The sequence below is a fragment of the Hibiscus syriacus genome, unplaced genomic scaffold (genome assembly GCF_006381635.1).
Source record: "Hibiscus syriacus cultivar Baekdansim isolate YM2019G1 unplaced genomic scaffold, ASM638163v2 tig00017792_pilon, whole genome shotgun sequence".
Taxonomy (NCBI): Eukaryota; Viridiplantae; Streptophyta; class Magnoliopsida; order Malvales; family Malvaceae; genus Hibiscus; species Hibiscus syriacus.
This window is the reverse complement of record NW_024062416.1, coordinates 107,270-179,358: the sequence shown is the minus strand read 5'-3', so window position 1 is coordinate 179,358 and position 72,089 is coordinate 107,270. Positions and strand designations below refer to the sequence as shown.

The window sequence follows — 72,089 nt, the reverse complement described above, 5'->3', positions numbered from 1 at the left end:
AAAACTGTAGAGAAGCGAACATGGTAATAAAAGAAAAAGCAAAATTGGTTTGGAATTATTGAAAGTTTCCATCATGAATTCCAGCGGGTTTTCTTTTCCAGTGCAGTAAGGGCCCGTTTGGATCAAGTATTTTAGGATTGTATTTTTTTCCTAACCAAAGATACCCATATTTAGTTAGATATAATTATCAAGTAAATGTAATATTTTTTTAAACAGTAAATATTGTGTGTTTATTTATGGGAATGTTATTTTCATACACATATTAGGTATTATTTTATTCTCGTGTGGAGCTAAAATACCTTTCTTTTTCCGTTTACGTGATATCTTCTTCTCCCCGTGAGCTTGCCTCTGCGAAAAATTCATTGTTCTTCGGGTAAGATATCTTCTCCTCTCCCTTTCGTGCTGTCTCGCATTTTAAGTTTTTATTTCTTCTTCTCTTTCGCCATTTCTTGGTTTTAAGATTCTGGGGGTTATGTTTTCTCCCTTTTGAGACCATGGCTGGTTGTTTTATGAGGTTTTTGTATCTGGGTTTTCTGTTTCAGATGCTGGGTTTGTTTGGTTTTTGAAAAGAAATTTCAGCTTCGCTTCATACTGCAAATTCTGATCTTTTTTAAGCTGACTCTGGTTTCTTGTTCTGTGTAGATCTCTGAGCTTTTTGTTTTAAAAATGGAAAACTTTGTATGTTGAATGATGACGAAAGTGAAATTTGTGATTTGTAGTTTATGTTTGTTGGGTCGAAGAACGATGATTGAGAAATAGGGCTTGATTCTGGGGTGAAATTTGGTTTTTTTTGCAAGTCAGCTAGGAAAAGCATGGATAGAATGATTCAACCTCCATTGGTAAGCTAATTAACTCATTCCTGCTTATTATCTGTTTGAAGAAACGTTATTTTAATGGTGTTTTTGGTGATAATTGATCATGCTTGCATTTCAACAGCTCTATCCTTCACGACCAACCATGAAAATATACTCGTATCTGCCACTCTATTGTCTTTCTAGGTGGTCCAATTCGTTCTGCATTTAGTTTTTCAATTTATCAAACTACATGGACGTCGAATTTGTCAGAGGCTTGAAACTTAGCTCTCTCTAAGACTATTGGGATTGATTGTACTAAACTGTTGTTATTTGATGGTTCGACGATTCTTAGCCTAAGTCTCTGTCGATGATTTATTCTCCGGTAGACTCGTTCGTTATCTTATTGAAGGCATGTTTTCTGACTATGCTAGCTTGTGCTTGGACGAAGCGATGATCATAATAACATTGGAAACATATACAAAACATGTTTGTGGGATCCTTCATTGCTTTGTCAAATTCGAAACTTAAAAGCTGCCATTTTTGATGAATCCTTGAGGATGGCAAGTTCTTAAAATGTGAAACCAAAGAGATGAGTAATAGATGCCTTAAGGATTGAGTGGAATTAGTTTCGAAAGTTCATTACTAGCTTTAAAGTTGAAATCTGTTATGTTATCTTTCAGCATATCATTTGTGTTTAGTAGTAATTGTCTTATTCTATTCATGTGGCTCTCAATTGAAGAGCTTTCAATACATCCTGCTTCCGCTCGAGGCTCGTGTTCTTTAAATATCGGAAAATTGTTTTTGGTTTTCTATTTTGATGCTAGCTCACTCCCTAATGGTTCGGTTTATTACTTGGATCATGCAACTGTTTCCCCCCCTTTTAAACTGATTAAAGAAAACAGAGTTCAACATCACTTTAGATTGTAATTGTGCATGCTAGAAATGTTGTATATCATCATAAATTGATTATATCGTCATCGTTGTCGATGTTACTATCAACCTAGTGCATCTTACCAACTTCATGTTACTGTGATAAGAAAGTATAAAGGGAAAAATAAAATGTAAAGAATATCTTCATCAATTGTGAATGTTCTTGGCAGGTTGATACAACAGCTTGTTTTGATCAATAGAAATGCCAGTCCCTCATCTAGAAGTTATGGAGGTAATGCTGGATACGGTGGTGGTAACTATGGAGGCCAAGGAAATTATGGTGGTTTTGATCAATCTGCTGCAACCAATTTCGATGGTGGGAATTTCAATGCTGCTGCTGGTGACGTTGCCACCGGAGGTCCTGCTGGATATGGAAGCCAGAATATGGGATTTGATGGTAGTGATCAATTCGGTAGTGCTGAAGATGGCTTCAAGGAGGGAGGAGAAGCATTCGACTCAAACGAACCAATAGAAGTGATTTCGCCAAAAGGGCATGAAGCAAGTCTGTGTCAAGTAGCAGTAAATTGTTTGGTTATTTAGTTATGGTCGTTACTTTCTGGGAAACTAATTTTTATGTGATTTGAGTTCGAATAAATTTAATTTCTTACTTATTTGAATTATGTTTTTGTAATATAAATTAATGAGATAAATAATAATGATAAAGTATGCAGAATTAAGTATAAATATAAAAGATAAATAAATAAATAAATTATTGTATATAGAATATATAATAAACATTATATCTTAGAAAACAAAAATAATTTATATTTTTTTATTATTATGAATATCTATGAAGAATTTTCACAATATAAACATTTAGTTAAATGTTGATGTAAAATTTTAATATATTTTTACATAATTATGCAAAATTTAATATTAATTAAAATTAAATAATACATGATATATTTAAATACTCAAGTAATATATTATCAAAAATATTTTTATATAAATAATTTTTATTTAAATATTTAGAATTTCACTTGTTAAAAAATATAGAACAAAGACAATTTGGTAAAATATACAATTCAGTAATCTTTTATTCTTTTAGCCAAACACTATAATCTTACATTCCTGTCAAACCAACCAAACACAGTAATGTAACATTCTTAGTAATTCTATTCACTGGTAATCTTACATTTCGTGAACCAAACGCACCCTAATTGATAATCTCTTGAACCAGTAGCGCCAGAGAAGAAAAGCAAAACGACGTTGTTACCTGGTCGGATTATAAGCCCTTTCTGGAAATTTTAATCGTACTAATTTTTTTTGGGTAAACTACGTATTTAGTCATCCAACTATAACTTTGATTCTATTTTGGTCACTCAACTATTTTTCTCAAAATCATCACTAACGTTACGTTTTAATTTTATGGTCACTCCATTAGAAAATTAAAGAACTGCTAATGTAATATTTTATATTTTTTTCCAAAGATAATATGATATTATCTTATAGTAACTTGTCAACGTCACTATTAATTTTTTAAAGTAGATAACCAAAATGAAACAAAAACGTAAGATTAGTGTTTATTTAAAAAAATAATTAGGTGATCAAACAGAACCAAAGTAATAGTTAAGTGACTAAATACGTAACCTTTTTTTAACTCAATTTTGTTAAAGATGGACAAAATTTGAGTTAATTTCACCATAAGTCCTCAAAGTATGATCTTATTATAAATTGGTTCTTAAACTTTTGAAAATTCTAATTTCATCTATAAACTTTGTCTCTCATTCAAAATTAGTCCATAAACTTTTGAATGTTCTAATCTTATCCCAAACTATGTCTCTTATTCAAAATTCATCCTTAAATTTTTCAACATTCTAATTTTTAGAGTCAAATTTGACATAAATAAATTAATATTTAATTTAAAATTGAATCGGATTAGATTTATAAATGAACATATTAGATTAGATCGTCGTGGTTAAAAATTCGACCTACCTCCTCCTATCAAATCCTTTTATGATTATTTCAAAGAAAAAATCTTTAATGAAGCCATGTAAGGAATAATCTCCTCCTCTCTAGCCAAACAAGATAAAGTTACATTTTGTTTGAAGGGTATCTTGCTTGGTTAAATTAGGCATGCATGTGTTTTGGGTTGGTCATCTCATTTTAATATCTTGACTGCGTATTTATAAAATTTTAAAGACAAAAATAAATTATATTTAAAAAATACAAAATAAATATCTAAATTATATGAGAATTTAAAATATTTAGAAAGGACAACCGGTCTGTTAATCCCCTCGATCCAGAAATGGTTATCTGCTTTAATTATTTTCCATTGACAAAATGGATGGAGGTAATGGTACAACAAAACTCGAAATTTAAGACAACTATGCTATGCTTTGAATCAATGACCTATTATGTGGAAAGGAAAGTTTCTGACAAATATTTCTGATGTTAAAGAAAGATTATCCAACGCCTTAAGAATCATTCTCGTTAACAATGCCGGAACTTGGAAGAAGAGATGAAGAGATACGGAGAAGATATCCCGGTTGGATTAATCCGAACGTGGCAGTAAGAAACTAAAGCCTATGTTCTCACGAATGAGTGGCGGTGGTTCGATGTCTGCGATGTCTATTTGTTCCATTGACTTTGATAGGTCATCAACTGAAAATGGTATGCTGTATGATTTTGGCAGCAGAGTTTAGTACTTCTGCCCTCTTTGCATCCAGTTCTGCCATCTGACCAGCTCTTAGAAAGACCTTTGTTATGCCTATCTGCAAAAACCATTTTGAGGTCAATTAGTGTTTCTTCCTTACTACAATATTACAAATACAAAGTACCAATGTAACAATTTTCGGTTCCTAAAGCATATAGGGAAGATGCTAAAGGACATATGCCAAATGTTAGAACAGTTCCAGTGGTTGCATTAAAATTGTTGTATTACCTGATATCCTTGAAGTCCGGCCTTGTCCAAAATCTTTTGGCACACAACCTTTTCATCGTAGCTGCTTACAGATAAAACCAATGTTAAGAGCATTGACATTAGTTTTTAATTGTAATCAGCAGAGTGCAGCAGTAAAGTCTTAACTCCAACATCCACTGTCAAACAGAATTACATCACTTTCATGACTGTTAATCTTGATTTTAAACAAGAAGAGATCACTTACTTTCCTTCCAAAGCCTCCGGAAAAAGAAGCCCAAATCGGTTAATGAATTCAAAGAAAGGTCTTCGAGTTGGATATCCGGCCATACTGATTCTGATTGCCTCTAGAACACCCTACAAGACCAACTTCTAGTTAAAAGGAAAACATCTAAGCAACAAGAAAAGATAGTTTTTACAAACCAGTTCTAATCGAATCATAAAATAAGAAATCTGCACTCACGCCGCAGCGAAGTTGTTGCATGACATTGACATTCTCAAATATAGCAGGTTTAAGTTGGTTGTTCGGCTATACACATCGGATGTAGTGAGGTTCCGTAGAATTTAATGTGTCCATTAAAGATTGTAGTTGTAGCTACAGCATCATTTATCAAGGAAGTGTTAATGCACAAGTTCTTACAGTATATAACAAGTTATATGAGGCAGTGTAAAAGATGATTTCAGTTGATAGAAAGGGACTCGACCAAAATCATGAAGACAAACATAGAGCAAAACTACCTTAAAACGAGAACCGATTGAGGAAAACTTGGATGATTTTGATGTTTCTTCTGGAAGTGGAGGGAAAAGGCCCGCTACAAACGAACATTGGAAGCACTCAACAAGTCTTGATGTTCAGGAACCACATAATCCTTGTTTTTGTCCAGAAATTGTTCAGATTGGTATAGGACCTGAAAAGGAATTTTGTTAGAAATCAAAAGTGACAAACCAGCTCCAGCTATTTACCCATAAACACTTTGCTAATGGAACATACGTCTCCAGAATAATGAGCAATGATGAAATCAGTGCGAGACAATTTCGGCTTAATGAATTTCTTGTGGTTCTTAAACGTCTGATAAAGCTTGTTTGCAAAAGTTTCATGAGTAGATTTTGGGAACATACTGAAAAATAAATAAAATGTAATTAACAAGACGGTAATTATGCTTTTCATCAACTAGAAGCTTAAACAGAAGTTTTGTAATGAATTACAGATAAATTTACTTTGAGAAGAAGTAGCAAAATTTTGAAGCAAATACATGAAAGAACAATATTATACCAAGCTTCATCTAGAAGAGCAACAATTCACTACATAACTTCAAAGAGGGATGTACCGACAGGGTGTTGGGGGTGCGGTCGGGCCACTAAAATATTCGAATTCCCTTATATTAGAAGAATCGACCATTAAACTACTATTTATTAGAAGAATCGATTCACTTAATTTCGTAATTGATATGAATCTAAAGGATATGTAAACTTAAAATTGACTCAACTAACTATAGACATAATATTGAATTGAAATATTTAATTTCCAAAAGTATAGAGACCAAAGTTTCCTTTTAATAGTAAAAAACTAAAATAAGTTTTTTTAGTATAATAGAATAAGTTTTAGTAGACTTTAATCGTTAATTTATTTTGGCTTAATTATAAAATAAGTTCCTAAATTATACTTATTTTTACGAATATGTGCCTACAATATTTTTTGAATGATCCTGATGTCTAACGTTACAAACGTTATCATTATAGGTGCTCGAGCCGTAACCACCGTTAGTTTTTTCTGTTAAGTGACACATTTCACCGTATGGTAATTTTTATTTTTTAAAATAAAAATATTATTATATTTATAAAAGAATCATTATTTCTCTTGAATTACAAGAAGAAGAAAAATCCAAATTCATAAAAATCATATGACTAACATGTTGCCACCGTCCTTTTTGGTCGCGACACTGCATCCGACTTATTTCCTGCCATCCTCCTAGTCATACACCGTCGTAGTTGTCACCGATTGACTGTCGAAATCACGTGGAATCGCGAATTTCATCTTAGGGTTAATGGGGTACAAACGTTAGTTGGCTGTCGATCAGTCACGATTTCATACGGGTACTGATCAATGGGGGTAGGTGAGGTCGGGTGAGCTTTGTCGACGGCAAAGGGCGGTGGTCGGCGCGGGTTTAGAGGTTTAAATGAATCTTTTCAAAGTTTTGAGGTCATTTCAAATTTTTTGTGTATGTTTTTTTTAAATATATAATTTTAATTTTTTAATTTTAAAACAAAAATTTTAAATTACTAGAATATGACACGTGTCACTTAAGGGGAAAATTAACGGTGTTTTCGATCAGAACACTTAAAGTGGTAACGTTTGTAACTTTAAACACCAATATCATTCAAAAAATACTGTAGGCACCTATTCATAAAAAGCACTATAGTTTCAACACTTATTTTATAATTAAGTCATTTAGTTTTTAGAGACGTTAGAGTAAAAAGAGAAAATAACTTGAGTGACCAAAAATGACTTATAATAAACGATTTTAACCAACTTTTTCTGGATTTGCAAAAATAACCAACGAATTCACAACTCGATTTCGAATTCGCAACACGAAAGCCAAATTCGCAACACAGTTTTCGAATTCGCAACAAGAATTTGCCAAATTCGCAACTCAGTTTTCAAATTCGTAACTCGAATTCAGTTTTCGCAACTCGAATTCGCCAATTTAGCAAGTAAATTTTACCGCGTTTACCTATATAGGTAATTATAACAGGTCAAAATAATGATGTTTTCGACCATTTTTTACCGGTTTTGTTAATAATTCAATTTAAAAATATATACATTATATTATTAAAAAAATATTAAAATTATTATTTTGAAATTTCTTTTTCTTTTTTTGTCATTTTGTTACAATATGTAACTTAAATTCTGCAACTTACATCAAAGGATTGGTTTATAGTTACTTATATAGGTAAACGCAGTAAAATTGAGTTGCGAAATTGACGAATTCGAGTTGTGCAACTCAATTTTCAAATTTGGAACTCGAATTCGGATTTCACAATTCGAATTCGCCAATTTCGCAACTCAATTTTATTGAGTATACCTATATAAGTAATTATAATCGGTCAAAATAATGATATTTTTCGATCATTTTTTACTGATTTTGTTAATAATTGAATTTAAAAATATATACATGATATTATTAAAAATATATTAAAATTATTATTTTGAAATTTCTTTTCCTTTTTTTGTCATTTTGTTACAATATGTAACTTAAATTCTGCAACTTACATCAAAGCATTTGTTTATAATATATAGGTAAACTTGATAAAATTGAGTTGCAAAATCTGAATTCGAGTTGCGAAATCTAAATTCGAGTTGCGAAATCCGAATTCGAGTTGCAAATTTGAAAATTGAATTACGAATTTGGCAAATTCGTGTTGCGAAATGTAAATTCTTGTTGCGAATTCGAAAATTGTGTTGCAAATTTGACTTTCGTGTTGCGAATTCGAAATCGAGTTGCGAATTCGTTGGTTATTTTTGCAAATCCAGAAAAAATTGGTTAAAATCGTATATTATAAAGTATTTTCGGTCACTCAAGTTATTTTCTCGAGTAAAAATCATGTGAAACCATAATTTAGGCATACCTATGTACTGGGGCGATATGGATAGTAATTTAATTATATTTTCTTTTTAAACTTTTATAATTAAATAATTTAAAATAATATTTTTTTCAAAAAAAGATTATTTTCATTATTAACTAGTAATTTAATCCTTGGACAAGTTTACAATAATTTTATACAATTAATTTAAATAGTTGGATTTTATGGAATGGTACGTCTTTGTAAAAAAAATGTATTATGTGTGAATAAATTTACAAATAATAAAACGAACCAAGTGATTTCAGTGATACAAGAATAATTATTAATCTGTGAGGTTCCAGGTTCGAGTACCATAAATACTAGGAGTATGAGTGTTGAATATCAAATAGTTATCTTTGAATACATAACTACCTTGTATTTACCTTAAATTAATAAAAAAATGTACACATAATATATAAATAATGGCTTAATATAAAAATAAGTGATCAAACTATACATCTTTTCTCATTTAGGTACCTAAATATTTTTTTCTCAATTTAGGTGTCGAACATTTATAATACTATCATTTAGGTGCCTAGCAGTAATGACCGTTAAACAATTTGTTAAAATTAAGTCAACAATCAACATTTGACATGTGGCTTATTTTTTTATTTCCTTTATTTAAAAAAATAAATTTAAAAAATTTAAAAAAAAACAACTTTTCCTATTTGTCATAGAATATCCCAAGATCTTCAACTTCGACTCCGATTACCACCATCGTCGGCGATCATTGACTCACCTGTAGGTAGGGGTGCACAAAAAATCCGAATATCCGATTTTGCGAAAAAAATATCCGAAACCGGATTTGGAAAAACCGGTTTTTTTTTAACCGGATCGGGTTTTTTTAAACCGGTTATTTTAACCGGTTTGGAGAAAAAAAACCTAGACCGGTTTTTTTACCGGTTAAAAAACCGGTTTTTATCCGGGAAAAAAACCGGTATGGGTTTAAAAAACTAGCCGTTAATATAGCCGTTGGGGGGTTTTGTGACCGTTTTTTTCTTTAAAAATTTACCATTTTACCACCCTAAACATGTATAAATAGGTTGGAGATGTATTTGGTTGATTACAACTTTCTCAAATCTTATTACACAACACTTAAACATCTCTCAAATCTTATTTTTGTAATTTTTTGTTCATCATGAGTAACAAGGCTGAATCTTCCTTCGGGGGAACCTTGAAGTCGTGAGAGTGATCGAACACACTCGAAACAAAGATATTTGTGATCACTATGATTTATGTGAGATGTCAAATGACTCGAGGAGGGCGCGTTGTAAACTTTGTCTAAAGTTTCTTGCATCGGAAGGAAACACAACGTTGAAGAACCATTTGACAAAATCATGCAAGGCACTTCGCTCAAGATCGGATCCTAGTCAATCGAATCTTACACCGCAAGGTGGTGTTTTTGTTTACGACAACGAAAAACTACGAGAAGCGTTTACAAAGTTCGTGATTACAAAAGCATTGCCGTTCGACCACTTTGATGATGAAGATTTCACGACAACAATTCAACAACTAATGCAACCACGTTATACTCAAGTAAATCGTACTACCCTTAGAAGAGATGCTATAAAAATGTGGCGTACGACGAGGGAAAAAATGATTTTAGGATTCCAAGAACACCGTTATGGTGTGTCATTTACATGTGACGTTTGGAGTTCCCCTCATAATACCGGAAATTCTTTTTTAGCCGTTACGTCACATTGGTTAGATCAAGATAATTGGCAAATGATGAAAAGAACAATCGCGTTTGAATTATTCGGTGAGCCGCATACCGGTGCTAATTTATTTACACTTTTAAAAAGGGTAATTTGTCTTTATAAATTAGAAAATAAAGTTTTTTCTATATCCTTTGATAATGCATCGAATAATACAAACGCGGTTCCAAGATTGAAAATATTACTTTCACCGATTTTAGACGGTGCATTTTTTCATACCCGTTGCGTTGCACACATAATTAATTTATCCGTGCAAGCCGGTTTGGAGGTTATTGAGCCGATTAGATTAGAATTTAAAACAATGATAAAATCGGTTCTTTGTAACAACAACAAAAGACTAAATGATTATAAACGATTTTGTAAGTCCGTTAATAAAAAAGCTTTGGGTCCTAATTTGGATTGTCCAACTCGTTGGAACTCAACTTGGATGATGATGCATACTGCCTTAAGGCAAAGGGAAACATTGCAAACATTTCACGATCGGCTTTTCGAGAGGGGTCATGTCCCAAACATTTATCCGGATTCGAGTTAGGAAACTATAGCCAAAATAACCGATTTGCTTGAGGTTTTTAAAAATGCAACAACTTTTTTATCCGGTGTTTATTACCCTACTAGCCCGTTGGTTCTTAATCAAATATTTTTGTTGACTACCCGACTAAATGACTTTGAAACCGAAATTTTTCAAGAAATTGGCTTTGCAATGAAGGAAAAACTTTTAAAATATTTTAAGGAGATTCCCCCCATTTTTACTTGTGCCGCCGCTTTAAACCCAACGTTAAATGTTGGTGGGGTTAAAACACTAATTGAACAAATTGCGTTTGCTTTTAATCTAACCGATGATGAACCCAACTTTGTCCAAAACCAAATAAATTATTTTAACAAATGTTTTCGAGACATGTTTGTAATTTATTTAACTAAATACGGATCAAGTAGTGTAATACACGATCAAATGAGAATGAATGCGGAATCATCTAGTAGACGTCCAAGTAACATAAATTTGAATCTTTTTAACACTCTTGTAAATTCCCAATCCAAACGATCACGTACTACCACCCCAAGTAGCGAGTTGGGAAATTACATGTCATGCGATTTTCTATCAAAAATGACATTTGAAGAGTTTGAAAGTTTGGATATTTTGGCTTGGTGGAAAGAAAAGGAAGCACAATTTCCGATTCTAGCCGCCATGGCCCGTGATTTACTAACCGTCCAAGCTTCTACGGTAGCTTCGGAATCCGCTTTTTCTGTTAGTGGCAGGGTTATATCGCAATGGAGATCAAGACTAAGTCCCGAGTCGGTGGAAGTATGCATTTGTTTAAAGGATTATTTGGATGGAGCGGCTCGTAAGCAACATATCACCACCCTAGAAGATGCAATTGATGCCGATTTGGAAGCAAACTTACACATTGAAGAAGTCAAACTTGGAATATCCCCTCTAAACGAAGAATGTGAGAAGATGATGAAGAAGAGATGTCAATGTAGTTTATTTTTAAACTTTATTTCAATTATCGTAAACTTTGTTTCAATTATCGAACTTGAAGTTTTTAAGTATTTGAATTTATCGAACTTGGAAGTTTTTAAGTATTTGAATTTATCAAACTTGGAAGTATTTAAGTATTTCAATTATGTTGAGTTAATTAAGTATTTCAATTAAGTATTTGAATTTATCGAACTTGAGGTTTGATGCTTTCTCTTTGATTCTCTCTTGATTCTAGTTGCTTGATGTTTCTTGTCTTTGATCAATGGCTTATAAGCTTGCTTAAATACACCTTGAATTTACTTCTGAACGTTAGTGATAATTAATGAAGATAATATAGCCGTTTAAGTGTGAAAACATTTAATAAAAATGCTTGGAGCGTGGGGGAATCGGTACCCTCTCATAGGGAATCGGTTCCCTCTCATAGGGAATCGGTTCCCTAAGTGTAAAATTCAAATATTTCGACCGTTGAATAGGGGGGAATCGGTACCCCCTATGGGGGAATCGATTCCCTCCGAGCATTCTGGAAATCTCGGAGCCAAACCATTCAGGGAGGAATCGATGCTCCCTTAGGGGGAATCAGTTCCCTATGAGCAATCTGGAATTTTTGGCTTTGAAATGGTTCGAAATACTTTGAAAGATTATTTTGAAATTGTTTTAAGATTAAAACTTAATTTTACACTTAAGTAAGGATTAAAAATGATTTTTGAAATATTTGGAGTAATGTTTTGATATTTGAATAATTATATCGAATATACTTAGAAAATCATTTGGAAAATCTTAAAATTCATTTAACTTAATTTATTATATCGAAATATCAAAATATTTTCAACAAATTATCGTAAACTTTGTTGCAATTGATGACGATGTAATTTTAATAATATTAAAATCGGTTTTTTTATAACCGGTTTTTTAAAAAACCGGTTTTTTTAAAATCGAAACCGGTTACACCGGTTAGGATATCCGGCCCTCCAAACCGGTTAGAAATCGAACCGGTTATTTTATAAACCGGTTTTTTTTCTATGGCAAAAAACCGGATCGGATAAAAATCGATCCGGATCGGATTGAAATCCGACAAATGTGCAACCCTACCTGTAGGCCACTATCCCATCGACCACCCTCCAATCACTCACCCACCGATTAGGATGGATGGTGTTATAATTCAGGGATTTAGGGTTTATTTATGGATTTTGGGGATTTGAAACCACAATTGACAGGTGATGGGTAGACATACAATGGGGGCGACAACGATAATGGACGGTCAGTGGGTGGGGTGGATGCTTTGGAATTAACTATTTTGGGACTTTTGTGATATTTTAGAAATATTATGGGATTTTAAAAAAAAATAAAAAAATTTAAATTTTTAAAAATGAAATTTTTAAAAATTTATAAAGGTACCACGTGTCACATTCGGAGTGGTTGATAATTTTTTTTAATGTTTATTATGGTTGAGACACCTAAATTGAAAACATTAGAAACGTTAGGCTCTTAAATTGACCAAAAAAAATTAGGCACCTATATGAGAAAGAGGTATAATTTGGACACTTATTTTTATAGTGATTGCCATTCTTATTTATTATTTTTACAACCGGGCCTCAAGTCTCAGACCCAAAACCCAACCAGAACATAAAACCCAACTAGAACCCAAATGCCTAAAATACCAAACCCAACCCGGGTCTAACCCTAGCCCTAGGGTAGTCACCCAAGTTCCCCAACCAAAGGCCACCATTCTCTGCCCCAATACCGAAGAACACTCCAGCACGCCACCACCTCCACCTAGCTTCACGCAACTCCTGAAGAAAACACAAATCAAGCAAACGAAAAAAATTTGTAATGATTCATTTATCTGTAAATGGGTATAAAAACCCCAAGCAAAATCATGTAGTCTCTCTCTGTTTTTGACAAACCCATAAGCAAATAAATAGAGTTTAAAGATTATTCCTTTTTTATTTTTGAGCAATAATAATTCTTTTTTCTTTTTTGTTATGTTTCGAATATCAACTGTAAAAAAAATCTTCTCAAATCTGAATGAAAAAAAGGCTTTCTTTCAGTTTCAAACAACATCGAAAAAATGAACTTTTTTATATTAGTTTCAACAACAACAAAAAACAGTGAATGAAAAGGGCTTTTAGTTTTGGCAATCGAGTAAAAAAGAGAAAATGTTTTATTTCGAAATAGCAATCATCCAAACCATTTTCACAGTAAAATACAAAAAAAAACAGATTCAAATATTACTTGAGTCGGAAAGGCGTCGTCGAATTCCGAGGAGTCGAAGAGTTTAGGTTGTTTTCAGGTAGTTTATGAGCCTTTTTTCTGTGGTTTTGGCCTTAAAAAAAGCCTAATGGATATATCTACGTTTTAGGGGGTGTTTTGGGTTTTCCAACCGCCTTGTGTGACGACCGAACAACAGACGATAGTGGGCCGGACAATGAGAGAAGGGAAAACTTTTTCTCTTTTTTGTGTGTTTTGGTCTCAAATGAAAAAAAGAAAAATTGTTATTTATAGTGATAATTTAGGGGTAAATGACATTGAGGTCCCTCCACTTTTAGCGTGTTTTTGTAAAGTGGTCACCTGTAGGGACGCTTCTGTAATTTACCCATTTACATGAATGCTTTATAATTTTTGGTATATTCACTTTTTAGTCCCTTTAACTTTAGCTTTTTTTACACTTTGGTCATTTGTAATGACCTTTTTAATTTGGTGGACTGGTTTTGTATTTTTCCATTTTTAGTTTAACATGTTATTTTAGGCTTAAGTAAAATGGATAATCATGTTTAGGTCCCTGTAGTTTCTATTTTTTTTACATTTTAATCCCTATTATATTTTTTAGATTTAGCCATTAAATTTCAATTTGTTTAATTTAGCCCATATTATATATCTAATTTAATTTTTTAGCTTGGTAATTTAATGTTTATACAATTTAGTCCTTGTATTTATGCTTATTTTATTTTATATGTTGTGTTTTTTCTGTTTTTATTATTTTAATTAGGTTTAAAATGATTCATTATTTCATAATTTTATTTTTTAGATTTAGCTCGTAGATAAGGTTAACGCTATAATCGAACTTAGAAATTAGGACGACATCCTATTTATTAATTAGGGAGCAATTTTAGTCGAGTTTCCATATAAGAGACCCGATTACTCGAATCGATTGCTCGACTTTTTAAAATTTATTAATCATCAATATTTTCTAAAAAAATACTTTAGGCTTAGTTTCGTTTAATAGGTTCATTTAGATAATATTTAGGATTTTGGTTTATTAATTAGTACACAAACTTTTAAAAACCATTGGTTTAGGTCCTTAAACTTTTAGTCTCTTAGAACTCGATATTTTAGATCTTTGACCTTTTAGCCACTGAACTTCAATTAGACCTTTAAGATTGACATAATCAAATAGGTTAAATAGAACCTTCATTTTTAGCTAGATTTCAATATAAACCTCTTAATTTAGGGAATAATTCGAGTTGACCCTCGCATAAATGCTCAAGGGACCATCTCAGTAATTCGATTCAATAATTGATTTAAAAATTAAATAGGATTAATATTATGACCTACATTTTGTCTTGAACTTCTAGGTTCTTTAAATTTCATAAACTGACACTTTAAGTTAGAAAAAACCTTAATTTACCCTTAGCTTAATTAGGATGAATAAAAATTTGTTTGATTGTATTTTATTTTTAAACCTAAGGTAATGTTCACTTATTAGGAAATTAATGGTATATTTCCCGCAAGTATGCTCAGGGGTGACTACTGGTGATTCCCGAAATAGGTCAACATCCTTTTCAAGATCGCACATTGATTTCTAAAATTAAGGAAATGTTCGATTATTAGGCACAATAGTTTATCTCTCACATTTATGCTAAGGGTGAATGTTATAGCGGCCTTAATAAACGAATACCCTTTTCAACTTTGCATCCGCAATGATTTTTAAATTAAATAAAGTTTGAACTCAATATTTTCGATTCTAAATATAGGGTAATCAACTAAGTACCAATTTTTGGACGTTTGTGGCGGCACTAATCTTTCCCCACGCGTAACCGACTCTTAAACATGATTTATGAATTTTCATATACCTTAAAACTTGGTATTTTGATAAAAATAAAATGTTTTGTTAAAATCTTCTGATTTTTATGGTGTTCCAATCTCACCTTAAATGATTAGTGGCGACTCCTCACATTTTAAAAAAAATTTCAAATAAAAACCCCCAAGTCGGTATCGATCTTTCTCCGCCCGGGCAAAAAACAGTGTCGACAGCTTGGCAACTCTGCTAATGACGTTTTATTTTTAAAACAACTTGAGAGTCGAGCCACGAGTTTGTTACCTTGTATTTAGGATTATGAAAATTATGACTTTGATCTTATTTTAATTTACGTTCATTATGTTATTTCAAAAGAAAAAAATACTTTATCTCTGGTCAATGCTTAAAATACCGTGAAATTATTTAGGACTGTGGCACATCATAGCTCTAAACGTGAGCTCAATCCCGGTTTACCTTAGTAGGGAGAAACGTCATACCTCATGAGGAGCATTGGACTTCCCTGTGTGAATCTGATAAAGTATTACAGGAAATCATCCTAAGTTGCATGTCCGGATATCGGTTCCGAGACATGCTTTTAGCGGTATGATCCCCTAGGCCGAATCCAATTTGCGAGTCTGTAATGGACCATAATCAGAGTCAACCTTAGCATGTTGTAAAGATGGATCGGGAACCCTTTTCTAGAACCCAACCTCATGTAGAGAATTTAGTATACCTACCCGCTAGAGCCACGTGGATAGCTTAAGAGAACTAGAATGTATGCGGTTAGGGTTCTAATTTTATCTGTATGCTTTATTCACTATATTCATGGTTTATTTACCGATTAAATTTAATCATTTCAAAAAAAATTTAAACATACATTTCTTTTATTTGATCATTATTTCACTAATTGGATTTCCTGGTGTCTTGTTGTGTGCTTTATTGTATTTTATTTTTGGGATCAATGGCTTTTGTATACATTCATTTTGCATGACATTTGAATTGCTTAATAAATTTCCAAATTATGCATTAAAACATTCATTCATTAAAATAAAAATTTCAAGATAAGGTTTTCGATCGCAGTGATCTTGGTTCATACAAGTAGTAAGAATGCTCAACATCCGTACGACACAGGAAAAATGCCTAAAGAAACAGAGGATAGACTAGCCAAAATTAAGAGAGAGTATAAATAGATACAAGCATAAGTGAGGAGCAATTTGGCACATATTGAGGCTAAGATCGCAGACTCTCAGCTCTATATACTGAGGAAGGTGGAAGAAATTTAGGAGACATTTGACCGCTGTAAAGACTCTTGTGGAAGACCCCACACATTCTTCGGGTTTTACACTTGTTCGCATTCTTGAGCACACCTCTACGTATCAAGGAACCCGATCACCAATATGCTTCACTGTAGAGAACCCACAATATCATGTTGGAGCTTCATTCCCCACTAATTGTCCTGTTGCTTCTAGGTTGAAGCTAGGTGAACTCTGTATTGATAATAAGGTCACTGGCTTGAATGAATTAGCTGAAAAGGAAAATTATACCCAAATACTAAAAAATATAGAAGAGGTGATAAAATCTAAAGAGAGGGTCGAGTCTATGGGTTTGACGCCAAATAGCTACGTTTAGCTCCCGGTGTGGTTCTCCCATCAAAGTTTAAAGTCTAGATTTTGATAAGTACAATGGGACTACATGTCCATCCCATATCACCATGTACTGTCACCAAATGGCTGGCTATGTGGAGAATGAAAAGTTGTTGATCCACTGTTTTTAAGACAGTTTATTTGGACATGCTTCCAAATGGTATAACCAGCTAAAACATACTCAAATCTGTTCTTGAAAAGGCTTAGCTCAAGCCTTTTTGGGTCAATACAAGCACATGATTGATATGGCCCCTGATCGAGCAACGTTGCAAAACATGGAGATAAAGTGCAACGAGAGCTTCCGACAATATTCGTAACTATGGAGGGACGTTACCTTTCAAGTGCATCCTACTTTGGTCACCAGTACATTAAAATCTCCCTATATTAATCACATGATAGGAGCTGCCACTAAGAATGTATCTGACATCCTCATGTGTGGAGAAATGATCGAAACAACTATCAAGAATGGCAAGATAAGAGGCTTTGACGTCGAGAAAGGAGCTGAGGTCAATACAGTGAGGTCTTATTTAGCCAATCATGGGACCAAACCTTGTAGAATGGCCCGAGAGAATACTCCTATTGATGAAATTCCAATGACATATGAAGAATTGCTCCCATTACTAGTTAAGAAGAATCTCGTGACTCTAGTTCAGTCTAAACCAAAAAAAACCCATTTCCTGAAGGGTATGATGTTAATACAGTATGTAGCTACCACATGGGAAGCTCAGGGCATACTACTAAGAATTGTGGGGCATTGAAGCACAAGATTCAAAATTTAATTGATTCAGGGGCGTGGACATTTGATGAATGATGAGGCCTTCTGTTGCAAACCAAGAAAAATCATTGTAGGCACTAGGAACTTTTGATGCACTCACATATTGTCTTGTTTGAATTTATTTTCTCTCTTTTTGTTAAAATGTTTGCAAGTCACTTTACAATCGAACATCTTAAATAAAATGCTACATTCTAAGGTATGATCAAAGAGTAAAATTCAATCTTGAAATTCTTTAAGTATCAATTGGATTAAAAGCTCTTTAAAAAAATTAGAGTTATAGATCTTTGACAAAGTGACAAGATTGAAAACTAATAAAACAAAGACCCTTGACCTTACCCCAGAAAATACATTTGAACACTATACCCTTCTCTTGCAGGGATCAATATAGCTTTCTCCTCGCATGAGGAAATGATCAAGAGGCTTGGCATTCAAGTATGAATAGGAGCGGACAAAATGGGGCATCTCTTGTGTATGACATTGCAAAACTGCCTAGACTACACTTCTTTTGAAGACGTTCAGTGATGATACTAATCTTAGCAAATGGAATGGTGGAGTAAACGAATTTAGTTTAGGTAAGTTGTTTGGGAATATAACTCTAAATGGGGATTTACTGACCATCAAAGACACCTAGACTATAATAGGTTATTCTCGATGAGCTTAAGAAATCCTAAATCTGAATACTCAAAAGGTTAATTATTATTATTATAGATTATACAATAAAGCTAAGATATTATACTAAAGCAATTGGTTATAGAGGCAACTCAAAGGCCCTGGCTTTATGAATGGACTGTAATCAAACCATGACATTGATCAGATACATGACACTTCGGTGTTTGCTCCACTGTGATTGTCAAGTCGAAGACTTTGTGATGAGATGAATCCTTTAATTATGCCTGAACAAAGACAAATTAAATAAATTCCCATAAATAAAGGCTATAATGCTTATGCTTGATCAAAATAATGAGTTTCGATGAAAATAGACTAAGGGAGTTGAGGAACACATGTTATAGTCAACTTCACACAAACACTCATGAATTTTATGTTTAGACTGATTTCCCTACACTACCTCTTCTAAAGGAAGTCTATTAAGCTTGAACAAATGAAAGATTTCAGAAAATCGATATAGAAATGTTCTAGAAGTCTAGTAATTGATTGTGCTAGTTGCATCATTTTGTCCGCATCCGGTTAAAATACCAAGCTAAGAAAGAGGGGCATGTCGTAAGGTTCATAATGACCAAGAAAGAAATGACATCTTGATGACTGAAACCTTATAAACTTTAGGGAGCTAACCTGAAACCAACTCATCAATTATGACACTTGTCAAAGAGTATAACTTTGAAACATTAAAAGAGATATTGATTATTTTGATATTTAGTGAACTCATGATATGTAATTTGCTTCAATTGTGAGCTTAAAAGAAGTCATGATTTCTTCTCTTCAATAGGCTTTTCATATTTTTGAAAAATAAAAATAAAATATTTTCAAACAAGACAATCTCTATAGGGAGTGTATCTTGGAAATTGATAGAGGTCCCACATAATTAGAAATTCAGACTCAGAAATTGGGGCAAAGAATTTGAATGTTAAGGAGCAAGAAAAGCAATTTTTTTTGCAAAGAAATACAATGGTACACCTTGGTGTGGGAGGAGAATGAAGGCGAACAGATTAAGAAGATAACCAAGATTGCTTGAACACCTCTTCACTGCCATTAGTTAAGAAAACATGCATCAACATAAACATACATGATTTTGCATCATTACATCAAACATTCATCACCTTATGCCATAAAAACTTTGTTTTTCTCCTCTTATGAGGATGCATTAAAATTTCGCTTGAAATCATTTCCTTCTTAAAGACAACTAGGATTCTTTAGTGAGAATGAGCAACCATCTTCAAATTTAACATTTTCAAGAAAATATCATAAATTTTATCTCACTCAATATAGTTTTTCTTAAAACAAACTTTGCCTTGCTTAAGACATTTTTCACTCGAAACAAAAAAATTTCTCACTTGAGATTGTTTTTCTTAAAACAAACTTTGTCTCACTTGAGATATTTTTCATTCGAAACAAAATTTTATCTCACTCGAGATAGTTTTTCTTAAAACAAATTGTTTCTCGCTTGAGACAGTTTTCACTCGAAACATAAATTTTTTCTCACATGAGAATGTTTTTCTTAATAAAAACTGTCTCGCTTGAGACAATTTTCACCCGAACCAGAAATTTTATCTCACTTGAGATTGTTTTTCTTAAAACAAACTGTCTCGCTTGAGACAAATTTCACTCGAAACATAAATTTTATCTCACTTGAGATTGTTTTTCTTAAAACAAACTTTGTCTCACTTTAAACAGTTTTTACTCGAAACAAAAAAATTTATTTTACTCGAGATTGTTTTTCTTAAAACAAATTTCATCTCGCTTGAGAAAGTTTTCTTTGAAATATAAAATTTGAAATTGTTTCACTTGAAACAAAAAGTTTATCTCACTTGAAATTGATTTTCTTAAAACAAACTTTATCTCACTTGAAATAGTTTTCCCTCGAAACAAATTTCATCTAATCTGAGATAGTTCTTCTTCAAACAAGTTTCTTTTCATTCATTTATTTTCCTCATGAATGTTGAATATTTGACAGGAATTAAAAAAGTTAGCAAATATTTCATTTCACGAATGCATGATGAAGAAGATGATTTCAGTTTAAAACTCCTCAAAAAGAAGATAAACCAATCAACATTTCTAATGAGAAGAAGTTATAATGAAGAACTTGTTCAGCCTTTGCTAGATTAACGACATTTTGAATTAGCGACGCCTCACTTGAGGGATTAACGCCAATGGAGAAGAAGTTCGTAATGAAGAACTTGTTCAACTTTTGCTCGATTCATGGCATTTCGAATCAGCAACGCCTCACAAGAGGGACCAATGTTTCCTGTAGAGAATTCATAATGAGAAGAACTTATTCAACCTTTTCTCGATTCACGGCATTTTGAATCAGTAACGTCTCACTCGAGGGACTAACATTTCCTGTAGAAAGATCATGATGAGAAGAACCCGTAACTTGAAGAACGAAGATTGAGATAAAAATGAAGCTCCATTATATTTGCTTCATTCCCATTTCAAAACAATAAGCAAAGAGGAGCAGCTGTGATCGTCATTTTTTATTATTTTTATAACCGGGCCTCAAGTCTCATACCTAAAACTCAACCAGAACATAAAACCCAACCAGAACCCAAAACCCGACCCAAATGCCTAAAATACCAAACCTAACCCGGGGCCCAAACTAAACTCGACTCAGGTCTAACCCTAGCCCTAGGGTAGCCGCCCAAGTTGTAATACCCCAACTATCAGGTCAGTAACTTTATTGAAAATATTTAAAAATTGGAGGATTAAATTGAATAAATGATAAAGGATCAAAAATGATTTAGAAATAGTGTTTAAGACCAATTAGTAACAATGGAAGAATAAAGAGGGCATTTTGGTCCTTTAAAGGGAAATGCATTTAAAATCAATTTTTTTTAGGGATTTAAAGAGGTGAAAAAGGAGAAAGTGAAAGCTAAAATAGTTATCTCTTTTACTTTTTCTTCCCGTGTAAGGCTCTCCTCCATAGCCAAAGGTAAGATTTCATAGGGCAAGTCTTTCCTTTTGTTTTTTGTTGTTTTTGAAACATTGAGCATCCTAGAGGTTTAAGGAAGGGTTGAATAAGATTAAAACTAATAGAATGGTAGATTATTTTAGATTTGAGAAAATGGGGTTTTAAAAAATATGTTGATATATGAGTTTTTATTGATGTTTACTAGCATATTTGACTTGTCAATGAAGTAAATGAGAGATTAGAAGTATTGGATGGGTTTAAAAACATGTTAGAAAAAATGATGTGATTTTTAGATTGAAATGTTCTTGGAAAATTTTAGATATTTTAAGAAGCTAAATGAAGAAAAATTAGTTGGGATAAGTAAAGAAGAGTTTAATAGTATTGTTGGGTGTAAACATAAGGAAATATAACCAAAATTGGGTAAGAATTAGGCTGAAAAATAGAAAATTTGGGTAAGAGTATCGATACTGATAGAATAATACCGATACTATAGGCTTAAAAATTGGAAGAATCAGGTGAACAGTATCGATACTGATACAATTGGTATCGATACTAAGAGGGGAGTATCGATACTGAGAGGGAGTATCGATACTGAGAGGGAGTATCGGTACCACAATATAGAAGTATCGATACCATGTAAGGGGTACCGATACTATTGAGACATAAATTATAAGATAAGCTAAAATTGTTAAAGAAATTTAAATACTAATACTTGTGAATATTATTAAAGTATAAATGTTAGGCAATATACTAACATTTAGTATGATATATGTTTTTAATGGATGCTCATGTAGATCATAATAAAATACCCGAGTCAAGCAAAACGAAAGGAAAAGATAAAGTATTTGAGTAATCAAATTTGTGTTATGGATATAATAGCAAGGCAAGCAAGGTAAGTAAATTTATTGTAATTATCTGAGATGAAGAATATTCATAATGATTCAAATTAGAATGATTTAAATTAATATATGTTTTATAGTATTAAATATGTTATCATTATATGTTTTAGAGTATTAAATATGTTATTCATAGATGAAATACATGAATGAATGCCATAAATGAATTGCATGAAAGGATGAATTAAGGCATGAAAGGATGCCATATATGAAATGCATAACTGTGCATTATCGACATGAGAGGATACCATATATGAAATGCATAACGATGCATTATCGGCATGAAAGGATGACATATATGAAATGTATAACGGTGCATTAATGACATGAAAGGATGTCATATATGAAATGTATAACAATGCATAATTGGTATGAAATGATATCATAAATAAAAATGAATAACAATACATAATTGATATGAAAGGATACCATAAATAAAAATGAATAACAATACATAATTGGTAGGAAATGATACCAAAAATGAATATGTATAACAATACATAATTGGTAGGAAATGATGTCATAGATAAAAATTCATAACAATGCATAATTGGTATGAAATGATAACATAAATGAAAATGCATAGCAATGCATAATTGGCATGAAATGATGCTACAAATGAAAATACATAACGGTGTATTAACGGTATATAAGTTGTCGATCATGATAAGTATAAAAGATAAATGACCAATTGGCATTTTGGTGCAATAAATGTATATTACTTTATCATTTAAAGTATATAGAGCAAATAAAGAATAATTGGGAAAAATATTCAGAAGGATAAATATGTTGGGCCTACTAAGAATAATTTCGGTGATTGGATGAAAGAAATTTGGTTTAACTGAGAATGATTTATCTGATCCTTATGGAGTATGCGGTTTAATTCGTCATTATATAGTCATGAGATAATTATGTATAAATTGTCGTTTCTTTACAATATTATGTCTCACTAAGTATATATTTAACGTGTGTTGACTTCACGCGTAGGTAACAACAAAGACTAATCGGGTACTGGGAGCAGGAACAACTATCATTAATCTAAGGTTGACTCTCATCAGTAACAGTATGACAATCATGTTATTTTGAAAAATTAATGGCATGTAATCGAAATTAAGAAAAATTGCTCTAGAATGTATTTAAAGTGATAACTTTGGTAATATGTTTCAACGACTGTTTTATTGTTGTACTAAAAGGTTTTTGGTTTTAAATTCCAAAACAAAATTATATGGGTTTTACAAATGGGTGAATGTTTTTAAAAGTCATGTGACACCTATGACTTGTGTATGTAAACGTATACGGGAAATGGGTGTTACACAAGTCCCCACAACAAAAGGTCACCCTTCTCTGCCCCAATACTCGAAGAGCACTCCAGTACACCACCAAGCTAATTATCATGATTTGATTAATTGTACATGATTGCCTTTAATATTGTCACAATATTATAAGAAGTGATTATATTTGTAACGTTGTGATGAATTAGGGTAATTTGATTGATCTTTACCGTTTGATAAATAAAAAACTTATATTTATCATGATTCTAATAGTATTTTGAAATTAGGGTAATTAATTTTAATATTTCTATTTTAATCACTATTTATTAATTATAATATTTTTATTAATTTAATCTATATAATTATAATATAATAAGACTAATAATATTTATATTAAATATTCATTTATATTAAGCTTAAAAAATAAATTTATAGTTTACTGCAGAGACATTTAATTAATAAATACAAGTATCAATTTTGGGCGTTGTTGAAATGCTAATTCTTTTCCATACGTAACCGACTCCCGAACTCATTTTTTCTGGTAAAGCATACCGAGTTGTATTATTTTAATATTATTCTTAGGAATTTTCATTAAAATAATATGACATTTAGGTGACCAATCACACCGAATAAAAGATTGGTGGCGACTCTACAATTTGGTGTTTAATATAATTCATGGGGGATAAACAATTACTTTTTCGAGATTAGTTACACCGTCTGGGGTGTACGATTTGCACTCTCCGTTGCAAGGACAGAGAAACATCTCGACAAAAGGCTCAACCATGAACTAATGTGATGATTACTCATATGTAGAAGTCTTTATTGCAATATCTCAAAGTTGATATTATTGTGTCCACTCTATAAATATTAAAGTATTGTATTACTTTAGTCATTAGAGCTATAGATTTCATTACAATGGAAAAAGATGTATTAATCAAAAAGAATAATAAACACTATCTAAATAACGGTAAGCAACTCTTTATTGAAACATCCCTTGAAGATTTTATACATGACAAGTTTCAGAACTTTCTCTTATATGCATTTCATTCTTCACGAGTTGAAACAAAGAAATCATCCGAAGGGAAACTTTCAAGGATGTTTGGCGAGAAAGGAACTCTTTGCATACTTCTTTCATTGTTGGTCGCAGCTTCGATTGTTGATTTAAGCAAGCAAACGCCAACGTAGCAACTTGAACAAGATTTTGTGCAACAAGTTGGCTTGTCGGAAGTGGTAAACGACTGTCTAACACATCAATTAACTTAATATTCACCAAAGAAAATGGTGATGACAACTGCGACAACACTTCTTCTGGATGTTTTCCCATCAATGTTTTCAGTGTCACTGCTCCAAAACTATACACATCACATTTTTCGGTGACAACCATATTATAGGCAAGTTCTGCAGGCATAAATCAAATTAAAAGAAATTCAATTAATTATATACACTTCTAAAAGAAGTGTTAATAAATGAAGTTATAGAAAATGGAAACATCACCTGGAGCTATATAACCACAAGTTCCAACTAGAATGGTGTGATTAGATGAATCAAAATCCAACATTCTAGCAGTTCCAAAGTCGGCCACAAAGGCCTGAAAGCTCGAGTTCAACAAAACATTGTTGCTTGATATGTCTCGATGAACTATAGGAGGAGTGCAATCATGGTGCAAGTAACACAAAGCATGTGTCATGCCTTTGATGATCTCAATTCTTTTCGTCCAATCCATTTCCACTGTTTCCACTTCATCTCTTAGGTTGTAGAATAAACTCCTTTTCTCCATGTATTCGCATATCAAGAACATGGAGCGTCGGTGCAGACAAAATCCATGAAGCTTCACGATATTTCGATGTCGTATCTCCGTTAGAAACTTGATTTCATTCCAGAAACTCTTGTCAAAAGCAAGATTTTCAAATTCTAAACGGTGAAGTTTCTTCAAGGCAACAACTTTTCTACAAGGGAATTGGGCTCTGTAAACGCTTCTGTAACCACCGACTCTGATACAGTAACAAAAGTCGAAATCCTCTATTACTGCAATGATATCCTCGTAGGTTATCTTCCCATCGTAGTTCCATATGGAACATATGTCCCCGTTCTTTGTCGGTTGTTCTCCAGCACGGTTGTTATCGGTCTTAAACCGTTAAAATAACAAACAACAAAGAATGGAGAAAGTAGAAAAGATGGCAATAAAGAGGCATATTTTGATATAGTAACGATTTTTATTGTTTTTTGGCATTGTTGGTTACAAGAGAATTCATACAAGGCAATAATGCATTGTTTCCTTGAAAATGATTAGGAGAAATCTTGTAACATTCATTACTATTATCAGCAATATGAAGTCTAGTAGCAGACAAATTAGGGACATAACTGGAGAGTTGGTTGAAGGTGAGGTTTAATTATGGTAACCTATAAAGCTTGGCAATTTGAGAGGGGATAGAACCATTCAATTTGTTTTGGGAGAGGTCTAATGAGTTTAGTGCTTCTAAATTCCCAAACCCTTAGGGAATAGAACCTTGTAATTGATTTGAATGAAGATCCAAGTATCTCAAGTTGGACAAATTACCACCACAAGATGGGATGGACTATTATAGTGAATTAAGTGAATCAATTACAAGGTTCTATTCCCCAAGGGATTAGGAATTTAGAGATAAGAACCCCCGCAGTGAATTCGATGTCCAACAATGTAGATATAAATCATTTTATTAAGTACCAAATGAATAGTTTGGGGTGTTACATTTAATGGTATCAGAGTTAAGATTTAGTTGATTCTAGGCTTAGACCGAAGTCAAAAATGTTTTGAAAAGGTATGTATGCTAACAAAAGTGAAAGTTTATGATCTGATAGAGTCATGAGTATGTTGTTTTCTAATAAGGTTATATGGTTATGTACTAGATGTTAAATCGTGAGAGTCCTCGAAGTGTAAGGAGAAGTAATAGACTTGAGGGTAGTAGCAATTCACCTGCCTTAGCCAGTCATGGTGAAGAGCGAACACCTCCAGACATACTTCAACCGAGACTCAACCGACTTGGGTTTAAGGTTATTGGGATGCAAGCAACACATTTAAGCTTCTTCGACAGAATATAAGAGTGAGGGTAAATGAGATCATACCGTATATGGTCAACAACGTAAAGCCAATTCGATTCAGTAACGACAATGATAGCGTCAAATACCATAAGTCCATCACCTATTTCGAAGGTGGATCTCATAGCGTGTTAAGTACACCTTTTGAACAACGAAACCAATACGAAGATGAAGTCGACAACAAAGACTTACTCAACGAATCCCAGCTATTATCATTCGACCACTCATCAATATCGTCAAGAACTTTGGAAATATAAATAAATTTTACTATGTACTAGTTTGTAAATATTTTTTTAATAAAATTATTAATTTACTTTTTAATTTAATTTTTAAAAAATTTAATTTGATGAAACTCGTCATCTCAATTTAACAAATTTCATGAGAACTATTGTCCAAGTGATCGTTGATTTTGTCCGTATACCAATGGATATCGTCGGTATCATCTACCCAGTATCACAATTGGCTCAATAGTTAAGCCTACCTTACACCTACTAGCTACTCATTAGCTCGACTCAATTCAGCTCAACTATCAATACAAGTAGGTGGTGTATGATTTTCCACGTGGCTATCAGATTCTTGGTGATGTGACGGTGGCCTAACGCCTCGGTTCATTCAAGAAAAGTTAAGTCAAACCTAGAAAGATCTAGACTCGATGAAAAACAATGGAGAATGAATAGAAAAGGTGGTGGCACCAAGTAGTGTTCTTAGGGTTTCTTTTAGGTGTTGGAAACAAGGAAAAATAATATTAGAATAATATAAACAAAGATAAAGAAATTAAAATAAAATATGATAATCAAGTAATCAGAACATCTCCCATGTGAAGGTGGATGGCAAAGGTGATGATGGTGAGGATGGATTTGTGGAAAATAGGTGGATAATGCTCTATCGAGCCCTCCTAGTCGCAATGAAAAGGAAAGAACGATAATATGACTAACCAACCCTCTTAATCACTATGAAAAGACAAATTGGAGTGTGAAGATTAATCTCCCTCACAAGAACTTGAAAGAACTTCATGAGAAGAAGCTTCGAAGACACAAGACAATCAACACTTGCAAAAATGAACTCTTGTTGTATTATTAATCAAAGAAATCCATCTTGCAAAGTTGAATGAAGTCTCTTTTATATAGGGGTTGAATTCTAAAGGTCCTAAATAACTAATAAATAGAATAATAACTAACAAAACATGTCTTAACTCTAATTCCTAATAAAATAATAATAACTAAAAATAATGTTTGAACTCAACCTTAATTACTAATATTAAGTACAATAATTTGGAATGTACAACCTAAGAGATGAAGTGGAAGTAGTGGAAATGGATTGGACGAAAAGAATTGAGATCATCAAAGGCATGTCGCATGTTTTGTGTTACTTGCACCATGATTGCATCCCTCTTATAGTTCATCAAGACATATCAAGCAACAATGTTTTGTTGAACTCGAGCTTTCAGGCCTTTGTGGCCGACTTTGGAACTGCTAGAATGTTGGATCTTGATTCATCTAATCACAGCATTCTAGTTGGAACCTGTGACTATATAGCTCCAGGTGATGTTTCCCTTCTCTACAACTTCATTTATTAACACTTCTTTTAGAAGTATATATAATTAATTGAATTTCTTTTAATTTGATTTGTGCATGCAGAACTTGCATATACAATGGTTATCACTGAAAAATGTGATGTGTATAGTTTTAGAGCAGTGACACTGGAAACATTGATGGAAAAACATTCAAAAGAAGTGTTGTCGCAGTTGTCATCACCATCTTCTTTGGTGAATATGAAGTTAATTGATGTGTTAGACAGTCATTTACCACTTCCGACAAGCCAACTTGTTGCACAAAATCTTGTTCAAGTTGCTACATTGGCGTTTGCTTGCTTAAATCAACAACCGAAGCTACGACCAATAATGAAAGAAGTGTGCAAAGAGTTCATTTATCGCCAAACATACTTGAAAGTTCCCCTTCGAATTATTTCTTTGTTTCAACTCGTGAAGAATGAAATACATATCAGAGAAAGTTCTGAAGCTTGTCATGTATAAAATCTTCAAAGAATGTTTCAATAAAGAGTCGATTAATGTTATTTAAATAGTGTTGATTATGCATTTTGATTAATACATCTTTTTCCATTGTAATAAAATCTATAACTCTAATTACTAAAGTAATACAATACTTCAATATTTATAGAGTGAACACAATAATATCAACTTTGAGATATTGCAATAAAGACTTCTACATATGAGTAACCATCACATTAGTTCATGGTTGAGCCTTTTGTCGAGACGTTTCTCTGCCCTGGCAACGGAGAGTGCAAATAATACACCTAGACAGTGTAACTAATCTCGAAAAAGTAAGTGTTTATCCTCCATGAATCAGATTAAACACCAAATCGTAGAGTCACCACCAATCTTTTATTCGGTGAGATTGATCACCTAAATGTTATATTATTTTAATAAAAATTCCTAAGAATAATATTAAAATAATACAACTCGGATCTACTTTACCAGAAAAATGAGTTCGAGAATCGATTACGTATGGAAAAGAATTAGCATTCTCACAACGTCTAAAATTGGTACCGATATTTATCAATTAAATGTCTTTGCAGTAAACTATAAATTTATTTTTTAAGCTTAATATAAATGGATATCAAATAATATTTAATATAAATATTACTAGTATTATTATATTATATTATAATTATATAGATTAAATTAATAAAAATACTATAATTAATCAATAGTGATTAAAATAGAAAATATTAAAACTAATTACCCTAATTTCAAAATACTATTAAAATTATATATTAACCATGATAAATATAAGTTTTTTTATTTATCAAACGGCAAAGACCAATCAAATTACCCTAATTCATCACAACGTTACAAATATAATCACTTCGAAAGATCACCGATCAAGCACCATCTTCTCTCCCTAATTCAACAAGTTCTCTCATGGATGAAAGCATTGACTGGAAAAGGGAAATACTATTGAGACAAAAAATGAGCTTCTCAGGCATATCAGTATCGCAGTGGCATCATAACATATCGTTTCCATATCTCATACATTTGAAATCATAAACATACTTATAATGAGTTACTGCAAACAAAGATTCTACCCAGTTGGTTTATTTACCTTTTCCCCAATACGAACAATTATTTGTCATAAGCAAACCAATATTACAGGACTAGTGTCCTAAGCAAGCACAAGTAGAAGCTTCCCGTTATGCTTAAGATTACATAAAATTCTTTATACCATGATTTAGTTTGTATTAAATTTCTACCAAGTAACAAACTCGGGAATCCTTTTCTGTTGACAAGAAACAACAAATTTTCTAAACCACTTTTAGATCATCACACCAAATCCACTCCTAGCATTTAGAAGTAACAGAGGTTTTTCTAGCAAAACTTTATTCATATTCTTAAAAGCACATTTTATTATTTTTGAAATAAAGAACCAATTTAAAAAACCTAGAACATATAAACAAGAAGTTGTCTAGTTGATATAAAATAATAAAGAAGGGGAGAAAGGAGTGGTCACCTCATAAGCAATGTTACCACCCGATGTTGCTGGCTGGCGTAGAGATGCATTAGAGATCGTACCAGAAGCAGACAATATACATAATTCCCGCTTGCTTTGTTGCATGAACATCATTATTTTTTGGCCCACATCCTATTTGGATCCATATATCATGTCAGGGAGGCAACAAAATAACTTCAATTACATCTAGAAACATTATTGTATCTTGACCTAGCACAGTTAATATAAGACTTAAAATTCATAACTATAACACAGAAAAACTACTCTCGTGACATTGTTTATCAGGCATGAATAAGCACAATGTTTAACAGCAACAATAGCAAGTTGGGCACAAATGGATAAGGGCTTCTTTCACAGAGGTGGTCGATTAATGTGCACAAACTTCCCATTATTGGCAAAAGGATTACAAAAAGAAATCAAACATGGCATTACTCAACTTGCCAGAAAAGTAAAGCAGATGACTAAATGTAACCACGATATATTTCCCTTTCTGTGTTGGATCAGTCAAATGAGTGAAGACACATATAAGTGCCTCATCTCCAATTCAAAGAGAGAGAGAGAGAGAGAGGACTGAATTTTTTCCCTTTCTTTCCACTCTTCTTGTGATAACCAATTATCAAATACAGTTTAATAAGCATTGACTCAGTCAAAACACTAGTATCTCCTCAAAAATAGAAAATTTCTCTCAAATGTCAACATAAAAGTATTCATGTATCCTTTCAAAAGGAAAAAGATTACATAAATCGATGCAAATGGTGGGATCAGAAAAAAAGTAATAATAATGCTACAAACTATTGCAAATGCTAAATGCCTTAACTGCCATCCCTTATAAAACTATCAACTACAATCGGGAAAATCCAAATAAAAAATGAAACACAACAGGAAACATCACAAATATCGTCATGATTTATCAAACTTCCCACAATGGCTATCTTGGACTCAACTTGCTTGAAATAAAACATCATAACCTTGAAAATTTTTAAGGATTTTATATCAGAAACAGAGCGTTACACACCAAACTTTTTCATTTATAGTTTTCTGCCATTGGTGATTTCTCAAATTTTCTTTTCTTTGACAATTTCGTCCTCTACTAAAGCACTTCTATTCCATACTTAACATACACTTATCTAGAGATAAGGAAAACCCAATGGAACATTTTATAAACTGAACAATGCCACAAAACCTTTCTTTAAGGTGTGAAAAAATGGAAAACTATGCCAAATTTTTTTAACAAAAACAGAAGAGCACAATTTTTTAAAATGATTGGCCGTGAAGGAGTTCTAAGTTCTAACAGATTATATGTAACACCCCAATTTAGGGGCTAAAATTAAGAGATTATAAAGTGGTGGAATTAATTGGTATTTTGAAAGAAACAGTGGGTTAAATTGTAAAATTTTAAAGTTGACAGACCGTTTTATGAAGTGCAGGAAGTTCAGTGGCTAAACTCTTGGTTTAACCATTTTTAAATATGAGATGTTATAAACCCCAATCCCCATATGTTTTTTGGAAAATTTTCCAGTTTCCCTCTCCCGTCAACCCCTCTTTGAACTCCGATCTACTCGCCGTCCGACCTCCAAACGACGAGCCGAAACCACCATCGTGTTCGTTGCATCGTTCCGAGTTTGCCGAAGTCATCCTTGGTCTTCGTCGATGGCGGCGCGTGAGGAGGTGAAGCGGTCAAAGTTTCCGATTTGTTGAAATCGAGCTCTCCGCCGTTCAAAATTGTGAACCGAGCTTTGTAAGTATCTCGAAATCGCTCAAAATAATTTTTAGAAATTTTTCCGGGATTTTATCACTGTTCACGCGCCGCCACTGCGTGTGGAGAAGGAAAAATGACCGGTTTGACCGGTTTTGTAACCCATTTGACCGGTTTGACCGGTCACAACCCGACCCGACCCGTTGACCCGACCCGACCCGACCCGACCCGTTGACCCGACCCGACCCGTTTACCCGACCCGACCCGTTGACTCGACCCGTTGACCGTTGATCGTCGACCGTCGTTGACCACTGTTGACCAAAACTTTGACCGGCTTTGACCGGGCATTAAACGACCTTTGACTTCGACCGAGTATACCTATCCTGACATTTTTCGACGTTCCAAATCCGATTTCGCTGTCTATTTTTCGAAATTCGAACCTGAAGGCCTCGAAATTGCCGGTCAAACCCGTTGACTTTGATTTTGACCGAAAATTCTAAATTTCTGAAAAGTCATATTTTATGCTTTCGACGTCCTGAATCCGAATCCGAAGTCCGTTTCGCCAAATTCAAACCCGGTAAGCCGTCTTTCACTAATTTATCACCCGATTCGATCCGTTTATCGTAATTAAGCTCTGTTTCTGATATAATTTCTGTTTATATGGATCCGAGGAAATATTGGAAGTTGAATTGAAGATCAAAGGTGTTCGAATGGAATTTTTATGGTCGATCAGTATTGCACGGAAATCGAGGTAATACTTTACTACCTCTTTATGCTTTGTAGAACATGTTGGTATTGGTAAATACATGAATGGAAATGTTTGGTCTTATATGTGTAATAAATGAAGATCTACACTAGATACGAATACGGTAGAAAATAGATAACTGAATATGGCTCAGATGACTATTATAAGAAATTGGAGGACAGTTGGAATTAAATTACAAGTTCTGAAATTAAGTGATAAAAGAATCAACCATGGATTGTAGATTATAATTTATCTCATTAAAGGTACTTAGATGATAAATTATGAGAATATTTCGATTAGGTAAAATTACGAAATTACCCTTATGGTGGAAAATGACAAGAATTGTCTCTGGAAGTGGATTAATAAATCTGAAAAGAATTATTGATCTGCTAAAACTATTGATGAGCATAAGGAAATGTTAGTTTACTTGAAAATTATGGATAACCAGTTTTTAACACCAAGAGGGTTTATGCAAGATACTATAAGTCTGTTAAGGAATCACTTCAAGATCAGAGAAGGTTCGGGAAAGCAATTAATCATAGGATCTTTAAATTATATTATTTTCGTTAAGAGCTAATATCGAAATTATCTGGTTAAGAAATTACGAAAATGCCTTAAGAGGTAGAACAGTCTAAGTTGACTCTGAATGAGAAAATACTTAGAGGATTCGTACTTAACTCGATTAAGTACGGATTTAATTGTTAAGATCCCGACTTCGTGCAGGAAAATTTATGATATTCCGTTTGTAAAGTCTGAGAAGACACTTGACCTGAAAATATTCGAATAATGAGTAAATACTTGAAGAGAATTTATCGGGGGTATTCTGCTGTCAGAATTGTTCTAAATGACTGAAGTAAATGATAAGATTGAATTAAATAATAAGATCGGATGGAAGGAAAAGATTGAAATACCGTAGATATGTAAAATGACCAAAATACCCCTGTAATGAGAAACAATTTAAGTGAGTAGATCAACCCTAAAACTATGTCAATACCTGAATGGCATAGATATTACTGGAACATGTGTTCGTCTTCTCAAGTTTGGCTCGATGATAAATTTTGGAAGTATTCAGCTCAGCCCAGCTCTAGATTGTATTCAGTACTAAGAATTAGACGTTTGTTCGACAATCAACCAGGAAGACCAAATTGAATGGAATGGAAGTACAACATGTATCTGAAATTTAGGAACGTTTGAATTACTCTGGAAAATCCTAAAGTAACTGGAATGGAGATGACTGATAAATGAAATAGGTAACCTCAATGACTGAGGATTTAGTAAGTGATTTGGATAAGTCTGGAAACTCTGATGAGTTTACGTAGTGTACAATTACAATGGGTTATGAACAAATTAATCAAGTACGTCAGCATTTCATGATATTGTGGAAGTGTGGAAATGAAATAAAGACATTGGAAGATCTATTCAACGATGATTCCGAAAATGGTCCATGGACAAGAATTTTGGTATTAAAGAGTAAATACCCTGGAAGAACAATGAATTGATCAATCGACAAGCATTAATTTTGGGAGTTATTCATTTAAGAGTTGTTTGATAATCCGATCAATCGACATAGATTGTAAATGTCATGAATCTTCATTTCTTCCTTACAGCTCAAGTCATATTCTGAATAATTGATGATTTTGTCAGTTATTGAACTCTTCCAATAGTGATTCTGAATTCTGATATTCTATCGGCATACTGAATAACTCTGTTTCTCTGCCTGATACAGTACATCTAAATAATACCTGTAAATTCTGGTGTTCCCTAATCATATAAATATTTTATCTGATTTCCAACTTGAATTCTGTTCTGATAAATGACCTGAATTCTGTTCTGATTTCTGATCTGGATTCTGTTTTGATATCTGTTCTGAATTCTGTTTTGATTTCTGATATCTTCGTTTAATGACGGAAAAATGTTTTAATTGGGGGTATTGTTGAAGGAAGAATTTCCGCAGGTACCTCGGCTTTATGCTCAGGGCCTTATATGTTGGGTTGGGTTGGGTGTATGGTTCTGGGGAACCTACACATTATGTTGTGATGGGATGGGGGTATATATATATATATGTTTTAAAAAGATCTGAAAAGTTACATGGTTTTTGGGAACACACTAGAAAACCTATTCTGATTTCCTGAACTCAGTCATCCGAAATATTTCTCTGAACTGAAAGCTCATTGTTCGTTACCATCTGAAATATCAGTAAGATCTTTGCTCACCATAAAATCTGTACATGTTTGGAAACAATAAGGAAATATATTTATATGTATCTGCACGTTCATCAGCATCATCTGGTAGTTCTGTATTACTGAGCTTTCCAAAGCTCACTCTATTACTCACATTTTCAGGTTAAAAGAATTATACCAGTGCATCTATCGACTTCAGTAAGGGAGTTCGTCCGGCGTTGTTGCAGAGAACGGTACATGTGATTAGGGGGCATGTAATTGTATTTTGTTTTATATACGAGTCGTGAAAATCTGTTTTATTTTTAAATAGTGGCAAATGATTTTATAAGTTACATGTTTCAATAAAAATTTTAAAATTTCTGTTATTTTACGGTGGGTCGCTCCGGTGACCTTAATGTGACTTCCCGGATCGAATCGGGTTACCCGCATCGATCTGTGGGGGTTACATTATATAAGTTTAAAAGCGCACCAATTAGCATGCATGAATCCCAAGATCATGTAGAATTGATGTCAAACATATATAAAGCATTAGTAAACTTTTTATTTTTGATAGGAATAAAAGGCCTCGTTAAAAAACCCCTTCTTGATTAAGGAGCTTGATAATAAGCTCCTTAATCAGCGGAAGCATTAGTAAACTTTATAACAGTAATAAGTATGATACCTCTCTTGGAACTACAATGATAACATGTGGAGTAAAACCTTGACCAGTATTGCCTGCACCAATTAGAGTGAAGGGGTGAGAACCAAGCATCTAATTGAGACTCCAAACCAAATAAAAGTAAATGATAACTCGACCTACTAGAGAACAAAGGTACCAAAAAGCACAAAACCATGCAATGTTAGAATGCAGGAAAGGGCATTCATGAATGATGCAAATAAATAAACATGAAATTCTGAATCAACCGAGAAGAAGGATAACAAAGCATATGCATCTTTCTGCCAGTATCTTAACTTTGTACTGTCCTAGAAGAGATCTACTCCAGCACACTCATTTGATGTATTGATGAATTTGATATGCAACAAATATACACAAGGTTATAATCTAACTTGACAAAAAAAGGAAGGTTTCCTTTTTCCCTCTTGTTCATGTGTTAAAGAATTTGAGTGTACAATTATTTATTCTTTACTACCAATCTCTATAGTCTATAGAAATCATTTTACAACCTAAAACAAGGCAGGAACAGAATAAATAAGCCAAGTGAAAATACAAAATCAAAACCGTAAATTGATTGAAAACCTAAAGGTAAACCATAAACTAAAAGTTCTATAAAATTAAAATTAAACAACTCAAAACAAAAGTCATAGGAGGCAAGTGGGGTTCACTCAAACAAAGGCATCAAAAATCTTCCCAAAAGTTTCAAAACATCAAAACCTTCCCACCAGAGAACTATTTTTCAAGAAAACTATAAAAGAAAATAGAAAAGTAATTTTCAAAGAGCACACACCAGGAGCAAACAAAGGAAATAATTCATAAGCAATACACCCAGAACACTCACAATTTCAACAAATTTGCAACACAAAAAGAATGAATATTTTACGAAAGAAGATAGCCAACCACAGCTAACAGAGGCATTCGCTTCTCACGTAATGCAACAAAAGTATTCGAATTTCACGAAAAGGTACCAAAAGAAGATTTCACATAGATATAATGATTTCCCATCGCAATGCACCAAAAAAACCCTCTCAGTTTTCAATAATTTTGCAACAATCCCAACCCCCAAACCCTCGAATTTAAGGTACCCAAAAATAATCAATTTTTTCACCCAAAAAAAAACCCCACCTAAGCCAAGCAACTGAGATTTCCTGGAAGACCATGAAAGCGCAGCACAGGCGCCACCAAGAGCCAGCTGCTGCTGCTCTCTCCGCTCCTTCGAGGTCGAAGACGCCGTTTTCTTAGCGGCCATGGCCTGTTCGGGGGTACCATACTTCCTAGGCCGCCCTCTCTTCCTCCTGGCGGGCTCCAGGGGCTACGTCACCGCCGGGGCACGGAGTGAGGGTACACCATGTGATGGGGCTCCGCCACTCTCGTTGGGCGGCAGGAGGCCATTAGTCGGTGACGGAGTGGAGTTGACAGCGGTGGGGGTTTTGGTGGTGAAGTAGTGTTGTTGGGCTTCATTTCGTTCCATTGGTTTTTCTATTTTTTTTCGAGCTTTTAGAGAGGGAAAGAGGAAAATTTCTTCAAATTTTTTTAATTTTTTTGTTTATAATTTTTTTTTGGATTTAGTTTTTCATTTTTTTCTAGGATTTTTGTTTTCTTTTGATTTTGGAGCCGCATAATATTGACCGTTGGATGAATGTTGGGAAGATGAGATGAATGACTTTTGTTGGCTGACTGATATCTTCATAATTGGGTTAGTTTAATTTTTTTAGGGTTTTAGAGCTTTTTTCCCCTAAGATCCAATAATGTTATGTATGATAATATATTTATTAAATATCCTAAATTTAATATAAAAATAAATTATTAGTAAAGGAAAATATTTATTTACAAAAATAACTTAAATCTTGTTATAAAATATAAAGGATGAACTACATTACTAGTCTCCAAACTTATAGACATTTGCACTTTGGTCATCACTACACTTTTAACTCGTTTTTAAAATACAACTTATGTCTCGTGTCTTGAGTAATTCGGATTGACATGTGTTGTACACTTAATTTTGGTGGGTGAATCTTCCAACGGAGATTTTCTACATACACAATGACTCGAAATCAAAATTCTCTTAAGTGATATCAAAATGCATACCACTTGAACCAACTTTTGTTGGTTACCCATATATATTTTTATTAATAAATTAATACACTATAATAAAATGACCACATATGTCATCATCTTATTGATTAAAAAATTGAAAACATATATACGATTTTGTTGAAGATCAATTTAGGGACCTTAAAGAGGAGATCTGACGCCTAACCATTAGGTCAAGTTAAACAATTATGATGGTATTAATAAAAATAATAATTTAAATTAAATTATAAAATTATGATGGTGTTAATAAAAAATATTTAAATTAAATTCTAAAATATAAGAAATTATGGAAACAGTTTCATATAGATAGTTTTTGTAACACCCCCAACCCGTACCCGATCCGGCTACGAGTCCGAGATGTCACATTGACTTTTCAAAACCTTTACTTGAACAAAATTGTAAATAACTTTAAAACTTTTACTAAATACAATTAACTAATTTACATAAATTAGTATCATATGATTTTACAAACCAATTAGAGCATATCAAATTCCAAAACTTTATTTACATGCCAACTACCTCTATATACCAATTACATATATTTTCTGATCTGAACTTTGTAAAGGAGATACTGACATGTCTAGCTCCACATTGCTCTCTATATTCTTTTCGAACCTACGTGTGAAACAATCACACGCTAAGTCGATGACTTAGTGAGACAAATAAAACATATAATAGAAATCATAAAACATTCCATATAACAAAACACATGAACATTTAATACTAACTTATCATACAAAAATCATATAACAATTTCATACAAAATCACACATCTTTTTATATAACAAATACACTCATATACATATATCATCATCTACTTTCTTAGCATTATCATATATATTATTATCATTATTTCTATCATTATCATCAAATTATTTATCACATGATCTTGTATTTATCATTTCTGCATATCATATAAAACATATAGCATTTCACCTAGAAACACCCATAACATCATACAATTCATATAACGCATTTCGTATAATCACAAACATATCCATCATATATATATATATATATATATATATTGTATTTGTTATTATTTTTTTATTAGCCCATGATACACTAGTGAGAACTAAAGATATTTGAGTGCATTGAGGTTGTGCACAAATGTTGTCACCACAGCTCGTATAAATGCACCGAAGTGCCGCGTAGAATTGCACCGTAGTGCCACGTAGAATTGCACCGTAGTGCCACGTAGAATTGCACCGTAGTGCCATATAATAATGTCCATAAGGACCACATATCATTCCTTAAGAACCATATACATATGCCAAGGATCACATAGGTGTCTCAACAGACCCCATACATGTTCCAAAGAATACATATATGTCCCGAAGGACCGCGTAGACCCTCGACTCTTGGCATGCCAACTATACCCCTAGCTTTCATGACACATAACATGGGCATTATCATTTATTTCATTTCATATTCACACATTCATATTACTTATATATTATCGCATGTATGATCTCTTATAATCATGTAATCACATAGCTCATGTCATTTCTTGTGAAATCACACATATCATGTAATACATATAACTCCTATACTTTCTTATATATTCACATAGGTAGTATCATAGGACTTATATCTTTTCATATGGTTTATGTTCTATTCTCTTATATTCACATACATGTAATACATACCAAACATGTTTACATAAATCATTTCTATATAATTCACATGTACTTATATTCTTTTTCATATACTCACATAGTCATATAATATAATATTTCATATGACCTCATATATCACATCGCTTATATACATATCCAAATATTCATAGATACATATCACTTAAATTATTCCTTTTTACATAATTTATGGTCATATAGTTCCTATCACAAGTCATTTATCTTATATCTTCTTCTCATATGTTCATATTTATCATACACATAAGTTTTATTACATATTTATATCTCATTCATATATCACTAATTCATAATATAATTTACATCGCATCATCTATCTTATTCTTTATTTCTTAGTATGCACTTATATTACACCTATATTATACTGATAAACATATATATTACTTCTATTATTTCTTTTATATACAAATTAATCAATTTACTTAATTCAATTTCATATAACTCCTATAATTTTCTCATATCACTCTATTCAAGTTTCCTAATTGATACATTATTCTCATTTCATTCTATAACTCAATCTTATTAGTTTCTTTCGTTTCTCGTGGATTCACTTTCATCATATTCTTTTATTTTTACATATTTTATTTCATAATCCTATACTCCCTTTATCATATGATTTATGTAGGTTCTCTTATAACTCTTCATAACATATATTTTCCATTCTATATATTACGTAGATCTTATCATATAACTTATTCTTTATACTTACATAAATTATAACACATACAAGAACATATCAGCTCATATAATCAATCATACATACATTTCATGTCATTCGCCTACTTATAATCAACACTTCATGCATAATAAAATAATTATCAGAAATAGACTTATCACAAGTCCAATTTCCTTATAATCCTATAAAATAAGATGCACTCACATGGGCCTCACTAAGTTAATACCGCTCTCTCATATTTCCCTTGATCGATCTTATTTTCCAAATGTTCCGGAACTGATTTATGCTCGGTATCTACACAAATATACAATTTAAGGCAATCTATCAAAATCTAACCTTATAACTTGATACTAATAGCTTAAACGACTTTAAGAAATCAACATTTCCATTTTCCTTTAGGGGGGTATCGATACCCTACTGGGGGTATCGATACCCTCATGACATTCTGGAATTCTGCCCGTTTGAGAGGGTATCGGTACCCCTTTGAATGGGTACCGATTCCCCCTAGCCCAGAAATCATTTTTGAGCTCGAAAATCCTCTTGATTCAATTCAAACGCTTCATCTTTCATCCCCTTTCATATTCCTAACTTACATATACATACTTAAACTCATTAATATTCATTTATCTCATCTTTAACCTCAAAATTCCATCTTTCTTATGGAAATCAATAATCATACTAAAGTTTCCATGTTATCTAAACTTAATTATAACACTTCTAACTTCTTATTCTTATAGATGACAAGTCAAATTCATCCTCCAAATTCGTTTAAACCTTCTTATTCAAAATTTCACTTAAAACCCCATATTCTTTAATCTCTTCTAACATCTTCATCTTTGAGTTTTTACTTATCTTTAGACTTCCTTAAGCTTTCTTACTTTCCAAAGAATCAAAACCAACTTAGAATTCAAATAATAATTAACTAATAAAAATTCTCACCTTAGCTCTTGCCTTCCATGCGTGAAGAAGAAAGAAGAAGAAGAAAACTCTGGAAACTCATTTCCCACATTTTATATCCCTTAAAAGAGAAATAAAAATCTTCTCTTAGAAAAGACCATAATACCCTTATTACTTTCAAACTTTACTATTAAATCCAACTTCAAAATTCTCCAATTAAAATTCTAAATTTTTTAACTTATTTCGAAATTGAACACAATACTTTCAAAATTCACCTTTAAGTCACTAGCCCGATATTGAGGATGTTACAGTTTTGATCATTAATTTAAAATTAATTTACGATAGATTTTAAGTTAAAATGTTATTCTGACTAAAAAAAATTATGTAAATAATAATAATTTCATTTATAATTGAGAATATCATATTGCGCACATATCTACTTTAGAAAGTTATAATTAATAATTTTAATTATAACTGAAATGTATTTAGTGATAATTTTTAAGTGGAAATGTACAAATATTTTATCCACAATAACAAAAGAAATGGATTATATAGTCAATAAGTGGTTAAACTTTGTACATATACTATAACATGTAAAGCGCACAACACCATGAAGAACTGGTTCTTAAGCTCAGACCTCATCCTTCAAAGGCTCTCCATCCACCGTCTCTTTCGCAGACGACGGCGAAGAGTCCGGATTCTTGAGTTCCTGTAACTTCCCCACCATGAAAACATCTCAGACAACTTGCAGTAAAGAACTTGATTCGGATCAAAATTAAACTGAAAATGGAAAACATTACGAAAGTCCGATGATCGGCACCAAACCGTCAACGCTCATTCGGACATATCAGTGTATGAAAAAAATCATATACGCAGAGTGCCTGAGAATGAAATGCATCATATAGTGCAAAATGCTACCTTTTCCAAATAAATCAAAACTATGTCCATAGTCCTTACCTCTTTGCATGTATGCTGATGCTTGGCCAAAAGCTCATTATACTTTGTCTGCAAATCTGATATCTCAGCTTGTAGTTTTTCATATTCAGATGCAGTTGGACCTCCTAATTTTTGTTGCACAAACCTATCATCATCATCATAATAATAATCCCATATGAACAAATGGTTCAAAACAAGAAATTTTCTAGGAATTGCAGATATTGAGATTCGAAATCCGACCCTAGATTCGAAGACGGATATAGGATTCAACGCTAGAGGATGAACTCGTAAATTTGTGAACTTATAAAATTTATCAATAAAAATTACAAAAAGAATATCTAAAATGGACAACTTTAAATTTTCCGTGTCTAGATCTGAATTATATAGCTTAAACAAAGAGAAACAGAAGTTCAATTTGGAAGATTGAATTGAGAAACTTACTCAAGGGCTGAGGAAGGCTTCTCATTCTGTTCATACAATGCAACCAAAACTGCAGGTAATGAAATGAATTAAAGAAAAGAAAACCCAGATCAAGCAATGAAGACTATATTTCAAAAACAAAGTAACAAAACCTTTGGTGAGAGCATCAAGAACACCACTGGACTCCAGATACTTTCTAAAAGCTTCCTTCTTTGCTTCTTTTTCCTAAATCCATAAACTGGGTAGTCAACATGTTATTAAAAAAAGAAGTAATTGTTAAACAACAAAGTGTAAGAATGTTGGTGGCAGATTGTACCTCTTTATATCGAATCATTGTCTTCTTCAATCGCTTCTTCTTCTTCTTCTTTCCCCAGGAATCCCCTTGTTCTTGCCTTGAAACTTTGGTCGATGGTCACCTTTTTGCAGTTTAAAGCTGAAAGAGTTAATTGTAATTCAGGAGATGTTTTTTTCTTTAAAATGAAAAGAAACACGATGGCCTGATCTGGTTCAAGTTCATGCCTGATTCAGTTGCCATTTGTGTCGGTTAAGGTTTCAAACCCAAGTCCAAATATCTACTGTATGTTCAAACCTGAGATTTTAGGCTCAGCCCATTTTCAGTTTACAAGAAGCGATTCACCCTTTTGGTAAAGGGTATTATGGTTATAGTTGTTTTCGGATTTTTGATGCAATTTATTTCATTAGTCTTTTATATATGGTTATTTGTATTTTTTTTTTTGATGCCTGGTTTTTTATACATCTGTATATAATATTCTATTGGCTTCCGAATATGTGAATAAGACCTTTAGATAAAAAATTTCACAAGTCTAAACAATCTATTGCTGCGAAATCTTAAGATTTGAATCTGACTATTAAATTCATTTAACTTGTCAGTCTACGAATAACTATAATGATAACTACTATAAATCCCTCAAACTATGAGTGAAAGGGGCTTCTCCTCCTTTTTCTTCTCCTTATTTATAATTTCCTCAACATTCTTCCTCTACAAAAAATCTAAAGACAATGTTTTTAACAGATTATGACTTTCAACTTAAATAAAAAAAAAATCGTGGACGGTCGATGAGTCGAACTTAACTTATTCTATCGACATGTTTTGAAAGTAAGTGATACATTGTCCGAATAAAGAACATGTACTAGGCATAGTGCATCATAATTGGATAATTTGGATTAATCGACCACCACTGTATTAGACGCAAGTGGGCATGCATCATCTATTCCGTGAAGCAAATTATGGAGTATTTAAGCTGTAAAGTAAAGCCCCGCCGCATACGACGGCCAGAATGCTGTTTCATAATCTCGGCAATGCAGCTTTTGGATGGAGGAATCAGGTTCTTTGGGATATAAGACGAGGACATGTAAACATCAAGTTGGAATATGGAATACTGTATGTTCCAACAATGGTAGTCGACCTCGATATAGAGCGAATATTACCTGAGAGATTAATAGGGCTGTAAATGAGACAAGATTAATCACGAGATACTCGAGTTTAATTCGGTCAAAGTTCGATCAACATTCAGATTGAATGGACTTGACTCGAGCTTGAACTTGAATTTGACTCGAGTTCTTAACAAGTCAAATGAATTACTTGATACCAGATACGAAAAGCTCGCGAGCAAAATGAAAAAATTAATATATTATTTTTTAAAATTTTAAATTAAATTATTAATAATATTAACATTTATATGTTATTTTTATTTATAAAAAATACAATATAAAATTTTCATATACTTAAGGTTCAGGTTTGAACTCGAGTGAACGGAGCTCGAGTTTATGTTTCAATCAAGTTAAGTATGAGAATGTATCGAGTTCAAGTTTTTTTGAGATCAAGTCGAGCTTCAATTTTTAATTTCGAGTTGAGCTTAAAATTGCGAACTTTCGAGTCGAGCTCAATTTTAGACTTTTCTAGTCAAGTCAAGTTAAACAATACTCGAGCTCAACTTAACTTGTTTACAGCTGTACAAAGGAGTCTGCTTCATTTACTTCAGCAGTGTTTTTCTTATCTGTTGTTCTTAACCATAAATAGCCCAATCCTTCACCCTCCGATTTCAACTCGGATCATTTATGCCACCTAGACTTACGCTTGTTAAGCAAATGGTAGGAAGGGATACTGAACCTTCTGTTAGGGAGATTCTGTACTCAAAGCTGGGCGAAGTTTCGACGGAGTCGAAGGTGAAGACAATGTCTTCGACGTCGTCGTTCATTTTCAGGGCACCTCGTGAGCTGCGTCCGGTAAATGAAGGAGCCTTCGAACAGCAGATCATCTCCATAGGACCGTACCACCACGGAAAAGATCATTTGAAGGCAATGGAAACGCACAAAGTTGGTTATTTAAGTAGCCTTCTCCAACGATGCTCTGGTGGCTTGGAAAACTACATCGTGGCCTATATGTCCATAGAACAAGAAGTTCGCAATTGCTATGCCGAACACGATGATTCCGCTATGAGCTCTGCAGAGTTCGGGGCGATTATGGTCGTCGACGGATTGTTTGTTGTTCAACTCATTAGCAAATTCATGGATCCTCAACTGAGAGAATCAAACGATTCCCTGTTCAAGCAGAATTTGAATCTATCTTTTGTGGCTCTAGATTTGTTACTGCTTGAAAATCAACTTCCTTTGTGTCTATTGGAAAAGTTCGCTGATATGACCGGGCTGGGCGGGGATACTTTTGCAAGAGAGGCTCTTAATTTCTTCTCAGTAACAGATTTACGATTACGTATGCTGTATAAAAAGAGAGATTGATGACTTTATCCGAAATACTGAGCATCTTCTCGGCTTGGTGCACGATAATTGGATCCAGTTTCGCTCAGGCTATCTGCAAACGTTTCATCTCATTACATTAGAGCAGGAGGATCAGAAGCATCCCGTCCCCGAGGAAAAACGTAGCCACCATACACGTTTAGGGTATGGAGAATGTGATTCCATAAGTTCAGCGACAGAGCTGTCAGAACGAGGAATCAAGTTCCGGCCAGGTGAGGAAAACTTATTGTTTTGACATCCAGTTCAAACATGGAACGCTGTATATTCCAACCTTGATAGTTGACCACGATACAGAGAGAATGATGCGGAACCTCATTGCTTACGAACAATTCAAAGATAAGTCAGGGAGCATCGTTATGGATTATGCTAGATTCATAGACTGCCTCATCAACTACCCCGCCGATGTTGCTTTGCTCTGCGACTGCAGGGTAATCGACAATCGGCTGGGTAGCAACGAAGATGTCGCCAGCATGATTAACAAGATCAACAATTATGTTTATCTATCCACCGGAAGATTCTATTAGTCCAACATATTCAACAAGGTGAACAAGCATTGCAGACAACGACAGAACCTATGGAAGGTGAAACTGAGGCAGACATATTTCAACACCCCCTGGGATTGGGTTCTCACTTCCATTGCTGCAGCCACTCTCCTGCTCGTACTTACCATTTTGCAAAGTATATTTTCGGTTCTTGCTTATTTCAAAAAAACTACAAGTTGATTGTTCTTCATGCTGTCGTGCTTTTATGTCGGGTTTGAATCATGCATGTACCGAAATAAAGGGTTCAAATTCATATATTTTATACCAAATACAACTCAGAGAATCATCCTTTTGTTTGTAACGACGACTCGAGATGAATGAACCAGCCATGTTGAATCCACCAAGAAAGGAAGCATTTCTGCTTAGCATGGATTGTAGTTGTCAAAAAGAAAAAACATACCAAAGCTAGCAAATACAGTCCTTTTGTTGGAAAGTGTAATAAGAGAAATCACTGAACCAGCCATGTCGAAATCACCAACAAAGGAATCATTGCTACCAAGCCATAGTTCACCAATGTATCCACATTTTCTCCCTTTCGAAACTTGTTCCAGAAAGTACTCCATGGACATTTTGAAGCACCTTCTTCACCCTGCAATAGTTGCTTGTTTCCCTGCCGTAAGGTACAAGTTACATAGAGATTAAAGCAAGTAGATAATTGCACAAGGGAAGGGTGGAAACAATCACCTCAGGGATTATGTTGTGAGTTTCTTCTTGATCATTTACTTTCATCGGCATTCTTTTCTCGATGTGGTGCACTGACTGATCCAAAGATGTTTGGGCTTCAAACCTGCCAGAATTTATCCTTGAAAGGGCTTTGTAGGCTGCATCGGTATGTATCGTTTCCATCACCGACCCAAAGAAGTTTGTTACAGGTACCTAGAGAGAAATCAACTTGGTTATACAATGGTTAGATGTTTGGTATTATGCATAGCAGTTCATCATAATAACATTGAAAACAGTACCAACAATAATAAAGGCAGTAAAAGATACAGATTTGATAGGAGGAAGTTTGAAATTTTGCACTCCTCATGGTGCAACGCTAGATTTGCCAACCCGAGCATTTAGCTGATAATGAGAAGCTCATTAACAGTTACAGGCACTTAGCCTTAAAGCATCACAAAAATATTAGAGAAGTACAGAGAACAATCATTGAAAGCCGTATAGAGGAAAGAATATTAGAAACAGATTTGGGACCTCAATACCTCCTCCAAATTCCGTTTGTATAGATCTTTGCGGTAGTAGGCAGTAGACATCAACAAACTTGGATTGTAAGAACTAAAAGACTGCAAATAACCAGAAAATCAGAGTTCACTTTTTAGAGATGAAAATGCTTCAAGGAAGCGGTAAAAATGTCAAAAGATATGCCAACTTAAATGGATGAGAATTAAAAACTTCAATCAGTTTTTTTTTTTTTAAATAATCTGACAAGAAAAGCTCATTAACGATTTTAAGACACTTCAGTGCAAGAACAAATATGGCTACACTATTATTATTATAAAGCTGATGTACCTGCTCAATGAGGCATTGTCGTATATATTTAGCCTCTCAAAGAAAGCAAGGGTATAATAGGTGAAGCGATCAACAACAGATACACCAACCTGCGCTAAATGAAGAATTGAATAAGAACAATAACAAGTTTGTGTAACCAGGAAGCCAACCTACCAAAACCCTATACCACTTGGGTAATATATTCATAAATACATGGCATTTTCCCTCCTTCTGGGACAGCAATTTAAAGAGTGCTAAAATGATAAAACAATTTCCTTTAATCACTTACATCAGAATCCAAGTGATGTGAGTACGAGTTCTCTCCTTTCATGCTACTTCCGATAGCCAAAACACCAGGGGACTGAAGCTGCAAAATAGAGAGCAAAGATCATCAATTTTTCATCAGATCAGCTATCAGATAAAGCACATTATATTGCCTACAAACATAGAAGTTTCAAAATGTCTCATCTGTAAGTAAACAAAAATAGTTCAGAATTGCACCAAAACAAGAATATCAGTGAAAACTGATGAAACAACTGAAGAGGAATGCTTCCCGAGCAATAATTTGAATAGATTAGACAGACTGCTCACAAATTTTCGAAAGATGTAAAAAGAGGCAGATGTATGAGAAATGTGTTGATCGGGAGAAGGGTTATAATGTGATTCCATGGTGCAAAATGACAGTAATGAATCCACACCAATAACATATCAATATTAAATAGTGCAATGAATCTATTTAGAGTTAGAAGAAAATTGAAACTTTTGCCATATATACGCATTTTGTACATAAACAGATGATTGAAGAGCAACATTCCTATGAGAAATGAATGCATTTATGGCTAAAAACTGAATAATGTAATATTTGGAGAAGTAAAGCTCTATTTTGGTGCAGATGAAACCTGATTGAAGAGAGTGGCTGCTTGACAAGTGTCCACCATTATCAACAACTCCTTAAATCTGAATTTGCAGCATCATCAACCACACGAGTCCATTTTTATATAGAAGTTACAACTATAGACCATCAGCAAGGTGCATATAAAGCGAAACATGAAACAAGCCCAGACACAGTTTCGAGTCCATGACACCAACAGTAACTGAAAAAAGATAGTCCTCACAAGAAAAGGCAAATTCTGCTAGTTATCTACCCTATACTTCAAAATTCTATGTTATGTGAGATTTTTCCAAGAACTACAAGGAAATTGGGACAGGTATATTTCTTCATGATCTGTGCTTTTCTTTCATTTGTTTCACAGCATCAGCTAAATCATTTTTTTTTATAATAAGGAAGGCCTCATTAAAAACCCCTTTCATATCCGTCAAGCAACAAAGACTTAACGAACATTGGAAGGAGGAAAAGAGTGCCTTGGAAATTTTATTGCATAAGACCCAGGTACAATTTTCTAACCTGTGCTTTTCTTTCATCTGCTTCACAGCATCAGCTAAATCATGACTCTGTAGTTCCTCTGAGTCTTGAAACTTTAAAAATTCATCTCCTCCATGCCCAGTCATATAAAGAAGAATGTGACTCCCTTCATCACTCAAGAGTCGCTTTGATCTTGGAACAGCAGTCTCATGACGTCCAGTTAAAACACGCAAAAAGTTTTCCACTGTTACTTCATAACCTCGATAATCTACCTGAGTGATGGCAATTTGGATAAATTAGGGTTGATCAAAAGAACAGAAAAATAACTAAAAGAACACTTCAAGCACAATATGCAACAATACAAAGAATGGAAACCTAAGATAATCAAAGTCTGGTACCATGCATGTCAACATTAGGCTAGACCAAACTACTATCCCCGATGAACCCCCGCCTCCCCACCCCACATATGCATGCACAAATAAAGCCCAATTAATAATTGGTTAGAAAGATCTAACCTCAACATTATCTCCATAAAGGTTAAGTCTATGGTTCTCGTTGTTGAAAACTTGAGCAGGATACTTGTTTCTAGTGTTGCAGGCCATGTCATCTGCAAGCATGAGTATTATCCTCTCATCAGGTATTCCTAGCCGCTTAACTGTCCTGAAAATCCATGTCAAGGAAAAATTTAACCAAAAAAGTTTGAATTATAGCAGGAAAGAAAAATAAACAACTGATTGGTTACCTGTACAAGGATAAGGTGTTGGCCATATGACGATAGTTAAACCTGAACGAGAAACAATCACAAAAATTAATTCAACCAACAATTTTAGGACAAACAAAAAAGGAGAAAAGGGAAATTGACCAAAATTAGCAAAATTAACACTTCTATGCTTTAGCTGACCAAGTGCAATGAGAAAAGGGAAATTGACCAAAATTTGCAAAATTAACACTTTTATGCTTTAGCTGACCAAGTGCAATGAGAAAAGGGAAATTAACCTTCTCTGTTATAACAAAAAAGAGAGCAAGGGAACAATAAATTTTATACAGGAGCAAGACCAGACCACTGCCATTACCACATATGGAACTTGCATTTGCATTTCTATTGATGAACCAGAAGCAGAAAAGCATTCACCAAAATCTACATTAACCCTCAAACATTTTGGAAATCATCATATGGGGAATACCTCCCCAGCACAAACAAAAAGGAGAAAGCTGCTAGACAATAACAATGGAAAGCTGCTATTACCACTAGTTTGAGGGGTGAATCTGAGTAATAAAACAGAGGCACAGAGTTCAAACGCTCAAATGAATTACATATCAAAATAGCATCTAAGAGAGCACCTATATTCTCTCAAATTCAGATTTGGTTCAAATAAATGTAGCTAGAAATCCAATCAATACAAAAAAAATTGGGGGGGGGGGAATGGGTTATCTTAATTATCCCAAAAAAAACATGGATATATTTCATTTGATCCTAAAATTCAATGAAATGAAAGAAATCAGGGAAATATAGAACAAAGTATACAAAGTGAGGTTTTTATTACCAGAAACGGGAGGTGCAAACTAAAACTGCCCAGTTGTTAGTATGCATAGCAGCTTCAACAGAAGAGGAATTGAATGCAATCAAACTGTAGAGAAGCAAACATGGTAATAAAAGAAAAAGCAAAATTGGTTTGGAATTATTGAAAGTTTCCATCTTGAATTCCAGCGGGTTTTCTTTTCCAGTGCAGTAATTATATGATAAAATCTAATCTCAGAAATCTGCAGCAAAGCTTGAACCAGCAGCGCCAGAGAAGAAAAGCAAAACGACGCCGTTACCTGGTTGGATTATAAGCCCTTTTTGGAAATTTTAATCGCACTAAACTTTTTTGAGTAAAATACGTATTTAGTCATCCAACTATAACTTTGATTCTATTTTGGTCAGTCCACTCACTCCATTAAAAAATTAACAAAAATGTTAATGTGATTTTTTTTATTTTTTTATTAATGATGTGATATTATCTTATAGTGACAAATCAACATCACTATTAATTTTTTAAAGGTAGGTAACCAAAATGAAACAAAAACATAACATTAGTGATGATTTAAAAAAATAATTAAGTGACCAAACAAAACCAAAGTAATAGTTAAGTGACTAAATACGTAACATTTTTTTAACTCAATTTTGTTAAAAATGGACAAAATTTGAGTTAATTTCACCATAAGTCCTCAAAGTATGATCTTATTATAAATTGGTTCTTAAACTTTTGAAAATTTTAATTTCATCTATAAATTTTGTCTCTCATTCAAAATTAGTCCATAAACTTTTGAATGTTTTAATCTTATCCCAAACTATGTCTCTTATTCAAAATTCATCCTTAAATTTTTCAACATTCTAATTTTTAGAGTCAAATTTGACATAAATAAATTAATATTTAATTTAAAATTGAATCGGATTAGATTTATAAATGAACATATTAGATTAGATCGCCGTGGTTAAAAATTCGACCTACCTCCTCCTATCAAATCCTTTTATGATTATTTCAAAGAAAAAATCTTTAATGAAGCCATGTAAGGAATAATCTCTTCCTCTCTAGCCAAACAAGATAAAGTTACATTTTGTTTGAAGGGTATCTTGCTTGGTTAAATTAGGCATGCATGTCTTTTGGGTTGGTCATCTCATTTTAATATATTGACTGCGTATTTATAAAATTTTAAAGACAAAAATAAATTATATTTAAAAAATACAAAATAAATATCTAAATTATATGAGAATTTAAAATATTTAGAAAGGACAACCGGTCTGTTAATCCTCTCGATCCAGAAATGGTTATCTGCTTTAATTATTTTCCATTGACAAAATGGATGGAGGTAATGGTACAACAAAACTCGAAATTTAAGACAACTATGCTATGCTTTGAATCAATGACCTATTATGTGGAAAGGAAAGTTTCTGACAAATATTTCTGATGTTAAAGAAAGATTATCCAACGCCTTAAGAATCATTCTCAGTTAACAATGCCGGAACTTGGAAGAAGAGATGAAGAGATACGGAGAAGATATCCCGGTTGGATTAATCCGAACGTGGCAGTAAGAAACTAAAGCCTATGTTCTCACGAATGAGTGGCGGTGGTTCGATGTCTGCGATGTCTATTTGTTCCATTGACTTTGATAGGTCATCAACTGAAAATGGTATGCTGCAAAATGATCAAAGTTGTGGGAAGTCAGTTTAGGAACAGGTTCAGAATTCAGATCATTTCCAGGTAATATTTTCATCATCTCAAATGGAAAGAAACAATGGAATAGGATCGAAAAAGATTGTCGTATAGCGGAAAGTAAATGCTAACCTTGAATCATCATCCAGCAGGAAGGAATTACTAACTGCATTGTTTGAATCTTCTGTCATCAATACTCTCATATTGGCTATTACCTAGATAGCGATAAACGAGCTAAATCGTTATTAAAGTACATGATATCTCTTTAATCTGGCTTGAGAAACTGCATCTCTTGAAACTTACATCCGGTGACACACTATGTGTGCCATATTTGTCATCCCAGTACATTGTACTAATACGATACAGCTGCTGTATACTAAGGACCTGCAGGTGGAAAATGCACTTGTTTGAGGATTGAGATTCAGAGAAGATTTAAAAGGTAAGATAATGGTATCTAATTATATGTTACATTTTTATTACTTACCGGACAAAGATCGTGGCTTATTTCGTCCAGTGTTTTCTTAGACTTTTGATGTATTACCTAAATCAGAAACAGATAATGAGGATATCAGTGCACCATTTCTTTTACTGTCATAACAATAAATGGAAAAATGGATTGAAAGTGTTATAAGAATGGGAACATACTAGAAAACCAATGGCCTGCCGAATATGCTTAAGCGCATCCCAAGCTAAACCTGCATACTGCGTTTATATATCTATCAATTTATGCAAGTACGTATCTTAGAACCAGAAAGCGAATGGGGAGGCAGTTAAAGGTACCTCATCGGTTGCCTCGTAACACCAGTGTTCAAGTTCAGCTAATCCAGCTTTTACATATTCGCCATTACTGAACGAACAGCATTCTCTCCTCAACAAAAGGCTGCAGAGGGACAGTGAATTGATAAGCCATATGAAAAAGAAAAATCATACAGCAAAACAAACTAAATATAAAGTATTAAATAGTAGTATGAGTGCTAACCTGTTGAATAGTTGAACATTGATGAACGAGAATATCTGTGTAAACACCTTACGGACTAAGAAGGGAGGTACCTGTAAAGGGGATCAAACAATATATGAATACTCAAAAGACCGGGCATACCGAAGCTCAGCTTGGAATTTGAAAGTAAGGTTTATGCAGAAGACAACTATAGATATGAGTAGGGGGGAGGGTTAAACTAACATGATTTTCTTTCAATATATTCAAGAATTTTTCAAGGCTCTTCACAATCCCTTGCCAGTGAGCAATTAAAGCCTGCTGGCCTGCAGTGTTAGCAACTGATCTGGATGCTCCCTTGACTAAGCTTGCTCTGGATGTTCTTGGTGCCTATATCATTATATCCATATTAGTCATAAAAGTAGTTATGGTTTATTTCTTCAGCTGATTGCCTTCACTTAACCTAATTCTGATATATTACCTGGATGCACAATCCAAGCAATGGTGAAATTTCTTTCTTCAGATTATCTCTGATCATCCCATATATCTTCTCCACATATGCTGTAAGCTGTTGCTTAAAAAGCAAGGCTGGGTACTTGGCTTCAACTTGCCGTAAAGTGTCCACCCCACTGGTGACAGTACCATTAATCAAGGCGAGATTGACGCCTTGTGGAGCTCCACGGAAACTCTTCAAGAAATAACAAGAACACGTGGATTAGTTGCAGAAATGAAATTTTGTGAACATCGTGACTTGGCATTAGCGAGAAAGCTTTTACCTGCGTCATTCTCCCAAACAAAGTAGCTGATGATGATCGACGTCGTTGTGGAGTCATTCCAACAGCACCGCTAGCTTTCAACGTGCGCTGGAGTAGCAAGAGAAGCGTGGAGGCATTGGATAACCAATAGGCCAAGACCTCATTGTTATCTGGTGTCTGAAATTCAAATGTCAACAATAAGCTCAAGAATCTGAAGTTTCTGAAAATATCTTTTAGAAAGGGTTAATGTATAAAGCTTGATATTTCAACCTCAATAGCATTGCCTATAGTCTGAATGATCCGATCGAAGACACTAGTTCGCTCAACTTCAAATGATCTCCATTGCAAAAGACATTTATATATGATACAAGCTGCAATAGGCCTGTTCCCTGCAAAGCCTAAATGTTGTGCAATACATCGAATGAGCAACTCCTGGTTTTCCTGTTGTTTCTCATTTAGAAATTTTTGTGGTTTCTCCTCCACTTCACCTGGCTCTCTACTGTTAATAGAGCTGCTGTGAAGATCCTGTTCAAATATGCATTACAACAAAGATCACCATATATGGGTTTTTTATTTCATTTTTAACTCCTTTTCATGGTGATCATAGTGCAAGGTTATAGCAGTGTTTACTCACAATGGGTACCCTTGGTTCTAAATGCCCACTTTCAGAACCTCTCTGCCAATCATCGGACAGCAGGTAAATTTCCATAGCTCTTTGAAACAATAGAAGTTAAAATGGAAAAATTCAGAAGTTCATTATTCTAGATACCTGCAAAATCGATCTCGAACGTCCAGAGAAGAATTTATTGGGAGTCATAGATACAGCCTGTTGCCGTAGTACTTTATTCTCCGATTCTATATTAGCCAGCTTCTCTTCTAACCTGATTTCGAGTAACCATGTCAGGAAGATTTTAATGTGGTTGATATAAGGAAGTGAGCAAGAATATTAACAGTACAAAACTCATGCATTTTATGTTCTTGGCAAAAAACAAATTGAGCATTTGTAGTAAACTCATAAGGCAAATTATTTTCATACACTACCCTCTCAATGTATCTTGGAGTTGTTTAAAATTTTTTTCTGTTTCTTCCATTTTTTTAGCACTTTCTTCACTTGACTGTTTTAGTTCATTGTATTTTTCTTCTGCATCATCTGCTCTCTTTTTTTCTGAGTCCAATGTGGCCTGTTGGAAATAACAACAATGTCAAGATTATAAGCTCTTATTTTTCAAGTATATAAAATCTGTCTTAGAGAAAAAAATTTATGTTCTATTACTTGATCCATTAAAAGAAATTAAGTACCAACTGATAAGTAGACCTTTCTACCTTTAGGGTCTCCAATTCTTCTGTTAAAGATTCAATTTGCTTTGTATCTTCAACTAAAACTTCTCTCTCTTGAACAACAGGGGGCACTTCTTCGACGGCTTTCTTTGCAGACTCCCGTTCTTTTTCAAGCAATTCATTGGTTTCATCGATTGTTTTCTGCATTTCTTGCAACTGGCTTTGCAGTTTTGCTACCTCCTGAGCTTTTGCTTCTTCTAAATCAGTCTGCATACATGGTTTCAAGACTTTCCATGAACATGTATAAAAAAAGAAGCACAGAATACAAATAGACTCTCAGAAGATTCCAAAACACTTAAAAGAAAATGTAATTCAAGAATGTTGACACTGAATATGTTTCAAGACACATTGTTGCATAGACCACAACCAAACAACTTCCAGTAGAACTGTCATGTTTATTGTTTTAGTAGTTTTGACCAAATATTATCAATCTGCAGACTTAAACCATTACCCTTAAACGTTTCTCGAGCTGTAAACGCCATGTAAGTTCCTCCACGTTCTTTTCAAGCTTATCCTTAGCTTCTTTTAGTGCACCTGTTTCCCTTGCAGCCTACATAAACCCATGGCAAAACGAAGAGCATTAATAGAAAGAAATGAATTGCAAGTCCCATAATCTTACTGCACAAAACCAGATCAGTTGGTTAAGGATGTTACTTCTATAACATCATTCTAATACAGCAATACGAAACATCAGTTGATGGACATAGTGAACACAAAAAGATTCAAAACCTACCAGATAAGATGGATTATTTGAAAGAAACAAATTTCGTAAGAATATAAAAAAAGATATCAAACACGGACCATTTTGAGCTTTCTAAGCTCTCGTCTAGCAACTCTTCCCCTCCACCTGGTTTGTGTCACTATACATCCTCTTATGAGCTTCTTATAATATTGACAGCTCTACAACAGCGCCATTGAGCCTGCAATGTTTTATTTATCCAAATTAAACAAGGACTAATCTGAAATGGTAGACAAGAGGCAAAATTTTCAAGCAAGCTAATGTGATTTAGAATATAACCTGGACCAATGTTGCAGCTTTATTTAACTTCCTGGATCTGAGTTCCTTACGAGCAGCCATTACCCTTATTCCTGTCTGTAAGACAAGGGCAGATACATGGAGTTTCTTATACGCTTGTCTAGATTGGTACTTTCTTGTGTTCTTCTGAATTTTCAAAGCTGCAGCCTGACTTCTCTTGTTACAATAAACTCTGCAAGCCAATCTTCCTACAGATTTATATGTAAGGCAGTTGATTAACATGCTAGATGTATCAGTTCCTCTATTGTTCTTCCCCGTTACCCTAAGAGTAGCTCGAAATAAACAACAAGATACTATTGAAAGCTACCAACACATACACTAAAAGACCGAGCTTATTCCAGTAGATTTCTTTTTGACACTCACCTCTACATATAGCCTGAAGATTAACTGAAGCCTTTCGTATTGCAAGGAATCTTTTATGAGATATATGAGTACAAATGCGCCGCTGTATGATTTTGGCAGCAGAATTGAGTACTTCTGCCCTCTTTGCATCCAGTTCTGCCATCTGACCAGCTCTTAGAAAGACCTTTGTTATGCCTATCTGCAAAAACCATTTTGAGGTCAATTAGTGTTTCTTCCTTACTACAATATTACAAATACAAAGTACCAATGTAACAATTTTCGGTTCCTAAAGCATATAGGGAAGATGCTAAAGGACATATGCCAAATGTTAGAACAGTTCCAGTGGTTGCATTAAAATTGTTGTATTACCTGATATCCTTGAAGTCCGGCCTTGTCCAAAATCTTTTGGCACACAACCTTTTCATCGTAGCTGCTTACAGATAAAACCAATGTTAAGAGCATTGACATTAGTTTTTAATTGTAATCAGCAGAGTGCAGCAGTAAAGTCTTAACTCCAACATCCACTGTCAAACAGAATTACATCACTTTCATTACTGTTAATCTTGATTTTAAACAAGAAGAGATCACTTACTTTCCTTCCAAAGCCTCCGGAAAAAGAAGCCCAAATCGGTTAATGAATTCAAAGAAAGGTCTTCGAGTTGGATATCCGGCCATACTGATTCTGATTGCCTCTAGAACACCCTACAAGACCAACTTCTAGTTAAAAGGAAAACATCTAAGCAACAAGAAAAGATAGTTTTTACAAACCAGTTCTAATCGAATCATAAAATAAGAAATCTGCACTCACGCCGCAGCGAAGTTGTTGCATGACATTGACATTCTCAAATATAGCAGGTTTAAGTTGGTTGTTCGGCTTTACACATCGGATATAGTGAGGTTCCGTAGAATTTAATGTGTCCATTAAAGATTGTAGTTGTAGCTACAGCATCATTTATCAAGAAAGTGTTAATGCACAAGTTCTTACAGTATATAAAAAGTTATATGAGGCAGTGTAAAAGATGATTTCAGTTGATAGAAAGGGACTCGACCAAAATCATGAAGACAAACATAGAGCAAAACTACCTTAAAACGAGAACCGATTGAGGAAAACTTGGATGATTTTGATGTTTCTTCTGGAAGTGGAGGGAAAAGGCCCGCTACAAACGAACATTTGGAAGCACTCAACAAGTCTTGATGTTCAGGAACCACATAATCCTTGTTTTTGTCCAGAAATTGTTCAGATTGGTATAGGACCTGAAAAGGAATTTTGTTAGAAATCATATGTGACATACCAGCTCCAGCTATTTACCCATAAACACTTTGCTAATGGAACATACGTCTCCAGCATAATGAGCAATGATGAAATCAGTGCGAGACAATTTCGGCTTAATGAATCTCTTGTGGTTCTTAAACGTCTGATAAAGCTTGTTTGCAAAAGTTTCATGAGTTGATTTTGGGAACATACTGAAAGATAAATAAAGTGTAATTAACAAGACGGTAATTATACTTTTCATCAACTAGCAGCTTAAACAGAAGTTATGTAATGAATTAAAGATAAATTTCTTTGAGAAGAAGTAGCAAAATTTTGAAGCAAATACATGAAAGAACAATATTATACCAAGCTTCATCTAGAAGAGCAACAATTCCACCAGGTTTCTGCCAACATAAGAAGGAATATATATATATATATATATATTTAAGTAAAATAATTAAGAACAATAGAAATGAAAATGAGTAATGGTCAACATGTATTATGTTTAGGGGATTAACCTTTTCAATAAGGTCTAGGACATCCTGATTATCAACAAACTCGATATAGCTCCAATTGATCTTCTCTTTTGTGTACTCTTCTTGCTCCATCTTAAACACATGCTGAAGAATATAAACCAGAAACACTTAATTTATAGTTGCTGATTGAAAAATAGATCAAATGGGCAACATCATTTTAAGACCCTACCTGATTGAAATGCTGTTGCAACTTCTCATTTGTGAAGTTAATACAAAACTGCTCAAAGCTGCACGGTGAGATACCATGAAATGAAGTCACAATTCTTCTTAACTGATTTAAAAGGTAGTTTTCTGCAACATCTTAAATACAATAGTCCATCTATTTATAAAGGCCACAACCAATGAGCATACCTGTTAGACTTAAAGCTTTCAAAACCATAGATGTCAAGGACTCCTATTAAAAATTTTGAGTTTGGATCTTGTCCTATTGAATTATTAATTTTATCCACCAGCCTGCATACAAGGAGACGCAACTTAGCATTATCTCAGCATCGTAAATTGTTCTGCTTTGCCTTATCATGTGAGATTATCTCATATTGAAGCTTCTCACCAGTCAAACAATCGTGAATAAACTGTTTAGCCAAGCCATCCCTGCTAATTGTAGCACTTTGAGGATTGAGACTTCTCTTTATAACCTCCTCGGGCGTGACCATAACACGCTTACACAATGCATCTTCTAAGGCCTTAGCATCACACCTGAAATGAAGTGAAACTCAATAATTAAACGAATATGAAAGTGACGATGACATAAAATATGAACTTGTGACATGAAGTAAAAGAACATACATGAGAAGCTCTGCTGTTGTTTGCAGATGGAACTTAGCCTGGTCATCTTTTGGAACTGATGAATCAGCTTCCTTTCCTTTAGTGAAAACAATGTTTCCAAGATGAAGAATTGCAGCAACAACTCTGAAAATGGCTTCCTGAGAAAGAAAAAGGACTGTCATTCCTTGTTTTTATCAAAAAGAAGATGAATACTTGCAGCTTGAAGATTTATACCTGCTCCTTGTCACTAATCCCGACAATATCCATAGCCCTCCGTGTCGCAAGATAATCTTGGGCATCACTTACACCGACCAGTTCAAAGCACTTTGACTGGTTAAGATAGTGATAGTTTTTGGGACTTCCCAACTTGTACTTCTCAACTTCCTGCTAACGATCGTAACTTAAGCCCCAAGGGAAAAAATAAAATAGCTAATATTCATCAGTAGTCAGATAATCTCACAAGAAGCCAGAAAATACCTCCTGCGGTGCAGCACAAAGAAGATAAAACAGTGGTAGTTGCGCTCAGGGTCGGAAACTTGGCAAACACGGGACCTCTCTAGAAGGTAAGTTCTGATGGCAGCTCCCGATATTCTTCCATGCTTATCAAATTGGATCTCAACAAATTTACCGAAACGACTGCATCAGAATTAGTATTAGGAAAGATCAGTTTCAAACCATATATTGTTCTATATAATGAATATTAAATGCTATTAATCATCAGTTGGATACAACGAAGCAACTGAATATCCTTCCTTGGAGTTATTCTCTATAAAGGAGAGTCTTACCTGGAGTTGTTATTTCGAACAGTTTTAGCATTGCCAAATGCTTCAAGAACTGGATTAGACTGCATTCAGATAGAATAATGCTCTTATCAGTTATCATGCAAGAAATCAGGGAGACCTATGTTTGATGGAAGGTAACACGAGTTAAAGTTATCGATCATACTTCAAGAACTTGTTGTTCAACTGTCCGTCCTTCGGTGGCAACTCGGCCACCTAGAAAGGCAAGGTATCGCATAAGCATCTTTGTGGTCTCGGTTTTACCTGCTCCACTTTCACCACTAACCAGAATTGAATTGCTTTTTCCTTCATTGACCATTGCCCTGATTGAAGTTATATAATTCTTCAAAACTTGTTCATCGATTACCAAAAAAATGCATAAAGTAAAAAAGAACAAAAATAACCTGTATGCAACATCAGCAACCGCGAAAACATGAGGACTTAGTTCCCCAAATGGGGCTCCCTTGTATTGTTCCATCATGTGAGAACCATAGATGTGTGCCAATTTTTGGAAAGGGTTAATAGCAATTAATATATTTCCTGTATATGTCTGCCATCACCAGTATGCCAAATATTAATATAAAAGAACCCGAAAAAGCAAAACTAACAGCTGTGATTACATAAAGAGAAAGCTTACATAAATTTCATTGAGTTCATATCTAATTCTCAGATTCTGCAAAACTCCAGGTTCATGTAGATAAGATAGCTTTGTCATGTCATCAACTCCACCAGGAGAAGCTTCCATGTCTTTAGGATATATTTTCGATAATTTCGATACCAGCTTCCAACATGACAATAGTCATCTCAGAATGAGGAACACCCAAGTAAAAAACATTTTACATAACACTTAACCCTGTTTAGACTCTTCAATTTTCTTCAAACACATATTTGAACATGGTTACAAGAGCATGATCTTCCAAATATATATAAAAAAAAACTCAGAAAACAATGGAAGTACCCAAGTCGGACATATAGTCGAATACATTACACCCATCCCAAATCCGGGTAAGAGAAGTTGGTTCGTATGGGAAATAAAACATACCTTTTTTCCATTACAGGTGTTAATCTCGGCATCTTTTCCGGTAATTTTCGAAACCACCCCATCTATCCAAGATACATCAGGGTCTTCAGCCCAAACGTGAGAACCTACAGTGATATTTACAGTTGCCTGCAATCAAAAGTATCAAAACAATCATTAACATTATGCAAAGATTTTTTTTTCATTTCATATGTACACGCAATAACAAAGCATGAACTTTTATCAGCTTGTAAGACTAATTACAATATGCATCCATACAACCACAATGTGCACGGAGTCTAAAGTTCGAATCTTAACATTTCATCATCTCTTTTATACACATAAAAGGAATACGAATAGGGGAAAAATTGAGTACTATCCGAAGATCGGGTTACCATTGTTAAACTCTCAATCTGAATCCTACCAATGCATGATTAGTTTCTTCCTTGAAGCAGGCCTTAGATCTAACTCCGAAAATCGGAGCATGGCTCGAAAACAAATCCAGTTCCTAACCAAAACTTTTTGCCTCTTAATTCGATATCAGCTCAAAGTTAAAAGATCAAAAAGAAGGAAACAACCCAAGTTGCCAACGAGTTTATTTGATTGCAAGAACATTAAGTTCCCAAAAAAGATAATTAAGATTCCCCCCGAGTTTCCTGAAAAAGAAACCGCAATGCAATACAATGTGAATGTAATTAACTTCTGGGGGAAATTAGAGTAACGGAGAGAAAAGAGTGGTGAATCATGTGTGTTGTATGGAAATGAATAATGGGTTATTGAGAATCTGACATTGTTCAATAATACCGTTATGTTCGGTTTTTTCTTTACTTTGTTTTCGCGCCGAATTCGTGGCTGCTAACCGTGCGTTTGCTTAATCTCGTGGGAATACATGGTGATGTTACAGACCACTTTAGGTGCTCGGGTTGTAAATTCCTCCAATTTTTTACATTAAGTTACACGTGTCACATTCTGATAATTTTAAAAAAATTATTTAAAATTAAAAATTAAAATTATATATTTATTAAATAAACACACAAAAAATTTAAAATAGCCCCAAAACATTAAAAACCTTCATTTCAACTTCTAAACTCACTCCGGCTGCCGCCCTTTGCCGTCAATGAAGCTCCATCCGAACTCAACCACCCCCGACGATAAATACCCCTGTGAAATCGCAACCAATCGACAGTCAATTAACGCTTTGTACCCCGTGAACCCTAAGATAAAAATCACAATCACACACGATTCTGACGGTCAATCGGAGACAACTACAATGACATATGACTAGGAGGATGTTAGGTACTAAGTTGACGGCAGTGGTCATGATCGGAAAGGGCGAAGACGGTATGTTAGGGTTAAGACTTAGGATTTTTATGAATTTGAAGTTCTTTTTTGTAATTTAAGAGATGGTTTTTATAAATATAATAATATTTTAAATTTTAAAAAAATATCAGAATATGACATGTGTCACTTAACAGAGAAAATTAAAGACAGTTACGGTCCGAACACCTAAAGTGGTAACGTTTATAATGTTAGACACCGGAATCATTTAAAAAATATTGTAGACACATATTCGTAAAAAACGATATAGTTTAAACACTTATTTTATAATTAAACCTAATTAAAATGGAAGACTAGAATTATTTTTAAACTCGTTACGAAATTAGGGTTCTTCATCAACTAATCGATCTTTAAAAAATTAAATGGGATCTGAGTTCTTTCGATCATAAAAGCAATGTTAAATTTATTTGCATAAATAGATAGGATCTGATTGGTCTTTGCGTTGATCGATAATTTAGGCATGAATAAATAGAGTGATTATTATTATTATGAGAAATCAATATCATTAAAGGAAATCACATGTTTAGTATTCCAATTATTACTTTTATTTTATTTTGGTCATTAAGTTATTTTTTTTTAAAATCATATTTAACATTATGTTTTGATACTGATACTGCTGATTTGATGTGCATGTGCAAGTGACCATCAAAATACATCCACCGAAAAGTAGAACGAAAACGAAACAAAATGAAGCAGAGTTGACAGATGAGACCCTACAAATTTACACACTAGATTACTATAAGATGCAGTGTCTCGTACTTGAAAACACAAGGAATGAGCAAGAAGAAAACACTTCCCGTCCTCTTTAACTCGCCTAAATCCGATGATGAAACAAACCACCATAGGTCCAACCGTCGTTACCTTTCAGTTCCCCTCGTCGGCTGCTTTTAAGTAAAGGGTTTCACCACCATCACCACCCTGACCGCCGGAGCTTCCTCCACGGCCTTCAGCCGAGCCGCCACTCCCAATATCTTGCTTGCCACCATGGATGCCTTCTCCGGGAGAACCGCGTCCGAAGTCGGGAAACCCTCCAGCGCCAAGTGCTCCACTGCCACCTGCAGTGCTGGAATCAGTTTGCAGCATGTGAAGGCCACCGGAGCTCATGCCGAGCTGACCGTGCAAGGGTTGATGTTGTTGCAGTGCGGAAAATGGTTGCTGAGCATACAGCATCGAGGACCGTGCGGCCATAACCGGTTGTTGAGTCATCTGCTGAGCTTGTTGGTGCTGCATGTAGTGTCCACCTCCTGGCTGCATAATGCCACCGGATGGAAACTACAAGCAAATGACAGACAATTACCGAATGTACGTAGCACTTCAGGGATCTAGAAATGGGATTGGTACCTGCGCATGCATGGTAGGTGGTTGGGGTTGAGAATCAGCAATTGCAGCCAGTACATGAGGTTTCGCTGCAGCCTTGCTTGATTCCTGCAGAAATCGAGAACCTTGGCTTTAGTACCATCTTTGCAGAGATGACTCATGATTTTATATTAAGGAAGGCGAATATATAAAATTAAGGGATAAAAATGGATTATCAATAAAAAAATACAAAAGAATTTCTAAAATATATGATAATTTGAAACGACTATTTCCGTCCGTCCTCTCCATCCATCCTGCATGTTTGGATTGATATCAGAGACCAAATATTAACACTTACTCAGCACATTCACTCAGTTTCCCGGAATTCTGGCTCTCCACAATCTTCAAGATCAATGACTTGTTCTCATCAAGATACTGCATGCAGCAACACCAAGTCATTGAACAATTTAACAAAGCTTTAACAATAAATATGGAAGATGGAAAAGCTTGTTTTCCACGGAAACTTATTTAATGAAACCAAGTTTTACCTCGAGAATTTTGTTTGTTCGGAAAGTAAAGACTTTCTAGAAGGTTTCTTATGTAGCAGGTTTGCTTGTTTGAAAATGAATATTGCTCAGTTATTTCATTCACATAATCTATAATAACTAAAATGGAAAGATGAGATTTGTTATTCAAGCCGACACGTGCTTTATACATATCTAGCAAACTTAGGGTTTGATCGTGTGTATTATTGGAGAGAGAGCTGTACTATTTCACACAGATTAGTTTATTTGAAAAATATTATAAGTGTGTTATTGAGAGTTTCGAGTGTTGCATTTACAACAAATGTTAAGTAATCAGTGGGTATCACTTAAGATGTAGAATAGTTAAGATAATATTGTACGAAAACGTCTACGACTAGTGTGTAGTCAGATTGAGGGTTTTTATCTTTTGTATAAAGAATATTATAGTAGATTTCTCTATGAACAAGACTCCATAGAGATAAGATCAATGATAGATTTGAACTGCATAAACAAATTTTATTGTGTTCTTGTTTACGTTTTGATTTTTCCAGTGATTCACCCGATACCAACTGACAAACCTAAGAAAACGAACACAAAATCTCAAACATGCAACTAAATCTAAGACCTCAATCAGATAGCCTGAATTCATATGACCAACTATGAAAGAAATTAAGAACATATATGCATACACTCATCAATAAAGCTTCCTTCTGACATGCTTCACCCAAGCAACTAGTAGCATACTGTATTAGTTTCAGAAAGATTTAGGTTGTAAAGCATGTCTTGTATCCGGGAAACACATGAGAGCATATAGAAAGGACCATCATTGATGGAGAAAGGACCACATAAATCAGAAAGGGACGTTTCAAAATCTCATTGTGTCAAATGGAACTAATGGAGGACCACTGCTGAAAAAGCATTAAGAACTGAAATCATGGGGCCCTAGAGCAATGAGGTTACAAGAGATTGCAAAATTTTTCCATTCAAAAACAATCCGAATCCCAACAAGTTTAGTACTATGAACAAGGAAAGAGTTCACATTACCAATTTATCACAAGGAAGGAAATTGGAATAAGAACAGCTAATACCAGAAAAACCAGAAACAGTACAAGTAAACTATAGGATGAACCCTAGTACTGGAAAATAAGTCCCAAATCCAAAATGGAAAATACCCAAACTCATTTACTAAATGCCTGCAGATTTCAGGATGAAAGGAACACTAAAAGAATGCAGCAAATACCCAAACTAGCATTTTTTACAAGCAATAAAAAGAAGAATGCAGCTTCTTCTTCCTCCATTAATCTTTCACTAGTCAAAGGAAAAAAAGAATGAGAGCAGGAAGAATAAGTGTTAAGAAGATAAAAATAGGTACTCTTTATCACATACATGCATACATACACATACTGATCAAGAACAGATAGAATGGAAGAAAAGGAAGAGAAAGGGGAAGACCTGTTGAATATGATCAGTAGTAACGTTGTTGGGATAATAAGCTGCCATCATGGGCTGCATCTTCATCAGCTGCTGCTGCATTTTCTTCCTTTATATCCCCCCCCCCCCACCACACACACACACTCAAAAAATAAAAAGTAAAAAATGTATATTTGTCTCTTTCTCTTTTTGTATGCAAAGAGAGAAAAAGAAAATTAACCCTTTCAAGTCCAAAACACACCTAGGAAAAAAGGAGAATCACTGCAAAAAAATTGCAAAGGAAGAGAGGAGAAAGAAGAGAGAGATACCCTTTTGCTTTTTTTATATGTTTCTTCACTTTCTTTGCTCAGTTTTTCACTTTAGCTCATTGAAAACTCAGTTTTTTATTAGGAAAATGTTTGGGTAAAATATACTAAAAGTCACTTAAGTATGTTTAAATTATTATTTTGTTCTACTATCTTTTAGAAATTATAAAATAATCACTAAATTTATCTAACTATTATAAAATTTGATAAAAGGGTTTGCCTTTTTTGGGTTGTTGGTTGCTACTTCTTCTTTTTCATTGTCTCGAGTGTAAGAGAGATTGGAGAAAGGGCCTGCAAGAGAAAGAAAGAGAGAGAGGGTCACGTGATGGTTGATACAGAGAATTGAGAGAGACAGCAGAGCTGCAAATTCAAACACAGGGAAAGAGGAAGGGCCCCCTTGCAATTTTTAAGTAATTAAAAGAAGAAACAAAATGGGGGTTCTATTACAGTTGTACATTTCATTTCGACATGACTTTAACACCACTTTAGTGGCAAATTTGCTTGGATATCACATTAAAAATAATGAATATTATAATAATTAGAAAGACGTTTGAACCATTTGACATCTTTAATAGATGTATTTTCGCGCTTGTTTGGAGAAGACACCAGATATTCCGTACGCTTTCAACTGAAGACGATGAATGGTCCTAACGTAAACCAATACTTAAAAATAGATAAAAACAACTTTTACTCCTTCAACTTATCAATCTTTCTAAAATGGTTCCTAAATATCTTTTTTGGTCCAAACTCAGGGAACGAACTAGGATGGAATTGAGGGACCAGGGACCAAGTTATCTAATTTAGAAATTAATAGGGTTTTAAAAAGTAATTAAACCAAAAATATTAGACTGTAATGCTTGAATTCACTAATCTCAAAACTATTAGGACCTAAAAGTAATTAAACCAAAAAATTGGAAGCTAGGGCTTAATTTCATTAATGTTTAATCTGGCTGGCCTTGGAAAATAATTAAACAAAAAAGATTAAGAGATAAGACTTGGTTTTAATGGTTTCAAAATTATGAGGATCTTAAAATATATTTTACCCATAAAAATGTAGGGGCCAGAGCCCCTCCCACCTATAATATGGCTTTGTCCCTCCTACATTGGTCCTTGAAGATAGATTTTTACCATTTTTAGTCACGATAATGTGACACGTCATTGAAAATATTAAAAGGAAGGGACTAAGTTTTAAAATGTTAAATTTAAGGGCTAAAAAGTACTTTATCTCAAACTTAAAAACAGTACATGAATGTTTTCATTATTTATATAGAAACCATGTGGTGGGTAAAATTATTGTACAATTTTTATATTATAATTAGGTATGGGTTAAATATCCGGAGCCGACAATTGAACTTGATTTTATAAGATCGTATAAATGTTTTATACTTTAAATTTACGATGATTGACTTTGATTTTAAGAGATTTTTTTATTTAGAATTTTCATTTTTATTATTATCGCTATTTTTTCTCTCTTTTTTGACTCAAAATATTCGACCTAAATCGACATGCATGTTTGCTTAAAATAATTTGTGTACTACAATCCTCAATCTAAAAATGGATTCTACACTTAACCTCGGTAATTAATGAGAGTGTTATATGTAATATCATTAAAGATTACAAGTGAATAAAATTATTTTTATGTTTGAAAATAAGTTTACTTGTTATATTTGTAAATGGTTAAGATTTATCAATTTTAGAACTCAATGAGTGGTGTGACGTAATTTCTCTAGGTAATCTGAATCCAAATAATATTATTAATAAGATATGTGTACAATTATTTAGGATAAAATACATAAATGGTTTATATTTTATTAAATCTCTTTATTATTAAAAATTATAAAATGATCATTTTACTATTTAATGTTTTAAACTCATTATTTTTCGTTAAAAATAAATGACCGTCTGAGTTGGACGTTAACATTTTGAATGTGATATGATAAAATTATATTTTAATAATATATATTGACACTATTATTGCTTTTAAGCACGGATTCAATGGTATAATCTTTAAAGCACTGGATTGATAGTGTAATATAAATGAAGAGTCGATCTATAAAATACAACTTAAATAGTCATGTGATCAGATTTTATTATATCACGATCAATAAATTAATGTTTAATTCAAATTACCGTTAATTTTTTAACATAAAATATGATATTTTCACTGAAAAATCAAGATTGGACCAACTCGTATCCAAATTAATCAAATCAAACAAAACAAATTGTAGGTAAAACGAAGATCATTGAGGGGACAAAATATCTTCATGTGGATACAAGGAACTACAAAATTAGGGAAATTTATTATTGGCTGGGGAGTATTGATTAAATATTTTTGGAAATTTGATTTGGAAAGAGATAAGAGAACTGGAATATTGGGGGACCCCAAGGTTCACATGCAACAGATATAATGTTGTCCTGTCAATTCCCAACTGCCCCCTAAATAGGACCTTTTCTTTTAAGGGTCATAAGATTTAAGGGTCAGTCAAAGTTTCCTTTCTTCCATCTTATCATCCACCTCTTCTTGTCTTGAATTATAAGAGAACTATAATATTAATCTAATTAAATTAAATTAATTAAATAAATGAAAAATTAATGTTAATTTTTAATATGACTAAAGAAATTAGATGTTTTAATAAGATAAATTTAGTAAATTTATACAATTTATTTTAAATTAATTATTAATATATGATATATTAACTAATTACACGTTGAATGTGTAACATAAAAGCAGGTTGTTGGCAAAATAGTGGGGCGATTTTCCCGGTATATTACCGGTGATCGGTATTATTATCGATCTAACATCGATCAGATTATATTTTCTGATCTAACACCCTTAGCAGGAAAGCGCGCCCCCTGCACCGCGTTATACGCTGATTTGGCACCACGTGGAGTATAACGCGCCCCTGAATCGCGCTATACGCTGACTGGGTTACACGTGGGGTATAGTGCCCCCCTGATCCGCGCTATACGTCAAATAGGGGTATAGCGCAGATCAGAGGCCGCGGTATACGCCGTACCAAAATTATATTTAACTCGGTCCCTGATATGTGCTATATCTTTACATATAGCGCGGTGCAGGTACCGCGCCTTATATGCTTATAAATACACTCCTCCGGCTCACATCTCCTCGCATCTCTCCCTCTCTTATAAATTAATACAACAATTCCGTCAACGAGTAATAATTCTCGCAATCTTCTCAAATTTGATTTAGAAGCTCGTGCGATTTTTCGTTATAAGGTAATTTTGTTATAATTTTTTAATTATACTTATTGTTTATTATCATTATTTGAAAAAAATATTATACTAATTATTTTCAATTAATTTTTATGTTTGTAAAATTGAAAAGCGGGAGCATACGTCGAAATAGTTTTGCGGTGCAGGTAATAATATAAAATTATATTATTTAAATTATTTACGTTGATGTGTAAAAAATTTATTGTGTTATATTTTCGTTCATATATAATTTATTTAATCAGGTTTGTTTAAGTTATTTTTTTTACAGATATAATATTGCCGCACTTTTAAACTCAAAGAATGGCACGACTTTTAGCTATTGTTTATTATGATGGTGAAATTCGAGAAGATGAAACCGGCGTTGTTTTCGTATCAAATGAGCGTGTTAAAATATCATTCAAGAGAAACATAACTCTTGAGGAGATAATAACGAAGAATTCGAGGAAGATTCATGTTGGAAGTAACAGAAGAATGTCGTCGTTGCAATACAGATTTCCAACATCATTGTTGCCATTAACTTATACAACGTTCAAAACTTTCGAACAATGATGATGTTCAAATGATGGTTGAAGCTCAAAGTAATTATTCAGACGCCGCTATTGAGATGTATGCACATTTTGTTCAAGTGCGTGCTGTTCGGGGTCAATCTTTAAGCTCACACTATGGGCTGGCTGAACAAGTTGATCAAGTTGACAGCCCGACTATAATAATGTGTAATGATTTTAATGCCATAATGGGGAGACATTCATCCGCAACTCCTTACGATATATACCGAGGTGGGTCCACGAACAATCTGTATGGCAACACCGCGTCCAGTTCAAGGGGAAGGCATTCATCTGTAAATCCCTTTGACCTTAATATGGAGATGCCATCGACGCAACCATCTGTGCAGTTTCCATTTGACACGATGGATTCAAGCTCCAGGGGGAGGCATTCGACTGCGAGCTTTTTCGATCTCAATGTCGACATGTCTTCCAGTTCAAGGGGAATGCGTGCAAGTAGTAGGTTCTTCGACCTAAATGTAGAGAGCATGGAGGAATCATAATCTCCACCAGAAGAACCGCTTCGTGAGCCTGGTACAGATGGTGCAGAGACTGGACTATTCATTCACCCGGAATCACCGCAATTCAACTCCGATGATGATGAAGTTCCAGGAAATGTGGCACAAACTGACCCTCCTGCACACATGTATGAAGCTGATTATGGTGCAATGTACGGGCCAGAATTTTACGGATATGCCTCATCTCGGTGACTATGGATATTACTCATCAATAAATGATGGTGAGTTATCTTTAGGCATGGAGTTTTCAAGAAAATAAGAAGCGATGATGGCTATCAAAAATTACAATATCCGTAATTCTGTTCAGTCCAGAGTCAACCGATCGACGACCGAAAAATAGGTATGCTATTGTGCCCGATGAGAAAACAGATGCAATTGGATGGTTCGCGTATCGAAAATGAAGAGGAAAAACAACATATGGGAACTAACAGTATACAACGGTCGTCACACATGTTATGCTGGAGGGGTCAGCCAAGATCATCTGAACTTGGACTCTGAAGTGATATGCCAAGCCATCATGCCCATGGTAAAAGCAAGCTCTCATATAGCTGTTGCAGTGTTGATTTCAGCTATACAATCGCAGTATGAGTACACCGTCTCCTATAAAAAAGCTTGGTTGGCAAAACAAAATGCCATTGTCAAACTTCATGGAGAATGAGATGCATCTTACAACGAACTTCCAGGTTGGTTTAGGCTGGTGCGGACGTTGAATCCTGGGATAATTGTGGACTTCGAAACCTCCTATGCATATCATAATGATCAAGTTCTTCGTGATCGATGCCAATTCTACCGGGTTTTTTGGAGTTACCCACAGTGCGTTAATGCTGCCAAATACTGCAAGCATGTGGTCCAGATCGACAGGACTTTCTTGTATGGAAAATACAAGCAAGTTTATTATTGGCAGTTGTCTAAGATGGCAATCGCAACATTCTTCCAGTTGCTTTTGCTCTTGTTGAAGGAGAAGATACAAATTCTTGGGTTTTTTTTCTCCGAAATTTACGTGCACATGTTATCACGAGGGAAAAAATTTGTGTCATTTCAGATCGCAGAGCTGGGATCAAAGCAGCAATGGAGTCTTTGGGTCCAATGTGGCAACCACCCTTTGTCCAATATAGGTATTGTCTCCGACACATTGCTGCGAACTATCATGGAAGGTACAAGAAGAATGATGAGCGTCAATTAATTGTGCGCATGGGTAAGTGAAAGCAAGTTAGTAAGTTATACATTTTTTGATCAGGTTACGAACTACTTCCTTGAACGTTTGAATCAATGCTTCAAGATTTACGGGCGAAGAATGGGGAATGTTACGAATACATCAGCCTAATCGATAAAGAAATGTGGACGAACGCATATGATGGTGGATATCGATATGGACACATGACAACCAACTTGGCTGAGGCAATCAATTCAACCTTAAAGGGTGCACGTCACTTACATGTAGCGGCTTTGGTAAAAACTACATATTTTCATTAGGGAGCACTTTTTGCGAAGCTCGGGGGACAAGCTCAAACCTGGATGCAAAGCGGTCATGTCTATCACCCTAGATTAGTTGCAAATCTACATAGAAAAATTACTGCATCAAATGGAATATCTGTAACAAGCTTCTCTAGAAGGCATGAAATGTTTCGTGTCACAGAGTTGCCCCTACCTCTTCAAGGGATTGAAGTTGTGTCGTTAAGAGTAAATCTAAGGGACAGAGCGTGCGACTGCGGGTTTTTTCAAGCTCTGAAGTATCCATGTTCTCATGTGATAGCAGCTTGCTCGCATACACGTCAAGACTATTACCATTTTATGGATCCCGTATACCTACTATATGAAGTTTTTAAGGTATACGAATTTGAGTTTCCCCCCATATGTAATGACAAAGACCCTGATGAGGTTCAAGATTGGCTTCTGATTGTACCAAATCCAAGTTTATTGAGGAAGCGTGGTCGTCCAAAATCCAATCGAATTCATTGCGATATGGATATTCGAGAAAGATCTAGACAAGACAGAAGATATGGCCATTATAGAAACCCAGGACACACTAGAAAAACATGTCCACTTCTGTTGTCATCAAGTAAAAATTGATGAGGAAATGATGTATTTGTTTATCAAATAATAATTCTTGTATTTTAATTTGCATTTACTTCAAGTTAATGTCATTCGATAATCGCTGATGAAGATTAAAAAAACGAACACAATTATTAAATTTTATCAAACTAATAACAATTTGATATTTAAATACAACAAACTTACAATAAGAATTAAATGGTAAATGATAACCAAATTACAATAACTGATATTAAATGGTAATAAACAAAATTAACTAAAATATATTAAAAAAAGTCCAACAAATTTAACAAAATAAAGTAAGTATTAAATGAGAAATAATAAAAAAATTACAATTAAACAAAATAAAGTAAATACAAATATAATAAAAAAATCTATCGATGCCTGCGTCGCGAATGTGTTCCACAGGGTGGTGGCTGTCGGTCTCGAGGAGGATTTCTTCGTATCACTGGTTCTGACTCCTCGCTGTCATCATCATCGTCGTCGTCACCATCATCGTCATCGTCATCGTCGTCGTCGTCGTCGTCGTCCTGAGCAGGTACATCAGGTTGATGAGGAGCTGATGACGATGAAGCACCTCCATAGAATAAGGACCC

At 34.0% G+C, this 72,089-nt stretch overlaps 5 protein-coding genes, 1 long non-coding RNA gene and 4 pseudogenes across 6 annotated transcripts; 2 read left to right on the top strand and 8 right to left on the bottom strand.

Annotated features, from left to right (window-relative positions):
* LOC120208877 overlaps positions 1-115 on the bottom strand; it is a 4,098-nt pseudogene extending 3,983 nt beyond the window's left edge.
* A 163-nt stretch (positions 116-278) lies between these two features.
* LOC120208881 lies at positions 279-2,335 on the top strand. Its single transcript, XR_005524357.1, has 3 exons — positions 279-373; positions 720-839; positions 1,895-2,335. It is a non-coding gene; the product is annotated as an uncharacterized LOC120208881 (long non-coding RNA).
* A 1,857-nt stretch (positions 2,336-4,192) lies between these two features.
* Positions 4,193-5,411, bottom strand: LOC120208879 (myosin-9-like). The gene is made up of 5 exons (XM_039208013.1): positions 5,323-5,411; positions 5,048-5,179; positions 4,832-4,941; positions 4,609-4,669; positions 4,193-4,438 (listed from the first exon to the last, which is right to left on the bottom strand). The coding sequence occupies exons 2-5, from the start codon at positions 5,066-5,068 to the stop codon at positions 4,325-4,327; spliced, it is 306 nt and encodes a 101-aa protein (XP_039063944.1). The 5' UTR covers positions 5,069-5,179; positions 5,323-5,411; the 3' UTR covers positions 4,193-4,324.
* Positions 5,412-24,539: 19,128 nt separating this feature from the next.
* Positions 24,540-26,780, bottom strand: LOC120208858 (annotated as a pseudogene).
* A 2,776-nt stretch (positions 26,781-29,556) lies between these two features.
* LOC120208857 lies at positions 29,557-36,953 on the bottom strand (annotated as a pseudogene).
* A 4,408-nt stretch (positions 36,954-41,361) lies between these two features.
* Positions 41,362-42,590, bottom strand: LOC120208878 (c-Myc-binding protein homolog). Its single transcript, XM_039208012.1, has 5 exons — positions 42,453-42,590; positions 42,289-42,361; positions 42,158-42,206; positions 41,738-41,861; positions 41,362-41,495 (listed from the first exon to the last, which is right to left on the bottom strand). The coding sequence occupies exons 1-5, from the start codon at positions 42,468-42,470 to the stop codon at positions 41,412-41,414; spliced, it is 348 nt and encodes a 115-aa protein (XP_039063943.1). The 5' UTR covers positions 42,471-42,590; the 3' UTR covers positions 41,362-41,411.
* A 1,655-nt stretch (positions 42,591-44,245) lies between these two features.
* On the top strand, positions 44,246-45,655 carry LOC120208856 (UPF0481 protein At3g47200-like). Its single transcript, XM_039208001.1, has 2 exons — positions 44,246-44,848; positions 45,085-45,655. Exons 1-2 carry the CDS (start codon positions 44,246-44,248, stop codon positions 45,433-45,435), a joined length of 954 nt encoding a protein of 317 aa, XP_039063932.1. The 3' UTR covers positions 45,436-45,655.
* A 26-nt stretch (positions 45,656-45,681) lies between these two features.
* Positions 45,682-50,131, bottom strand: LOC120208880 (putative GPI-anchor transamidase). Its single transcript, XM_039208014.1, has 11 exons — positions 49,849-50,131; positions 49,047-49,088; positions 48,820-48,964; positions 48,347-48,576; positions 47,841-47,898; positions 47,231-47,308; positions 46,963-47,051; position 46,908; positions 46,656-46,736; positions 46,138-46,329; positions 45,682-46,042 (listed from the first exon to the last, which is right to left on the bottom strand). The coding sequence occupies exons 1-11, from the start codon at positions 49,998-50,000 to the stop codon at positions 45,902-45,904; spliced, it is 1,209 nt and encodes a 402-aa protein (XP_039063945.1). The 5' UTR covers positions 50,001-50,131; the 3' UTR covers positions 45,682-45,901.
* Positions 50,132-51,218: 1,087 nt separating this feature from the next.
* On the bottom strand, positions 51,219-59,994 carry LOC120208876 (myosin-9-like). Its single transcript, XM_039208011.1, is given in 39 exon segments — positions 51,219-51,480; positions 51,631-51,713; positions 51,802-51,882; positions 51,983-52,039; positions 52,144-52,200; positions 52,279-52,378; positions 52,478-52,548; positions 52,679-52,822; positions 52,914-53,120; positions 53,209-53,364; positions 53,458-53,712; positions 53,822-53,863; positions 53,957-54,068; positions 54,229-54,368; positions 54,511-54,732; positions 54,977-55,075; positions 55,327-55,418; positions 55,421-55,445; positions 55,544-55,749; positions 55,925-56,102; positions 56,273-56,333; positions 56,496-56,605; positions 56,712-56,843; positions 56,987-57,157; positions 57,241-57,367; positions 57,522-57,559; positions 57,674-57,775; positions 57,861-57,918; positions 58,043-58,144; positions 58,242-58,269; positions 58,272-58,387; positions 58,478-58,614; positions 58,691-58,840; positions 58,934-58,962; positions 58,965-59,092; positions 59,242-59,300; positions 59,402-59,558; positions 59,640-59,785; positions 59,873-59,994. Coding segments are annotated over 39 exon segments (4,410 nt in total). The 5' UTR covers positions 59,981-59,994; the 3' UTR covers positions 51,219-51,356.
* Positions 59,995-62,265: 2,271 nt separating this feature from the next.
* Positions 62,266-65,184, bottom strand: LOC120208851 (annotated as a pseudogene).
* Positions 65,185-72,089: the final 6,905 nt, after the last annotated feature.

Coding starts and splice junctions, on each gene's coding strand:
- LOC120208879 (XM_039208013.1), bottom strand. CDS start 5,068: ATGCAACAACTTCGCTGCGGC. Junction 4,942..5,047: donor TGCAACAACTTCGCTGCGGC/GTGAGTGCAGAT, acceptor TTGGTCTTGTAG/GGTGTTCTAGAGGCAATCAG. Junction 4,439..4,608: donor CCGGACTTCAAGGATATCAG/GTAATACAACAA, acceptor TGGTTTTTGCAG/ATAGGCATAACAAAGGTCTT.
- LOC120208878 (XM_039208012.1), bottom strand. Junction 42,207..42,288: donor TCTTGATGCTCTCACCAAAG/GTTTTGTTACTT, acceptor CATTACCTGCAG/TTTTGGTTGCATTGTATGAA. Junction 41,862..42,157: donor AAGCCTTCCTCAGCCCTTGA/GTAAGTTTCTCA, acceptor TGATGATGATAG/GTTTGTGCAACAAAAATTAG.
- LOC120208856 (XM_039208001.1), top strand. CDS start 44,246: ATGGTAGGAAGGGATACTGAACCTTCTGTTAGGGAGATTCTGTACTCA. Junction 44,849..45,084: donor AGGCTCTTAATTTCTTCTCA/GTAACAGATTTA, acceptor CCATAAGTTCAG/CGACAGAGCTGTCAGAACGA.
- LOC120208880 (XM_039208014.1), bottom strand. CDS start 50,000: ATGGAAACTTTCAATAATTCCAAACCAATTTTGCTTTTTCTTTTATTA. Junction 49,089..49,848: donor GTTTGCACCTCCCGTTTCTG/GTAATAAAAACC, acceptor TTTCTCGTTCAG/GTTTAACTATCGTCATATGG. Junction 47,309..47,840: donor CAGCCACTCTCTTCAATCAG/GTTTCATCTGCA, acceptor TCTATTTTGCAG/CTTCAGTCCCCTGGTGTTTT.